The 59,441-nt window shown below is 51.3% G+C and overlaps 3 protein-coding genes and 1 long non-coding RNA gene across 8 annotated transcripts; 3 read left to right on the top strand and 1 right to left on the bottom strand.

Moving 5' to 3' along the window:
* Positions 1-12,950: 12,950 nt before the first annotated feature.
* On the top strand, positions 12,951-35,623 carry MYCBPAP (MYCBP associated protein). The gene is made up of 19 exons (XM_005890380.2): positions 12,951-13,128; positions 21,940-22,067; positions 22,637-22,793; positions 22,902-23,005; positions 23,730-23,916; positions 24,162-24,277; positions 24,788-24,938; positions 25,797-25,912; positions 26,002-26,117; positions 26,589-26,700; positions 28,919-29,108; positions 29,468-29,655; positions 30,677-30,823; positions 31,322-31,747; positions 32,110-32,231; positions 32,975-33,090; positions 33,538-33,686; positions 33,866-34,036; positions 35,457-35,623. The coding sequence occupies exons 1-19, from the start codon at positions 13,053-13,055 to the stop codon at positions 35,556-35,558; spliced, it is 2,874 nt and encodes a 957-aa protein (XP_005890442.2). The 5' UTR covers positions 12,951-13,052; the 3' UTR covers positions 35,559-35,623.
* Positions 35,624-36,972: 1,349 nt separating this feature from the next.
* On the top strand, positions 36,973-47,668 carry EPN3 (epsin 3). Of its 3 annotated transcripts, none has more exons than XM_014476537.2 (10): positions 36,973-37,235; positions 40,222-40,898; positions 41,853-41,971; positions 42,656-42,736; positions 43,055-43,183; positions 44,139-44,226; positions 44,696-44,965; positions 45,142-45,258; positions 45,389-45,619; positions 45,839-47,668. In XM_014476537.2, the coding sequence occupies exons 2-10, from the start codon at positions 40,361-40,363 to the stop codon at positions 46,174-46,176; spliced, it is 1,911 nt and encodes a 636-aa protein (XP_014332023.1). In that variant the 5' UTR covers positions 36,973-37,235; positions 40,222-40,360; the 3' UTR covers positions 46,177-47,668. The 3 variants fall into 3 exon arrangements, with proteins under 3 accessions (XP_014332023.1, XP_070245792.1, XP_070245793.1); XM_070389691.1 differs by lacking the exon at positions 36,973-37,235 and adding an exon at positions 38,100-38,694; XM_070389692.1 differs by lacking the exon at positions 36,973-37,235 and adding an exon at positions 38,717-38,845.
* On the bottom strand, positions 41,058-46,188 carry LOC138992103 (uncharacterized). 3 transcript variants are annotated; one of them, XR_011467975.1, is made up of 4 exons: positions 46,165-46,188; positions 45,071-45,252; positions 43,086-43,136; positions 41,058-41,641 (listed from the first exon to the last, which is right to left on the bottom strand). It is a non-coding gene; the product is annotated as an uncharacterized lncRNA (long non-coding RNA). The 3 variants fall into 3 exon arrangements; XR_011467974.1 differs by having other exon boundaries at positions 46,116-46,173; XR_011467973.1 differs by lacking the exon at positions 46,165-46,188 and adding an exon at positions 45,826-45,962.
* A 2,644-nt stretch (positions 47,669-50,312) lies between the features above and the next one.
* Positions 50,313-58,326, top strand: SPATA20 (spermatogenesis associated 20). The gene is made up of 16 exons (XM_005890311.2): positions 50,313-50,436; positions 51,405-51,584; positions 51,686-51,750; positions 51,933-52,087; positions 52,166-52,309; positions 52,413-52,614; positions 52,966-53,096; positions 53,196-53,300; positions 53,523-53,597; positions 53,694-53,903; positions 53,978-54,170; positions 54,491-54,659; positions 54,940-55,151; positions 56,550-56,749; positions 57,722-57,802; positions 57,967-58,326. Exons 1-16 carry the CDS (start codon positions 50,360-50,362, stop codon positions 58,135-58,137), a joined length of 2,370 nt encoding a protein of 789 aa, XP_005890373.1. The 5' UTR covers positions 50,313-50,359; the 3' UTR covers positions 58,138-58,326.
* Positions 58,327-59,441: the final 1,115 nt, after the last annotated feature.

Genomic DNA, 59,441 nt, shown 5'->3' with positions numbered 1-59,441 from the left:
GTTTACTTTTTTATTTTTATAAACTTTATTTATAATGAATGTCTTATGTAAATATTTTTATACACTGGCTCGATCATTTCCTTACATTTAGGCTAAATCCCAAGGGGTGGGGTTGCTGATTCCAAGGAGATTCGCATCCTTCATTTGGATACACAGTGCCAAACCGCACTCCAGGAGGCCTGGCAGTTCACGCCTTGCCAGCTCACTGGTCATCAATAGCAAGCATGATCAGTTTTTCCAGAGGATTTCAGTCTGCAGAGCGCTATTAATTCTCACTTTAGTATCAGCTAAGGTACTGTCTCCCTAACTCAGGCAACTGTTTTGTTCCGCCTGATCACTTGATTGCCTCTGAACTCCTCTTCCAGACCCCACTTCTGGGAGATTCATCTCCATCCTCTCTTCTTCTTCCTGCTTTCCTTTGTTTTCCCTGAGGGGATTTTTGAAGCCAGTTTTTCAATGTTTTGTTTTGTTTTGTTTTCTTGGCCCTTGGCATGTGGACTCTTAGTTCCCTGACTAGGGATCGAACCTGCACCCCTGTATTGGAAGCGCAGGGTCTTAACCATTGGATCACCAGGAACGTCCCAAAGCCAATTTTAAAAATTATACAAAGAACATTATAGAAACATTAGTCAGACTTTTAAGTGAAAAAAAATGTCTACAATCAGTGGTTCCAGCAAACTCAGCTGTGTCTGTCTTCTCTCCCAGTCCTCATGCAAATGCATGCAAGACTTTTGCCTAATTGTGCTCCTGACACAGACCTAATTTTGCATTCTGCTCCTTTTTCTTCTCAGTCTGTCTTAAGCATTTTTCCATATGGTTACATGGTCATCATCTTACTCATTTTAATTGTTGCACAGTGTTCCAGTAAGTGAATAATTATAGTAAGTATTACCCTAATACATCATTTAAATGGTTCCCCATTTTTCTCTATTACAAATCATATTGTAGTACATGGTTTTATGGATATAGCTTCTTCCTGCATTTGAATTATTTCCTCAGATTAATTCTCAAGAATTGATCTGCTGCTGGGTTGGGTATTAAGAGGCAATCAGAAAACAACTCTTTTCCAAATCCTATTCTATTTACATATGTATGTACATATATACAAATATAGTTTAAAAAATAGTCTAATGTGTCATAATGGTACTTTGTTTCAATTTACATTTTAAAGTTTTCCAGCTGATTGGGTCAAAGGGTATGGATGCTTTAATGATTCTTGGTATGAGTTGTTATATTGTTTTCCAAGGGACGTTTCTTTTTTTTTAGAAATTTTCCTGTTCAAAAAATAATGACGATTTTTTCCAACCATATAGAAGAAAGCAAAACTTCTACTATCTAGGAATTATCACTACAACATTTGGCCAACCATCCCTCCAGGCATTTCTTGATATACATATCTATATAGAAATAAAAATAATTTTTCACAAAAGGGATCATACTCATGTGCCAGCTTTGCAACCTGTTTCTTTTACTCAACAATATGTCCTAGGTTTTTCTGGTTGGATCTGCCATAATGTGATAGCATAATGTAGTACAGTAATAGCTGTAAGCCAGGCATGGTGCAAGAATTTTATCTGCATTAATTCATTTAAGCATCACAACAACCCAGTGAGATAAATTTTGTTATTATCATGCCCACTTTACAGATGAGTAGACAGGCTCAGACAAATTGACTGCCCCAGGTCACATCACTAGGAGGCGATAGGCAAGCTGAGTTCACTGAGGCTTCAAAACAGATACTTATATACATAATACACGAATATATTCTAAATATAAAAGGGTAATAATAATAAATGTAAGCATTACCATAGTATAGTCACCTTTATACTCCTACAGAGGTTGATACACGTATCAGATAAGTTTAGGTTCAACTGCACATGACAGAAAATCAAACTAACATAAGCTTAAGCTTGTCTTCGGAGAAGGCGATGGCACCCCACTCCAGTACTCTTGCCTGGAAAGTCCCATAAACGGAGGAGCCTGGTGGGCTGCAGTCCATGGGGTCGCGAAGAGTCAGACACGACTGAGCAACTTCCCCTTCACATTTCGCTTTCATGCGTTGGAGAAGGAAATGGCAACCCACTCCAGTGTTCTTGCCTGGAGAATCCCACAGGGGAGCCTGGTGGGCTGCCGTCTATGGCGTCGCACAGAGTCGGACACGACTGAAGCGACTTAGCAGCAGCAGCAGCAAGCTTGTCTTCTTCTTCCACATAGAAGACGTCTGGACAAAGCATTTCAGGCCTAGCCTAGTGGACCCATGGTTGTTGGTCATGAAGAATCCAGGCTTCTAACTCTATACACTGTATCCTTGTTTCATAGCATCCATCCCTAAGGTCTCCACATGGTCTAATGTGGTCCCTGCAGCTCCACCCATCATGTCCGCATTCCAGGTAGTAAGCATATTGCTGCTTCCTCACCATTCCCCATAATAGAAGGGTTAATTTAAAAAAAGGTGGGGGGTAAAAACAGATATTAAGAGGCAATCAGAAAACAACTCTTTCCAAATCCTATTCTGTTTACATATATATGTACATATATACAAATACAGTTTAAAAAATAGTCTCATGTGTCATATTGGTACCCTGTTTCAATTTACATTTTAAAGTTTTCCAAGCCAGATCAAATGTTCTCCATTCAGTATTTGTTTTTAAACAACTATTTTGGCTATCCTAGGTCTTAGCTGTGGCATGTGACCAGGGATCAGACTTGAGGGCCCTGCATTTGCAGTGCAGAGTCTTAGTCACTGGGCCACCAGAGAAGTCCCTCCATTTAATATTTGTTTACTAACTATTGTGTTCTGTGCACATTTAAGCTCATTGCTTATTTGTATTTAGCCAATTGCTTATTTAGCCTTGATGATGTCCTGATCAAGTTGAATGAAATATTTACACAGATAAATAATTACAAGTATATTAATTCTTTGTCGTATTTGCTGCAAGTATTACTTCCAGCATGTTTTCCTTTTTATCTTGCATAGATTCTACTTTTTGGAAAGTGAGTTTTCTAGAACTTTCAAATATTTATATATCGAGTCTATCTTTACCCTGGGACTTTTTCTGTCAGTTCCAAGCTCCAGAGATATTGTCAACTTTGAAGTTGGCTTTCTCCTCCCAGGAGACCCATCTAATGTTGAGGGTGTGTCTTCCTGGGACCAAATCTCCACTGTGCCGCTTCTTACCTGTAAGACTTACCCTCAACTGAGATCGGTTGTCTTGACTGTTTAATGAAGGGATTGAACCAGCCCCAGGCTGTCAAACCTGGCTCTGCATCAGAAATACCAGAGGCTCCACGCACATCCCTAGGCTTCCCTAAGATCTGTAGAATCCAAATCTCTGTATCCAGGGATCTGTATTTTTAAACACTCTCCAGTGAACCTGATGCTCAGACATATTTCAGAAGCTCTGGACTAGCCAGTGTCGGAGGTTGCTCCCTGTGCTGGGCTCTCTGAGTAGTAAGTGAGAGGAGGCCACAGTCCTTGGTCACTGTGTCTGTTGAATCCAGTTAACCCTGCCCCTTTTTCTTGGGTCACAGCCCCCATTTCACATCCAGCCTGAGCAGCAGCCCCTCTTCCTACTTCCTCGGGGGTGGGGGTGAGATTGGGTGGCAGTCCGGCTCCTGGGCTATGGCCTGAGAGGCTGCCACAGCAACGCCTCTGTGAGAGGTCAGTATCATTACTAGCCTTAGTTAAGTCACTCAGTCTGTGAGCTTCCATTTCCTCACCTCAGCAAGCAGGGACCACACCTTAGTCAGGGTTTTAATAGGGTTGGAGATGATGGATGGATGGATGGATGGATGGATGGAAAGAGCCTAGTGCAGTTCCTGGCACAAAATGCACATTTGCCAAATGTGATAGTTATTACTATTAGGGTTTTCATTGTGATTTACAGGGCCTTGGGCATGCTGGCCCTAGGCAAAGAGGTTCCAAGCAAGAATTCCTGATTCCTGACAAGACAGAAGGAACACCTGTCATTTCTTTGTGATGCTGAAACTTGTCAGTAGGTAGCCCTGGGTTTCTGGAAAATCCCCTCTCGCCCAGTGTAGAACTTGCTACCTTTTAGGTGGATGTGGGCCACGGGGCAAACTGACCGCCTCCAGGCAGTGTCACCCGAGCAGAAGGTCCCTCATTTGGTGACTCCTCAGAGCAGTGCTCCTTGCCCCCGCCCCCAGCCGGTCAGTCAGGAATGGCCCCATTCCTCAGGTGGCTACCTATGCAGGCGGGGCTGCCCCTACTTGCCTCCCAGGCTCTGACACCTGGGAGACACTTCCACCGGAGCACACCTTTCCTTTGCCCCTGCCTCTGGATTAGGTCGTTCCTGGTGCCCACTGCTCACCCCTCCGAGACCTTGGGTCTCCTTGCCTCCATTCCTGCTGTCCCTGACTCAGCATGGGACTTCCCCCTGCCCTTGAACCTGACCACTTACACAGGCCTCACTTTCTTGGCTGACCTTTCTTACTTTGATTAGGACCAAAGTGAGGGGCAAGATCCCCTGTCTGAGGCCTTGGCAGCCCTGATGGAGGGCAAGGTGGGCAGGACCTGGGCTCACAGAGGCTGCTTCACAGCACTGGGGACGCTGCTGTGGACATGCCCCGCCTGAGGACCCCTCCCCTAGCACTTACCCTTCAGATTAATTCATGAACAATGAAAGATGAACTATGAAAACTGTCAGCCTAATCTTGAACCAGTCTTGATGGACCAAGAATAATTTAAGGATCCTCTTCCTCAAACTGAGATTGAGCAGAGCAGCGGTGAGGTCTTCCCGCTTGGGGACCCAGAGCATGAATGCATGTGTTCAGCTCTGCCGCCTGTTAGCTGCTGATCTCAGGCAGTGCTTCCCTCTTCTGTACCCTAATTTCTTCATCTGTAAAATGGGGGTGCTAAAGATATTCTCTACCTCACTTGGTTTTTGTAAACTTTCAAGAAGTTAGGAACACATAGCTGAAACAAACCAAAGAAAAGATATAAATTGGATTTCATCAAAATTTAAAAATTTTGTGTGTCAAAGGACACGATCAAGAAAGTAAAAAGGGACTCCCCTGGTGGTCCGGTGGCTAAGGCTCTGAGCTCCTAAAGCAAGGAGCCTGGGTTTGATCCCTGGTCACGGAACTAGATCCCACATGCTACAACAAAGAGTTCGCATGCCACAACTGAAGATCCCGCGTGCAACAATCAAGACCAAAGATCCTGTGTGCCACAACTAAGACTTAATAAATAAGCATAAATTTTTAAAAGAAAGTGAAAAGAAAACCTACAGAATGGGAGAAAATATCTGCAAATCATATATCTGAAAAGAGTCTAATATCCAGAATATATCAAGAAGTCCTACAACTCAACAACCAAAAGACAACCCAAAAAAGTGGATAGAGGGGACTTCCCTGGTTGTCCAGTGGTTACGAGTCCATCTTCCAATGCAGGGAACACAGGATCGATCCCTGATCAGGGAGCTAAGATTGCCACGTGTCATGGGGCAACTGAACCCCCTGAGCAACTAGAGAAAGCCTACATGCTGCAATAAACAAACAGCATAGCCTACCCACCCCCAAAATGGGCAAAGGATGTAAATAGACATTTCTCCAAAGGAGATATACAAATGGACAATAAGCACATTAAAAGCTGCTCAGTGTTATCAGCAATTAGGGGTATACAAATCGAAACCATAATGAGATACCACTTCACATTCACTAAAGTAGTTACAATTTTAGAAAAGGAAAATGTTGGCAAGTACATGGAAAAACTAGAACCCTCACACACTGCTGGTGGGAATGCAAAATCATGCAGCTGCTGTGAAAAACAGTCTGGCAGTTACTCAAAAAGTTAAATATAGAGTTACTATGTGACCCAACAATTCCACTTCCAGGTATATATCCCAGAGAGTTGGAAACATATGTCCACACAAACACATATACACAAATAAATGTTCACAGCAATGTTATTCACAATAGCCACAAAGTAGAAACAACTCAAATGCTCACGCTGATAAATGGATCAATAAAGCTTGGTATATAACTACAGTGAAATGTTATGTACCAATGAAAAGAGATGAAATATTGACATGTGCTATGTGGATTTAACCTTGAAAATATGCTGCGTGAAAGAAGCCAGACACAAAAGGCCACATACTGTATGATTTAAGCCAATTTTTTCACTCTCCTCTTTCACCTTCATCAAGAGCCTCTTTAGTTTTCCTCTTCACTTTCTGCCATTAGGGTGATATCATCTGCATATCTGAGGTTGTTGATATTTGTCTCAGCAATCTTGATTTCAGCTTGTGCTTCAAACAGTCCAGCATTTTGTATGACGTACTCTGCACAGAAGTTAAATAACCAGGGTGACAATATATGGCCTTGACATACTCCTTTCCCAATTTGGAACCAGTCTGTTGTCCCATGTCCAGTTTGTTGCTTCTTGATTGGCATACAGGTCTTTGAGGAGGCAGGTAAGATGGTCTCACATTCCCATCTCTTATTTCCAGAGTTTGTTGTGATCCACACAGTCAAAGGCTTTAGCATAGTCAATGAAGCAGAAGTGGATGTTTTTCTGAAATTCCCTTGCTTTCTCTATGATCCAACAGATGTTAGCAAGTTGATCTCTGGCTCCTCTGCCTTTTCTAATTCCAGCTTGTGTACATCTGGAAGTTCTCAGTTCCCATACGGTTGAAGTTTAGCTTGAAGGATTTTGAGCATTACCTTGCTAGCATGTGAAATGGATCACAATTGTACACTAGTCTGAACACTCTTTGGCATTGCCCTTCTTTGGGACTGGAATGAAAACTGACCTTTTCCAGTCCTATGGCTACTGCTGAGTTTTCCAAATTTGCTGACATATTGAGTGCAGCACTTTAACAGCATCATCTTTTAGGATTTGAAATAGCTCAGCTGGAATTCCACCACCTCCACTAGCTTTGTTTGTAGTGATGCAAGTGATGCATCCTTGACTTCACACTCCAGGTTGTCTGCCTCTAGATGAGTGACCGCACTATCATGGTTATCCAGTTCATTAAGACCTTTTTTGTACAGTTTTTCTGTGTATTCTTGCCACCTCTTCTTAATCTCTGCTTCTGTTAGGTCTTTGCCGTTTCTGTCCTTTTTGTGCCCACTTTTGCATGAAATATTCCCTTCATATCTCCAATTTTCTGAAGAGATCTCTAGTCTGTCCCATTCTATTGTTTTCCTCTGTTAATGCAAATTGATTATCTTATAGTTCTGGAGGTCAGAAGTCTGAAATGGCTAAAATTAGATGTGAGCAGAGCTGTGTTCTTCTAGGACAGAATCTGTTCTTTGTCCTTTCCAGATCCAAAAGATGGTGCCTTCCTTGGCTTGTGGCCATGTCACTCTGACCTCTCCTTTCATCTTCACATCTCCTTCTCTGACTCTGACCCTCCTGCCTGCCTCTTCTTACAAGGACTCTTGTGATTCCATTGGGCCTATCTGGATAATTCATGAAAATCTCCCCATCTCAAAATCCTTACTCACATCTGCAAAGTCCTTTTTGTCTCGTAAGATAACAAATTCAGAGCTTCCAGCAAAGATATGTGGACATCTTTGGGGAGCCATTATCCTGCTTACCGCACTAAGAGAGAAATTATCTAGTGGATTTGAGTGTTCTGGGCCTTAACTTGAATCCCTTTCATCTGTATCATTTTCAGGGTACTTACACACTTGTTTTTTCTCTTGCATTGATCCTGGGAAGTCGATGATGGCATTATTGAGCCCCTTCTGTTAGACAGTAGACGAGACTCAGAGGGGAGGCACAGTGCCTTGGTCGCACAGTTAGAAAGGAACTCGGGACTGTTAATTCAGCATTCTCCCACATCATCTGCCGCCACCCCAGTTCTAGGCCATGTGCCCCTGGAATGGTGTCCTCACTGATGGAATGGGGGCAATTCCACAACTACCCCCACAATATAGGTGAGTCAGTTCCCTGGGCCCAGATCCTGCCCTCAGCAAGCAGCCTTCTCCTGATCGGACAAGGAGAAAGGAGGGGAGCTCAGACAGAGAACCTTCCTTTTGGGAGACAGCCTCGGTCTCCCAAATATAGGTGAGTCAGTTCCCTGGGCCCAGATCCTGCCCTCAGCAAGCAGCCTTCTCCTGATCGGACAAGGAGAAAGGAGGGGAGCTCAGACAGAGAACCTTCCTTTTGGGAGACAGCCTCGGTCCAGAGCCCAGAACTTGATATCCATCCATCTTGGACATGCCCTCAACAGCAGTCCAGGCAGATGGTCCCAGGGTTTTTGCCCTGGGATTTCCACACCAGGAGGGAGCTCTGGTTCTCAGGCACATTGTGCTGCAAACCTCCCAGGGATGTGTCCTTGTGGTTTACAGTTTTGCCTTTGAGTGCTGTTGTTCCAGAGAAGCCGGGTTCCAGCCCCACAGGTATTAGAAGGCAGCTACCATGAACCCATTGATGTTTCCCCAGGCTTCCCCTACCCCTATCCTCTGTTGACATACCAGACACCACTCCAGGAACTGGGATACATCCCTGAATCTGCGAGGTGAAGTTGCTGCTCCCTTGGACCTCATATTTTAGTGGGAGCAGACAGAGACCATACAGAAGTTGGGATAAAGATTCTAGGAGCAAAATGGGGTGAGACATTAGAGGATGAGACTGAGATCCATACTGTGAGACTGGTATTGTCCCACCCTAAAGGGGAGAGGGACAGCCTAGGATGGAGCAATGTTGAGATGTAAACCCATGTTTTACTCTAAATTCCTGTTCTACGTGGCCTGCAAAACATTTGCCCTGTGTCCTTCCCCAGAAGGGAGGAAGAGCAATTGAGCCTGAGGTGGTGCCCAGAGTCTAAGCATCATTCCTGAGGTTGAAGTCAGTTCATTCTGGGAAGTGTCCAGCTATGGCCTAACTTCAGGGCCAAAGAGTATTTAATATTCCTACTGTGTGTTATCTGAGCAAGTTTCTATTAAGTAGGGGAGTGGTGTGATATGTCATTTAAGGAGTCAGCCAGATTTCAAGGAGAATAAGGCTGATGTGGAGAGTGAGCCAGGTGTGTGAGGGGATGGCCAGATGTAAGAAGGAGGGCAATGCAGATGATGGGCTTCCTGTGTGGCTCAGTGGTAAAGAATCTGCCTGCCAAGCAGGAGATGCGGGTTCGATCCCTGGGTTGGGAAGATCTCTCTCCAGTCTTCTTGCTTGGGAAATCCCATGGACAGAGGAGTCTGGCGGGCTACAGCCCATGGGGTTGCAAAAAGTCAGACACAACTTAGCAACTAAATAACAACAACAATGATAAGGGAAAGGGCCAGGCCTGTATGCGGAAGTAAGACAAGTATTAGGATGGACTAGTAGGAAGGAGCCAGACCTGAAGGGGTTGACCTAGATGCGAGGGGCTTCAGACAGACCCCTGCAGCCTCAGGCTTTAGGGGATGGTCCCTAGAAAGGGATGATGCAACCTGTGGAGGAAACACACTATTATTTAGGAAAGCTGTTTAGCCTCTGCAAAGAGTAGCTGAGGACAGGCCTGGTACCTGGCTTCAAGGAAATAAACAGCTGTGAGGTGATAATTGACGTCATATCCTCTATCGACCCAGCCACCTCATCCTCCCCAGGCTTGAGGAGGTTGCTCAGAGTTGCCATGCTAGGAGGAGACTGCAGTGGCTAAAATGACATTGTCCCCTGAAGACTGTTTTATCCCCTCGGGATTGGGTCCTGCTGGGTCTTCCCGTGGAATGCCTGCCCCCCGACCTGCCTGTTGAACTTTTCTTTAGCAGCCCTTCTCAAACGCTACCCCCCTAAAAAGGCTCTCCTAACATTTATATCCTGCCTTTCCCAAGTTGTGATTAATCCTTAGCCCATGAGTACGTACATTAGAGTTGGAAATCCACTTTCAGATGACCCAACTCTGTTTCTAAGGCACCCTGAACTCAGCCCACCCCACACCAGGGCCATGTGAATGAACTTTAGAGAATCTCTAGAACTGAGTGCAAAAATCATGTGCAAAACCAAGTGTGCAGATGAATGAATAAACAACATGGGTATATCTATACAATGAAATATTATCCAAATACAAAATGGAATGAATTGCCACGACATTGATGGAACTTTAAAAACATTATACCTAGTAAAAATAGGCAGACAGGAAAGGCCAAATATTGTACCATTCCATTAATAGGAAATATCTAGAATAGGCAAATAAAAAAGACAGAAAGTAAATTAGTGGTTGCCAGTGGGTGGGGAATGGGGAGGAATGGGAAGTGACTGGATAGAGTTTCTTTGGGGATGAGGGGAAAGTTCTGGAACTAGAAAATGGTGATGATTGCACGACATTGTGAATATACTAAGTGCCACTGAACTGTGTTCATTAACATGGTAGATTTTATATACATGTATTTTACCACAATTTTAAAAAATCAAATGTACATTTCTTGGAGAGAAGGTTCCCAACTTTGATCAGATTCTTTGAAGTTTAAGCAGCTCACATCTGGCCTGATGACTTCATGATGAGGATGGTGCTATGCAGGCACAGAGCGGGGAGGCACCTGCCCAGTGTCACTCATGGGCTGGGGGCAGAGCCCTGCCAGGCTGTGTACCTGCCTGACCACGTCCCGTCTTCTCCTGTCCTTCAATCTACACTATACTCTCCCTGAACAGCTCCCAGGCTTCTGTCCCACTCCCAGCCAGGCTACCCACAAGCTGTGTAACTTCCCAAAGTCCCAAGACCATCCAGAAGCTAAGCACATGAGTTTCACAAGTGCTTGTGTTGTGGACCCTGAGCTCCTAAGAACAGGAGTATGTACTTTCCTTCGTATCTCAGAGTTCCAGTGGTACCCGTGGATGTGAGCTCGTCCTATCTCCCTCCAATAAAGAGCTTGCTGTTCTCCTGCAAGGAAGGCAGTTAGCCGACAACCTCTGAACGAACATTCTTTTCTCAGATGTCCACACTGGGTTGGCCAAGACTTTGACAGATCTGCAACACAGCCTGAGGCTCTCCCAGCCTGGTCCTGCTTCCTCCCCTACCCTCTTCACAATAAACCTCTTGCACTCCTATCTCCATCTGTGTGTGTTTCCTGGAAGACCCAGATGACACAGTCCCCAGCTGGGAGTATCATACTGCTGCTGCTGCTGCTGCTGCTGCTAAGTCGCTTCAGTCGTGTCCGACTCTGTGCGACCCCAGAGACGGCAGCCCACCAGGCTCCCCCGTCCCTGGGATTCTCCAGGCAAGAACACTGGAATGGGTTGCCATTTCCTTCTCCGATGCATGAAAGTGAAAGTGAAGTCGCTCAGTCGTGTCCAACCCTCAGCGACCCCATGGACTTCAGCCTTCCAGGCTCCTCCGTCCATGGGATTTTCCAGGCAAGAGTACTGAAGTGGGGTGCCATTGCCTTAAGCATTCAGTAAATGTTCATAAAGTAAACTGAACTGGGGACTCCCTGGAGGTTGGAAGAAGGTTTGTGCCGAGGCCTCAGAGAACCGGAGAGGAAGAGCTGCCCATGGAGGACGCGTCAGTCATAAGCAGAGTAAGGTCTAGAGGGGCATGGAGAAGAAGTCATGCCCCTGGAAGAGTCCCATTAGTGAAGAACACATAAGGAGCCCAGGGATTGACCAGACCTACTGGCATTCTTCCTAGCTCTTCCTCTGCTGGGGCAGAGTGTAGCAAAGCTCAGAAATGTCCAGAGCCTTAGCCTTGGGAGAACCAGGTTTGAATTGTGCTTCTGGTTGGTCCAGTGATTTTATATTCTCTTCTTTGGTGGATCTCAGTTTTTCCATCTGTAAAATGGGGATAGAGAGAGCATCTCACCAGCCCCAGAATGATTTTGAGAGTTGACTGAGACATCCCTACAGTTTATGGAGGGTACTGCGTAGGGCAGTTTAAATGCATACTGTCAGTTAATCCTTACTGTATAGGAGATACTATGACTTCCATCTTACTTGAGAAAACTGTGGCTCACAGAGGTCAGGGACTGGCCTAAGATCACATAGCTAATAAACAAGGAGAGCTGAGATTGGAATCCGGTTCTGTCCTGCTGTAGAGCCCCTTCATTATTCCACAGTTTCTGAGCCACTCCTGCTGCTGCTGCTGCTGCGAAGTCACGTCAGTCGTGTCCGTCTCTGTGACCCCATAGACGGTAGCCCACCAGGCTCCCCCGTCCCTGGGATTCTCTAGGCAAGAACACCGGAATGAGTAGCCGATACTGTGTGCTAAACTTTAAGTTAGGATGGGGACAAAGGACAAGCCAGCCCCACTCTCGCTGCGTTTATGTTCTTACAGACAGCAGCCAGCCAGTTAAACACAGTAATTCCAGAGTGCATTAGGGGAAAAAAATATACTTGGTGCATTTATAAAACTGAGACAACAGAAAGGGCTACTTTAAATTGGGAGTAGGGGTGGGTCAAGGGCAGCATCTCCAGGCACAGAAACACTGCGAGAAAGCCCCAAGTCCTCAAAACTGCGTAAAAACTTGACTTGTCTGGTAAGTGGTGGGCGGGGAAGGCCACCAGGCGCAAGTAAGAGGACAGGCAGGGGCCACTGGACTACTGAAGTCCACGGGAAGCCATCGGGAGTTTTCAGCACGGAGCGAAAGGTTCATCGATCCCGCTGCGATAGTGCGGCGGGGTGAGAGACAGCGGGAGCGCGGAGGGAGCCGGGTTGCAGGCCGCGGCGGGCGTCTAGAGGGGCGGCGGGAAAGGGCGGGAGGGGCGTGGTGCAGTTACTTACCGCCTCCTCCGTTTCCTCCCCCCGCCCCCTCCCCACCCTCCCTCCCGGCCTGGCTCCGCCCCGCCCGTCTGGCTAGTGACGTCTCGGCGCTCGCCGGCGTCGCCTGTGACGTCACGGTCCGGGTTTTGGGCATTCTCCGGGTGGGCACACAAGGCGCTGGCCGGCGGCGGGCGTATGGGTTCGGCACCATGAAAAAGGTGGCTTCCAAGCAGTCTCCGCCCAAGTTGTTCGGTGGGTGAGCGCCCTCGTGCGGGGCGCTGGTTGCTATGGACGCCCCGGCTGCTGCCGGCGGGCGGGTGGGCGCGCGCAGGGTCGCGGGGGCTGCCGTACAACCTTTTCCTGGTCCCCGCGGCTCTGGGCCTCGCTCTCCGCCGTCCGGGCGGCACCATGAAGTCTTTAAAGAAGGAGTCCCGCCTTAGAATACCTACAAACAGATTCTTGGAGGCCCCAGAGAGCGTGAAAGGTTGGCGCTGGCTGCCTTGGGAGCTCAGGAAAGCCCTTACAGGGGCAGGGGTTCTTGGGATTCACGACACGGGGCCTGGAGTATGGGGGTGACCCCAGGATGGAGGTAAAGATCATGCCGGCAGGGGGTACGGGGACGGCGTGCCCCATACCTTTGATGGGGCCCTGGGGATGGTGTACAAGGCAGAGAACCTCAGGGAAGGGAGATACAGGGCACGGGGCCTTGAAGATGGGGACAAAGGAAGCAGTACTGACAGAGGTCTCAGGGATCAGTTGTCCTGGAAATGACTTTGGGAAGGAAGACATAGAAGACTTTGAACAGTATCTTAGGTTGGGACCTTTACCTTAGGTAGGATGCAGAAGATCCAGGAAAGAGTTTAAGAGTAGAAGGGCCAGGACATAGGGTCCTTGGGAAAAGAAACTCAGGGCAGAATGCAAGAAACATGTTGAGGTGGTGAAACCAACAACCTTCGTGGGATTCTCTGGGAGGTGTCACCTAAGAGCCTTACTGGAAACCAGAAGAAATGCTTAACTTGGCCAGTTTTGTTTTTGACTACCTTTCCCACCATGTGACCTTTCTAGCCACATTGTTTAACACCTGTTCCACTTGTTTATGGAGAAGGAAATGGCAACCCACTCCAGTATTCTTGCCTGGAAAATCCCACGGGCAGAGGAGCCTGGAAGGCTATAGTCCATGGGGTTGCAAGTCGGACTTAGAGACGAAGCCAACCATTTGTTTAACCTGAAGACGTCACTGGACATGCCTGCTTCCTGGTCTCTGTGGCTTCCTCTGGTTGCAAGTGGGAGGACCCCTGGGTGCCTTGATAGCAGGCTGACTGCCATGGACATGTTCCCATTTACAACCCACTTCCTCTTCAGTCTTTTTTGCTGTTTGCATTTATCCAGGGTCTGCTGGGTGTGGGCACTGTGCTGTGCGACAAGACTACTGGTAGTAACTGTGGGACCCCAGACCTCAGGAAACCGAGGTGGAGAGACCAGTCAAGTATAAAGGTTGTAATACGAGTGCCCATAGGTATTATGAGGGATCAGGGCACCTGACCCAGGCCTTGTTGTTCCGTTGCTCGGTCATTTCTGACTCTTTGTGACCTCATGGACTGCAACATTCCAGGCTTCCCATCCTTCACTATCTCCTGGAGTTTGTTCAAACTCATGTCCATTGAGTTGGTGATGCCATCCAAGCATCTCAACTTCTGTTGCCCCCTTTTCCTCCTGCCCTCTCAGTCTTTCCCAGCATCAGGGTCTTTTCCAGTGAGTCGGCTTTTCGCATCAGGTGGCTAAAGTAATGGAGTTTCAGCTTCAGCATCAGTCCTTCCAGTGAATATTCAGGGTTGATTTCCTTTAGGATTGACTGATTTGATCTCCTTGCAGTCCAGGGGACTCTCAAGTCTTCAAGTCAGTCACTGTTTCCATTTTTTTCCCCATCTATTTGCCATGAAGTGATGGGACCAGATGCCATGATCTTAGTTTTTTGAATGTTGAGTTTTAAGCCAGCTCTTTCACTCTCCTCTTTCACCTTCATCAAGAGGCTCTTTAGCCATTAGGGTGGTATCATCTACATATCTGAGGTTCTTGATATTTTGCCTCACAATCTTGATTCCAGCTTCATCCAGCCCGGCATTTCACACGATGTACTCTGCATATAAGAATTAGAGGGGAACGTTTTCTGAAAAAGATGTTTATCTTGACAATTACTAGTCATAAATCGTGATATACAAGGTCAGTGTGAAGAGGGGGCAGGCCTGGAGTCAGTAGGATTCCCTGGGAGGCCTGGAAAGAATGGCTTTTTTTAATGCTTTTTTATAGTATAGAAGTCCACTCTAGGCTATACTGAGATGCTCTTTCATAATAGCACGTTTTAACAGGAGAGAAAGAGAAAAATAGCTGGTCTTCTTTCCCAAGGGCAGTCAAGGGCTCTCCTAGTTACTGCCTCCTGCTTACCTAGTTTCTGGAGAGCATATCAGATTTGAACTTTCTACTGTAAACAAATCAAGGAAAGATTTTGTTCACTGCATATTTATTTTTAATAAGAGGAAATTTAGTTTGTTTAACAGCGTTTGAACCTACTGTATAGCCCAAGGAACTATACTCAATATTTTATAATATGCTATAAGGGAAAAGAATCTGAAAAAAAATAGATTATATATATGGGGGTGTGTGTGCATATAACTGAACACTATGTGGTACACCTGAAGCTAACACCACATTGTAAATCAACTATATTGCAATAAAAAATTTTTAATTAAGAAACATAATTTTAAAAAATAGACTTTGATTTCAGTTCAGTTCAGTTCAGTTGCTCAGTTGTGTCCGACTCTTTGCGTGTGACCCCATGAACTGCATGCAGCACGCCAGGCCTCCCTGTCCAGCACCAACTCCCGGAGTTCACCCAAACTCATGTCCATCGAGTCAGTGATGCCATCCAGCCATCTCATCCTCTGTCGTCCCCTCCTTCTCCTGCCCTCAATCCCTCCCAGCATCAGAGTCTTTTCCAGTGAGTCACCTCTTCGCATGAGGTGGCCAAAGTATTGGAGTTTCAGATTTAGCGTCAGTCCTTCCAAAGAACACCCAGGACTGATCTCCTTTAGAGTGGACTGGTTGGATCTCCTTGCAGTCCAAGGGACTCTCAAGAGTCTTCTCCAACACCACAGTTCAAAAGCTTCAATTCCTCGGTGCTCAGCTTTCTTCACAGTCCAACTTTCACATCCATACATGACCACTGGAGAAACCATAGTCTTGACTAGACGGACCTTTGTTGGCAAAGTAATGTCTCTGTTTTTGAATATGCTATCTAGGTTGGTCATAACTTTCCTTCCAAGGAGTAAGTGTCTTTTAATTTCATGGATGTAATCACCATCTGCAGTGATTGTGGAGCCCCAAAAAATAAAGTCTGATACTGTTTCCACTGTTTCCCCATCTATTTGCCCTGAAGTGATGGGACCAGATGCCATGATCTTAGTTTTCTGAATGTTGAGCTTTAAGCCAATTTTTTCACTCTCCTCTTTCACTTTCATCAAGAGGCTTTTTAGTTCCTCTTCACTTTCTGCCATAAGGGTGGTGTCATCTGCATATCTGAGGTTATTGATATTTCTCCCAGCAATCTTGATTCCAGCTTGTGCTTCATCCAGCCCAGCGTTTCTCATGATGTACTCTGCATATAAGTTAAATAAGCAGGGTGACAATATACAGCCTTGATATGCTCCTTTTCCTATTTGGAACCAGTCTGTTGTTCCATGTCCAGTTCTAACTGTTGCTTCCTGACCTGCATATAGGTTTCTCAAGAGGCAGGTCAGGTGGTCTGGTATTCCCATCTCTTTCAGAATTTTCCACAGTTTATTGTGATCCACACAGTCAAAGGCTTTGGCATAGTCAATAAAGCAGAAATAGATGTTTTTCTGGAACTCTCTTGCTTTTTCCATGATCCAGCAGATGTTGACAATTTGATCTCTGGTTCCTCTGCCTTTTCTAAAACCAGCTTGAACATCTGGAAGTTCAAGGTTCACGTATTGCTGAAGCCTGGCTTGGAGAATTTTGAGCATTACTTTACTAGCATGTGAGATGAGTGCAATTGTGTGGTAGTTTGAGCATTCTTTGGGACTGGAATGAAAACTGACCTTTTCCAGTCCTGTGGCCAGACCTTGATTTAAGAACATGCATTAAGGTGAGGAAAGAAAAAAAGCATGTAAGGTAACTTTTTCCTTCTATATACCTGAGGGAAAGCCTCTAATGTAGTTGGGCCATACTCCCTCCTACCCCTTCCAATATAATAAAGTTAATCACCAACTGCAATCTTTGGTTATGTTTCCCCACAATCTCTGAATTATAGCAAAAAGGCAAGCAAAACCTGTTTAGGGACCTGAGTCCTTTTGACTTCTAGGTTTCTCCTTGCTCTTGTTGCTAGGAAACTAGGAAATCTCCCAGACTCCCAGATGCCTCTCCACCATCAATTAAAGCTCAGCCTGGTATGGATAGCCCCTCCCTTGGTTCCTCCAGTGCAACCGTGAGGTCAGAATTTCCCAAAGACCTGAATCAACACTAATACAGAATAGCATTTAGATGAAACAGGAAGCAGAAAAACTGAGAGTCCAGGTTTCTTTTCCCTCCATAGCTCCCTCCTTCCCCTCTCCCAGCCTTGTACCTCCTACCCACCTGAGAACCTTGCTTCCCTCTGCCTGGGCTAGCTCCAGCTGAGGAGGTGTCACCTGACTTCCCTGTACAAGGGGGCTGGTCTCTAACCCTCTCACAGCTGTCAGGACACGGGTGAAGTGCCAGCTGTGTGTTTTATCAGAAGCCCCCAATCAGCTTGGGGTTCTGGACCAAAGAACTGGAAACAGCTGGGCCTCCACAGGTTCAGTAGGAGACATACTTCAACCCCGTGGAAACCTCATTTCAGGTCCTGACATGACCTGCACAGGACTGCCCTTCCTGCCTGGTCTCTGTGCCTTGTCTCTGTGTCTCCTGTCTTCCTGGCTAACCCTCACCGAATGAGTCTCTGAAGTGCTGCTCTCATCAACTCGCTCTTCCGAACCAAACCTCCTCCTTGCTGACAGAGAACGGTCAGATGCTTCAGACTTAGTTTACAGAGGCGTGCTGCCCTGGTGTCCCTTTTATCCCCAAGGTCACCCGCACCCCATCCCCAGGCCTTCTATGTCACCATGCCTCACATATGCCACCCTCAGCCCCCCTCCACCTTTGCTCTTAAGCAGAAATAGCTCTGCTGCTCTGCGTCTGCAAAGACTTCTGATCCTTCAAGGTCTAACTTAACCTGTGAAGCTGCCTCTGACCCCTGTAGCTGCTCTTCTGAAACTTTCCTTAGAGTCCTAACTTTACCCTCTACATCCACCTGTTCCTTCTTGGCTGCGTAACCAAAGCTATTGTTTGTCTCACCAATTTAGGCTCTTGCATTGTGATTGTCTGCTGCTGCTTCCAGTTTCTCAAGAGAAGGAGCCGTATCTTGACCATTTAATACCATCTTCTCTGTAATTTATAGTACATAGAAGGTACTTGGTATATATGCATATTCTCTAGGGTGAATTGAAGTTTAAAATGTATACATGTAAATGTATATTTCTATGAATATTAACTAGAACACACCATTCCCTGACTGCAGTAGCGCAGCATATACTGTACTTCAAAAATCTTTAGCAATGTTGAAAGTTTATAAATTGGTACATGGTAGTTATAAACCCATCAGTAAAAAAAAGACGCTTATTCTTTGGAAGGAAAGTTATGACCAACCTAGAGAGCATATTAAAAAGCAGAGACATTACTTTGTCAACAAAGTTCCGTCTAGTCAAGGCTATGGTTTTTCCAGTGTATGGATGTGAGAGTTGGACTATAAAGAAAGCTGAGCGCCGAAGAACTGATGCTTTTGAACTGTGGTGTTGGAGAAGACTCTTGAGAGTCCCTTGGACTGCAAGGAGATCCAACCAGTCCATCCTAAAGGAGATTAGTCCTGAGTGTTCATTGGAAGGACTAATGTTGAAGCTAAAACTTCAATACTTTGGCCACCTCATGCGAAGAGTTGACTCATTGGAAAAGACCCTGATGCTGGGAAAGATTGAGGGCAGGAGGAAAAGGGGATGACAGAGGATGAGATGGCTGGATGGCATCACCGACTCAATGGAGATGGGTTTGGGTGGACTTCGGGAGTTGGTGATGGACAGGGAGGCCTGGCATGCTGTGCATGCCAGGGGTTGCAAAGAGTTTGACACGACTGAGAAACTGAACTGAACTGAACAATAAGAAAAACACCTATCTGGAGATGCTTAATCTCTTGAGAAGATGTAGAACTAGCCGGAGTGATAGAGGAAGCAAATTTTCTGGAGAATATAAATAATACCAAAATATCTATAAAAGCAGATCTCAAGCTGGTACCAATTCTCTTGGGCTATCACCAATGCTTTGTGCAGAAGGGAGAGGTGAAGGAGAGATGGCACACTCCAGGCCTTCCTTCCACAGAGGTGGAAGGAGCTCCACATCTGCTGGGGGCGGGACCAGAACCTGCGGCCAAGCCGCTCAGCCCCTTGTGTGTCTGTGTGTGCAGGTCCATGTGGCTTGGCTGGTGGGTGCTCCTGAGTTTCTACTGACCCCATTGCTGCAGAGATGGACTCTGGCCAATATGCAAAGTTCAGAGTTATTAGTATATTTCAATTGATTCTGGCTTGGGTTTTTATGGTCGCTGAGTATGTGGGCATTTTCTAAAAACTAGTTTGATTCTGGTAACCAAAACACCTACCTTGATGTTTTAATGACACTGCTTCTTAAAAATTCGAATACTGTGAGAAACAGTGGACAAAACCACGTTGTGTTTTAAAGTCCTTAAAGGCAGTGCTTTAGGTTTTTCTCTTGATTGTAGGGCCTTATTTCAAAACTTTCTGAACCAGAGGGCAGCACACAAGAGGATACCAGCCAGAAAAAAGTTAAAACATTTGAAACTGTTAAGCCACCTCTGTAGAAGGAAGGCAGGGAGTGTGTCCTCACTGAGGAGTAACTTGCTTCTGTGCCACGCATTCTCAGTCCTGTGCTCTGGCGCATGAGAGATACAGGCTCAGATCACTCCACTTTCTTCCTGGGCCGTGAACTGTGTCCTAATCACTTCACCTCTGCAGTAGACTCCTAAGTGATCTTGTGCTCATTCTTGTACCCACTAATCCATTCCTTGCCAGCCTGTGGCCCACAGGGTACAAACTGAAGCCCTTTACGTGGCTCACTAAGTTCTTTGTGATATGGCTCCTACTTTTCTGTCCCAGTACTGCTTCCTACTTCCCACCTCACTGCACTCTAGCTATGTAAAAACACATGCTTTGCATTTCAGACATGTGCTCTATCCTTTCTTGCCTCTAGGCCTCTAGGAGGAATTCCTATCCTCCACTTCCTTTCCCTTATCTCTCATCATCCTTCAGCTCTCAGTTAATTACCTCCTTAGGAAGCCCTCCATGACCACTCCACACACTGGATTGAGGCCCCCAGATGCTCCCACAGTCACCCTAGTTGAGTCTGTTTGACAGTCTTGCCTCCCATAGGCATGTGCTCTTTGAAGCTTAAGACTTTGCCTTATATCCCCAAAGCCTAGCACAGTGGCGGGCATATCAGTTCAGTTCAGTCGCTCAGTCATGTCCTACTCTTTGCGACCCCATCGACTATAGTACGCCAGGCCTCCCTGTCCATCACCAACTCCCGGAGCCTACTCAAACTCATGTCCATCGCGTCGGTGATGCCATCCAACCATCTCATTCTCTGTTGTCCCCTTCTCCTCCTGCTTTCAATCTTTCCCCAGCATCAGGGTCTTTTCAAATAAGTCGGTTCTTCACATCAGGTGGCCAAAATATTGGAGCTTTAGTTTCAGCATCAGTCCTTCCAGTGAATATTCAGGACTGATTTCCTTTAGGATTGACTGGTTGGATCTCCTCACAGTCCAAGGGACTCTTAAGAGTCTCCCCAACACCACAGTTCAAAAGCATCACTTATTTGGCACTCAGCTTTCTTTATAGTCCAGCTTTCACATCCATACATGACTACTGGAAAAACCATAGCTTTGATGGATCTTTGTTGGTAAAGCAATGTCTCTGCTTTTTAATATGCTGTCTAGGTTGGTCATAGCTTTTCTTCCAAGGAGCAAGTATCTTTTAATCACTCAGATGCAGTCAACATCTGCAGTGATTTTGGAGCCCCAAAACATAAAGCCTCTGTTTCCATTGTTTCCCCATCTATTTGCCATGAAGTGATGGGACTGGATGCATGATCTTAGATTTCTGAATGTTGAATTTTAAGCCAACTTTTTCACTCTCCTCTTTCACTTTCATCAAGAAGCTCTTCAGTTCTTCTTCACTTTCTGCCATAAGGGTGGTGTCATCTGCATATCTGAGGTTATTGATATTTCTCCCAACAATCTTGATTCCAGCTTGTGCTTCAGCCTGGCATTTCACATGATGTATTCTGCGTATAAGTTAAATAAGCAGGGTGACAATATACAGCCTTGACGTACTCCTTTCCCAATTTGGAACCAGTCTGTTGTTCCATGTCCAGTTCTAACTTGCTTCTTGACCTGCCTACAGATTTCTCAGAAGGCAGGTCAGGTGGTCTGGTATTCCCATCTCTTTAAAAGAATTTTCCACAGTTTGTTGTGATCCACATAGTCAAAGGCTTTGGCGTAGTCAATAAAGCAAAAGTAGATTTTTTTTCTGGAACTCTCTTGCATGTAGAAGATGTTTAAACAGTATTTATTACATGGAAGAGTGTGACATGAATGGCCAGTGGTGACTGTTCTGCTTTTTCCAGAGCATCCAAATTTTTATCAGTGTCTTAGGAAACCTAGTGCCTTCACCCAGAAGAATGGACAGTACCATCACTGGAGGGAGGAGACTGAGAAAGTGTCTAGTTGTCCCAAAGCACTGCATCAGAGTCACCTAGGGAGTCAGGAGCCAGGAAGCTGTATTTGTAAAACTTCCCAAGAGATTCTGAGGTAGACATTTAACTAACATTTGGGAACCACTTATTTAGTTCAAGTTTCCTCTTTTTACAAAAGAAGATTGAGACCAAATGATGTACCCCAGGTTGTCCAGCTATAAGTAGCACAGCTTGACCTCAGTTTCAGCTACAAAGCCTCAGCCACCGTTCGGGGGGTGGGCGTGCACCTATAAGAGAGAACTCCTGTCGCCCCAACGAAGTGCTGCTCAGGTCACCTTGGCAGCCTCTGCTGTCCATCCAGGTGTCCAGCTTTGCCCGCCCCCCCCCAACCATGGAATATAAAAATATCTATTTTTAAACACTTGAACTCTCCGCTCCTCTTCAGAAAAGAAGCGGGCAAAGGTACCTGAACAGCCCACACCCCCAATTCAGGAAGAACCTGAACCTGTTAGCAATGTGCTACAAGGAGATGACATTCTTGCCTTAGCCATTAAGAAGGAAGACTTGAGGAAGGTAAGGATGAAGTCCAGGGATCCTTTCTGCAGGAACCTCTCCTTGCCACCTGGGTGGTCTAGAACTTCAACCATGTACATTGCCTGTCCCCTGCCTCCCTACTTAGAGGGAGTGTCTGATTCCATGGAAGAATCCATCAAACACGAATCTGTTCGCTTTTGCATCTGATGGAATTTGCTATGTCCTATTAACATTTCTAAGATTCGTATAGAACCGCAGAGAAATGAAAGAATGAAGTCATGTGCTTCCCATAGAGGCGAGTGATACCATCCCCATTTCACAGAAGGGAAAATGAGCTACAGATAAGGGTAACCCCCTCCTTTTCCTGGGAAAATGAGCCACTTCTCACCTGAACTGTCTGGAGGCATGAGATGTGTTTATTTTTTCCCAGGATGTTAATAAGTCTCATAGCTGTTACAAAGGCATTTCCTCAACAGAATGTATGGACAGATCTAGAGAAACAGATCTGTCTGCCTTCAGGAATTCCACCAAGAATTAGGATAGAGGAGAAGGGTGGCTTTTTCCCTCCTTTTGATCTCATGTGAAATCTCTGTCTTATTTCTTTTTAGCAACATCTTCCTCGCCTTATTGAAACAGAAGATAAACATGTAATTACCCAGAGATTTATCATCCGTAAACCCAAACCCAAGGATCATAGGAAGGTCTCACACTTAGTAGCACATCCTGCTACTCCAGATGCAGCCACAAAGCCCCTGGACTACTCTGGTGTGCACGGGCATCAAAGTTCATGAGTCATCCTGGAGAGAATGTGGGGCCCTGTCAGAGTACCAGCTGGCTATAGCTTGCCTTCCTGCCTCTTCTTTTTGCTTCCAGGACCAGGTGACATCTTCCATGGCAGTGATCAGATCCTGCCCCACCACATCCTGGGGAGTCTCCAGGACTTTAAGAGAATTGCAGTTGCTCGAGGGAACACCCAGGTTTGTTTGTACAGAGCTGCCTGAAGGAGAGAAATCACTGAGGTCATTGCAGTCTTACCACCTGGCAGAGTCCAGAGGACTGGGGTTACAGAATTTGAGGTGATAAGTGACCCTTTCCCCCAAATAGTGAAGCCTACGTAAGCTAGCTTCAGCAGAAGTGAGGAATTCACTATAAGGAGACAAGAGCCTGGAGGAACCCAAAGGCGAGAGTGTGTCTGCCTCTCATCAGACTGAGCCCACCCCCTCCGCCACTGCTGTCTGTACCCCAGCTTTATTTCCCCTCCTCCATCCACTTGGTGGAGGAAGGTAGCTCCCCATAGCTCCCGGGGCCACATGGAGAGACTGGCTGTCTTCCCAACTTTCTCGTCATGCAGCGCTTCTGTCTCTCAGTTCCCTCAGTTTCCTGGCTCCAGGCGAGGGTCTCTCAGGTGTTAAAAGGCCTGGGGTCCAATAAAAATGGCGCCATCATGCAGCAGGTGAGGGTGTCAACAGCTGGGAGGACAAGCGCAGTGAAGGACGTTGGCCAGTCTTCCCGTTCTGGGGCAGAGGGGACTGCCAGCGCCCCTGGTTCTGTGCTTTGCTTTCTGTCACTTGCTACCTTGTGGTCCTGGAGAGGAGGGACTCGGCAGAAAGGGAGGACAGCAGGGATTTAGGCCCAGAGAAGTCTGCTCAGCCTCACTGCCACACCATCCCCGGCCCTCCACACTCACATTGCTCTTTTCAGCTGGCTGAGCTGATACACACCCCACCCTGTCTGATGACCCTCATCTCAACTAAAGAAGAGCCAAAGCAGGAAGCTCCCAAAGAAGAGAAGGCACATCCTCCCTGGGTCCCGCCTCTGCAGCACAACTTTCTGAAAAACTGGCAGCGCAACATAGCCCTTCGGAAGAAGCAGCAGGATGCTCTCAGCGGTGAGCAGAGCGGAGAGGACGCCTGCCTGGCCTTCGCACTGAGGCTCTGCTGCTGTGTTTTTTCTCCCCCTTCACCCGCAGAGCCTGGATTCAGGCTGGTCGCTTTTGTGCTGAGTGCTCCCAAGTGCTTCTTGTACTTAGCGGGTCATGAAATCAGCCCAATGACTGGAGCTGATCAGTTCAGAGAGCTCGGGCCCCTACTTGTTTGGATTTGGTGGTGGGATTGCATTCTTGGTTCTCTTTAGAACGGCTGAAGAAGCCAGTCAGCGAGCTGCTGATGCACACAGGGGAGACCTACAGACAGATCCAGGAGGAGCGGGAGCTCCTTGACCGAATGCTGTCAACACGGTCTGATGGGAAGGTAAGGACAGTGCACCCTGTGGGAGGGGTCTGGACAGCTGGGGACAAAAAAAAAATCTATCCAGTACACAGCTTTGTTAAACCCTCAAGGTCTTTACTAAATTCTATTACCAGTTCTATTACTTGTCATTCAGGGACTAGCCAGATAAATAATTTGGCCTGTGGTGGCCCCTGTTAGTTTGAGGAGAAAGATATCACAGGTACTACGTTATTAGAATAGTCTTTGTCTTGTTTTGTCTCCTAAAACCTGAGGCTCCAGCTTTCAGTCGCCCCAGGGCACCATGATGTGCTCTGGTATCTCAGTGCCTGGACCAACTTGCCCTCTCTGGGGCCAGGTAAACATATAACGCAGCAGCCTGCAAATAAGAAAGTTGTGCTTCTCCCCTGTTCGCAGGGCAGCATGGATCCCACAGAGGCATCTGTGGTCTGTAGAGCTCTTGTCTCCCAGGCCTCCCACCCGCCTCTCTCAAAGGTGCTCGGGTAGTCTGACACATCTATCCTCCATTGACAGGGCTGCAAGTTGACCAGTGGGTTCTGGAGTCAACTGGAATACGTGGGAGACGAAATGACGGGTCTGGTAATGACAAAGACAAAAACTCAGCATGGCCTCGTGGAGCCAATCACTCAGATCAAGAAGCCCTGGTCCATCCAGGCAGAGATGGGTGAGGAGTGGGATGTAAAGGAGACTGGCCTTGGGGGTAAGAGATCAGGGTTCTGGTGTGGTGGTCCAGTCCCCTCCAGTAAGACCACGGGAGCAGTGGTGGGAGGGGCCCAGCTCTAGGGCGTCACCGTCCTTAACTGTGCTGAGCCTCCTCTGCTGAGCACCTGGAATGTGGCCGGGCTGAGCTGAGATGTGCCGTAAGTGTAAACTACACACTGGGTTTTGAAGATCAGTTTGAAAAAATAGATTTTATTAATAATTTTCATATTGATTACATGTTCATATTGATTACATGTTGAAATGATAATATTTTTAATATACTGGGTTAAATATATTACTGTTTATTTTTACCTGTTTAAATGTGGCATCTGGAAAATTTTGATTACATATTCATGGCTTGCATTTGTTGTTTGCATCATATTTTTAATGGGCAGCACTGCTTTAAAGGCTGCCAGACCGCCTGGGTTCAGGTCCCAGCTGTGCTGAGTTTGTGAACACCAGTGAGTTACTTAACCTCTCTGGTCCTCAGCTTCCCATCTGTAAAATACTCATGGGGTTGTGAGACGGTTAAATGAGACATGGTGTGTTTTAAGAGGTTCTGACTCATTGTTAAACACAATAAAAGGTAGCTGCTATTGTTATTTTTATTATAATCCAAAAATTTGATGGTCTGGAAGCTGGTTTTGCCGGAGTCCTGTGAAGGGCTGCTGAGGCAGTGGGTGTGGGGCCTGGAGGAGGAAGCTGTGTTTTCAGCTCTCCCAGCAACGGTGCCGGTATGGGTACTCTGATAGCCCTTGAACATGGGTAGGGAGGGGACATGGCAGCAGCCTGTGCTTAGGGTTCTTGGACCCTGCTCTAGGGTTGCCAGCCCAGAAGGACGCATGGTACCGCTACACCTGGGATCGGAGTCTGTTTCTGACCTGCCGGCGCAAGGAGCTGCAGAGCATCATGGCAGAGCTGAATTTTAGCCAGCAGGTTGGTAAGGCCTCTGTGCCTAGTCTGAAGCCCTTCAGGGTGGGGCCTGTCTTCAGTCAAATAACCTTTGCTTTCTCTGTCTCTCTGAGGACATTGATGGCCTGGAGGTGGTGGGCAAAGGGCGGCCTTTCTCCAGTGTTACGGTGGAAGACTATCCAGTGTTTGAAAGGAGCTTGGAAAGCTCCTCTGAGGACACAGTGCACCTGTGAGTTGGGCCCTGGGCCTGAGGGAGAGCAGTTGGAGAGCGTTGCTTCCTCAGCGCCTGCAAGTATCCTAGGGCAGGCTTCCCTCCCTGGAATCTGAGTGCCTCCACACCAGCCTCTTGCTCGTGCTGTCACCCCCTCCTCTAGCCCATTCGAAGGGGCACCTGTGCTCACTGTGCTACTGCCATCTCTTCTCTTCCAACAACCAGCTCCCGAGGGGGTTTTCCTGGACATTCCTTTGCTCATAAGCGGGGCCCCTCCAGACTCCCCTAATGCTGTGTGCCTCTGCATGAAGAGTCTCTTTTTATGTCCAAGAACCTCCCATTTCAGGAATGGAGCAGGATGGAGCTGATGATGCTCCACTGGAGGGCAGAGCCGGGCACATTGCCACATTTTCTGGCAGCCATCTCCATGGGCTCCATGTGGCAAGACTGGCAGGCTTAGGAAATATACATCATTGGATTGTCTTACAGAGACTTATTGGCCAATTACCCTGATGTGGTTCCTATGCCTGTTCTTGGCCCTTCTCTGCTGTTCTGTGGGAAGCCAGCCTGCTGGATCCGAAGCAGTAATTCAGAGGACAAGGTAAAACCGCCTTCACCCTCACCCACCTGCTGGAAGGGCCTCCCTCGTGAGGCAGTCTCAGGGTGACTGTGGCAGTCACAAGGAGCCTGAACATTCTCCTATTTGCGTTTTTATCTGATCTCGCCTTTAGCATATGTTTGAAAATGTTAACAGCAACATTAACTTGAGCCAGAATAAGGTCACAAGTCTGAAAAGAGAATGTCACAAGCCGCCCAGTTTGTACCTAGTCCCCAAACATGTAAATAAGCAAACCTTCTCAGACAAGAATGGCTTTGTTATTACTTGTTGTTCAGTCACTAAGTTGTGTGCGACCCCATGGACTGCGGCACTCCAGGCTTCCCTGCCCTTCACTATCTCCTGGAGTTTGCTCAGATTCATGTCCATTGAGTCGGTGATGCCATCCAACCATCTCATCCTCTGTCATCCCCTTCTCCTCCTGCCTTCAATCTTTCCCAGCATCAGGGTCTTTTGCATCAGGTCTTTCGAGTCAGCTCTTTGCATCAGGTGGCCAAAGTATTGGAGCTTCAGCTCCAATGAATTTCAGGGTTGATTTCCTTTAGGATTGACTGGTTGGAAGTCCTTGTAGTCCAAGGGACTCTCAAGAATCTTCTCTGGCACCATAGTTCGAAAGCATCAATTCTTTGATGCTCAGCCTTCTTTATGGTCCAACTCTCACATCCATACATGACTACTGTAAAAACAATACTGTAAAAACCATAGATTTGACTAGACAGACCTTTGTCAGCAAAGTGATGTCTCTGCTTTTTAATACACTGTCTAGTTTTATCATAGCTTTTCTTCCAAGGAGCAAGTGTCTTAATTTCATGGCTGTGGTCACTGTCCACAGTGATTTGGAAGCCCAAGAAAATAAAATCTGTCACTGTTTCCACTTTTCCCCCTTCTGTTTGCCATGAAGTGATGGAAACAGATGCCATGATCTCAAAGTTTTTTGAATGCTGAGTTTTGAGCCAGCTGTTTCACTCTCCTCTTTCACCCTCATCAAGAGACTCTTTAGTTCCTCTTCTGTTTCTGCCATTAGAGTGGTATCTGCATATCTGAGGTTGTTGATATTTCTCCCAGGAATCTTGATTCCAGCTTGTGAGTTGTCCAGCCCAGCATTTCACATGGTGTACTCTGCACAGAAGTTTAATAAGCAGGGTGACAATATATAGCCTTACCATACTCTTTTCACAATTTGGAACCAGTCTGGACTTCCCAGGTGGCACTAGTGGTAAAGAACCCGCCTGCCAGTGCAGGAGACATAAAAGACCTGGGTTCAACCCCTGGGTTGGGAAGATCCCCTGGAGAAGGAAATGGCAACCCACTCCAGTATTCTTGCCTGGAACATCCAGGGACAGAGGACTCTAGCAAACCACAGTCCATCAGGTCCCAGAGTTGTACACACTAAAGTGACTTAACAGCCACTATTGTTCCATGTTCATTTCTAAATGTTGCTTCTTCACCTGCATACAGGTTTCTCAGGAGACAGGTAGGGTGGTCTGGTATTCCCATCTCTTTAAAGAATTTTCCATAGTTTGTTGTGATCCACACAAAGGCTTTTGTGTAGTCAATGAGGCAGAGGTAGATGTTTTTCTGGAATTCCCTTACTTTCTCTGTGATCCAAAGAATGTTAGCAATTTGATCTGTGGTTCCTCTGCCTTTTCTAAACCCGACTTGTACATCTGAAAATTCTCATACTACTGAAGCCTGGCTTGAAGGATTTTGAGCATTACCTTGCTAGCATGTGAAATGAATGCAGTTGTACACTAGTTTGAACATTCTTTGGCATTGCCCTTCTTTGGGATTGGAATGAAAACACATATTCCAGTCCCATGGCCACTGCTGAGTTTTCCGAATTTGTTGGCATATCAAGTACAGCATTTAAGCAGCAGCATCTTTTAGGATTTGAAACAGCTCAGCTGGAATTCCATCACCTCCACCAGTGTAGTTCATAGTAATGTTTCCTAAGGCCCACTTAAACTATTCTTCAGATGTTAAGGAGTAGAGATGTTCATCAGATATAAAATCTGTTTTATCTCCTCTTCTTGATGGCAGAGACAGCCGCTTTTGGTGTATGAAGCCTGTGTGTTTGAGAGTGGCCAGGCCCTGGAAGCCCAGGGCAGGAGACTTCCAGTGCCAAACCCAGGGAAGTCCTGACAAACCAGGCTGAGTTGTTCACCCTAGGCCAGGATATCTCTCAGACCTCCCCTCTCCCCAGAGGCATGTTGGAATTGCTGTCCGCTTGACCTTTGAAACTCTAGAAGGGGAGAAAACATCTTCAGAACTGACCGTGGTCAATAATGGCACAGTGGCCATTTGGTATGACTGGCGGCGGCGGTCACAGTGGGACTCTTTCCAAGACCTGAAGAGGAATAGGATGCAGAGGTTCTACTTCAACAATCGGGAAGGTACCAGGGGGAAGCTGCCCACTCACCCCTCCTACAGCCCAAGTCTCGCTCATGCCCAGGCCCTGCAAGCATGAGCCCCTCTTCCCACCTGTCCACCCCATGTCTTCCATGAAGTGTGCCGTCTCCTGTTCCCATCAGCTGGGGGAATGGCAGAACGCAGGAGTGAGCCACCAGGGGCAGAAACAGTTGCCCATATACCTGGGTCTGAGGCTAGAGTCCCACATCCCGAGAACGCCCTCAGTTCTTCACAAGCCGGGACAGCTGGTCACCCTAACCAAGGCTTAGTTAACTTTCTACCCACAGGCTTGGGGCTCAGCAGCTCCCACCTGGTGAAAAACCTCTGTCTCTGTCCCTCTCAGGTGTAATTCTGCCTGGAAAAACTAAAAACTTTACCTTTTTCTTCAAATCTTTGAATGCTGGAATCTTCAGGGAGTGTTGGGAATTTGGAACCCACCCTACTCTATTGGGAGGGGCTCTGCTGCAGGTCAACCTCCATGCGGTCTCCTTGGCCCAGGACATTTTTCGGGATGAGAGGAAGTTATTGGAGGTAAGGGACGCCAGATCTTAGCCCTGTGGACACTCCGTAAGTTAACATGGTGTTCTTCCTGGCACTGCCTGCAGGGATCTTGTTACTTCCAGCCCTAGAGGCGAACTTTTAAAAAACAGATACTCCTAAAAGACAAAACCACTCCTCGAGGGTTTGTGATGTAAATGATAGGTGAGCAGGCAAGAGAAGGGGCAGCTTTGAGCTCCACCATGCGTGGCTCTACTTCATTAGAAAGAAATGAGACCGGCCCTTAAAATGCAGACTGAATGGAAGTACTTGCTTAAGTGTAAACACTTGTCTGGTACTACCCAGTGGAGGTGCATTTAACTGGCAAGACTTCAAAACCAGACAAAACCAGAGAGAACACTAATTAGTGGGCCGGCACCAGGAGGGAGTGTGAGGTGGGAAGTGGGAATGTGCTGGCCCATCAGGCTTGTGGCCTGGCCATCTGGTGCTGCGCTCTGGGATTCTACAGAAAGATGTGCTTTTTTTATTCATTGTGGCCCCCAAACACAAGCCAGCTACTTCAGCTGGGCTCAACCCCTGGTGAACAAAGGTGATTTTTACAAATGTAACATCTGCTTCACTGCTGACTATCGGACCAGCCTCTCTCACGAGATGCCCCTCCACCATTTTCTGTAACAGTGACCATGTGGCTAAGTCATGCTCTCAACAAGGCAGTCCCTGAACCTTGCCCTTCCTCCTTATCGGGGGAAATGCTGACTGTGTGGCCTCTTGGCCCTGTGAAGGAACAACTTCTCTGGGTCTGACCCTTCCTCCTTTCAGCCTCTTTCAGGAAACAAGGATCTTTGGGGAGAACCGAGGGGTTTGAGTCTGGTAACAGGAGAGTACGTGTGTGTGTGTGTGTGTGTGTGTGAGAGACAGACAGACAGACAGACAGACAATGGCAAGAACTCTGTCGACAGGAAGGCAGACAGTTCTGGGGCTCTGCCTCCCCTTGAGGATGCAGCATGGGTTTTGAAAGCCTGAGCTGCTGCTTATGCTATGTCCATTTCCCCAGAGCAAACTGGCCGCCCATGAAGCAGTCACCGTCGTGGAGAACGTGCTGCAGGAGCTCCTGAGCGGGATCCTGACGCCCGAGCGCACACAGTCACCTGTGGATGCCTCTGTCACTGAGGAGGACTTGTTCCACCATAGGAATCCTCAGGTACAGGCCCAGCGCTGGCCCCTGCCCATTTTTGTGCTTGCCCTGGGAGAAAGTAATAGCAAACCCTTTGTGTGCCAGGATCTGTTCCGAGAAACTTGAGTAACTCTGTTTCTCCACAGCAGTCCTATGAGATGGGTACTTTTTCTATCTTCATTTTACATGGAAGAAACTGAGGCCCAGGGAGGTTAAGTAATTTGCCCAAGAAAACTTAGCTACTATAAGTGAATGCTAGGTGATAACAGAGCTTCAAAAACTTCTTATTCAAACTCTATCTTCCTCGGAAGCCCAAATGCATAAGAAGCCTTAAGTTGGAGGTGTTCAGGCTGAAAGGGGAGTGGGGAGCCCTGTGAGCCTAGCAGCTCCTGCCAGCTTCCTCCTGCCTCCTCCGTTAGCGCTCCTCGAGGGAACCAGAAGCTAGAGCAGGCTGGCGCGGGCTCTGGGTGCCTCCTGTCGCAGCCTCCCCCCGCCCCAACAAGCTCCCCCTTGCCTCTGCTGCAGCTGCATTACCAGCACCAGGTGGTGCAACATCTGCACAGTCTGTGGCGCCAGTACATGATCCTGCCCCTCAAGGCTGAGGAGGCCAGGCCCGGCGAGGAGGGGCACCTCAGCCCCAGGGCCCAGGCTGCTGCAACCCCGTCAGCCTACTCGGAGGAGACCTCAATGAAGATTGAGTCTTCTGCACACCTTAAGAGCCCAACGTTAGACCCTCAACTGCCCCGGCAGGAGAGCGAGGCCGTCAAGGACTCCCAGGATCATGTTGGGTCCCAGAAGACCGGGCTAGGGGTCAGGCCTTCTCAGCGGAAGAGCATCATGGAGGAGATCCTGGTGGAGGGGAGCCCAGATCTGGAGAGCATCAGGAGCCCCTGGGAACTGGATGGCCTTCCTCTGCCAGAGTGGAATCTCTGTCTGGAAGACTTCAGAAAGGTGCCTCCCAGCCCTGGCATAGCCAGGTGCCCATGCTTCTGCAGCCCCTTCCATCCCCATGGGCAGAGAAACAATCTTCTGAGGACCCAGATAAAGCAATATCTCGGTCATCTCTTTATCTTGGGTGCCTTGGCCACTGTGGTGCAGGAGGAGCTCCTTCCCTGACTCTTGGAAAGGGGTTCATGGGGTACAGATTTCCAAGGGAGGGCACAGGCTCCCACAGAAGGCACTCAGGCAGACTCTCCATGGCTGCATCCCCTCCTGACCCCCTGCCCTCACTATGCCACACCTGTTAGTAGAAGATGCAGGAACCCTTGGTATCCCAGGCAGAGCGGTTGCCCATGGTACCTCTGACCTGCCAGGCAGTGATGGCACTCCCTGAGGAGAACCAGAGAGAAGACGCCCTAATCAGGCTCAACAAAGCGGCCCTGGAGCTGTGCCAGGAACCGCGGCCGTTGCACCCTGACTTCCTGTACCAGATGTGGTAGGTACCCCCACCAGGAAAACTGCTTCCATCCCTTCCCCTTGTGGCATCTGGCCAGGGGTTCTGGGCAGGCAGTCCCAGGACTTAAGGGGGCTGAGCTCTCTTTGAGGTCAGGTTGCTGAAAAATTCTGCAGACCCTTTATGCTCTGGCAGCTGCCACAGCATCCCTTAAGCTGCTCTCCCTATGCCAGCCACCCTCTGGGAAGGAGTCATATCAGAGTAAGCACCTTGATGTTTTTCCCCCTTCTTTCCTTGTTTCTTCTCGATGAGCAGATAAGTGACCAGATGAAATGGCAGAGGACAGTGAGAAGAGGGCCTGTTCCATAAAAAGCCTCAGTTGGTTGCCAGCCTTCCCATCGCCTGTTTAGAACTTGCTTGGATAGGCTTGGGGGCCTTCTGCAAGGCCCTCAGAACACATTTCCAGGAGCTTCATCCTGCAAATCTTATGCAGGTCTAGCCCCTCCAGTGGGAATGGATCCAAGCTGGAGTGGGAATGGTTTCAAGCTGGAGTTAAGACTGACCTAACCTTATCCCCAGGCCACCTTTTCTTGGCTGCCACCAAGGAAAGCCCGATCCCTATCCCAGCACTTGCACAGGTGCCAGTGAAGATGCTGGCTGGACAGAGGCATGATATTTCCATAGCAATTCCTGGTACCAGTGTCTTAGACGAGAAGGACCAAGCCTCTCAGATTCAAGGGCAAATGAGCGGTGATGGCTTTTTCCCAATACGTCTTGCTGTCTAGTTTGCAGCTGTGGCGAGATCTGATTGACAGCCTGGTAAGCCATTCCCTGTGGCTGAGGGCTCTGCTGGGCCTGCCTGAGAAGGAGACCATCTACCTGGACATGCCGGAAGAGCAAGGTCAGACACTGTGCACCTCTGCGTAGTCTTTCCCATCCCTCTGCCCACGCGGCAGTGGTGCTTTCGCCATTTGTGCGCTTCTGCTGGAACCTCTGTGAGGTTGGTCCGTGGGGTAGGCCTCTTGCTTTTTATCTGCTGCCAGCAGTTGGGACCTAGAAACAACATTAACAATCACCTTAGTTCAGGCCCCATGTTTTACAGGTGGAGTCCCAGAGAGGCGAGATGACTTGCCATCCTGTACGTGGTGGAATGGTGGAGCTGGGACTAGAGCCTGGGCCCCTCCCCCATGCCCTACAGTCATGCACTTGACCCAGGGCCTTGCTCCCGTGGGTGGGGATTCTCTCAAACAGCTTGAACACGGCTGCCCCAGGACCCTTTGTTCTCCCAGCTCCTGCCTGTGGGGTCAGCTAGGCCGCAGGCTATTTGTCTTCTATTCACTTCCCTTAGATCGAAAATCACCTCCTGTCACAGAAGTGAAGGTAACTTCTGGGAAAGTGGGAAAGGAGGACCGGAAAGGGGCATCCCAGGAAAAGAAACAGTTTGGAATCAGAGACAAAGAAGATAAAAAAGGACCCAGGCTGTCACCTGGGAAAGAGGCATGTAGCACGTGTTCTGGGCCTGGGGTTGGGGCTGGGGAAGGGATAGGAGGGGCTGCGGAAAGTGGGCAGTCACTCCAGCATGATGCCCCTGCTCCCCTCAGAGCTGCTCTTGAAAAGGTCCTGGACCTCTCTCGGGAGCTACTGAAGGCTGGGCATCTCTGTGTCTCTCCAAGCAGGACCGTTTAAATAGCAAGAAGCACAAAATAAAGGATGACAAGAAGCCGGTGAAATCTTTAAGTCGGGACGGGCTTTCCTTGGACGAGCCTGCCCCTGACAGCATCATCCCGTCTCAGGAACCCATAGATCCCCTGGTCATGGAGAAATACACCCACAGGCTGCACACTGAGGTGAGGGCAAGAACCTGGCACTCAGCCCTCCCGTCACTCATACCTGCCCTGCATACCGACCTCTGCTCCCTCACTCCCTGGCTCACTCTGTTTATCCCACAAACAGTAAGTGCCTACTGCATCTGTGATGGAAGCAAAGCTGCCCTTGTGAAGGGCATTCTAGTATTCAAGACAGACCTCATGAATAAGTAACAAATGTGGCATGTTAGGTGATGAGCACTATGGGGAAAAGAGAGCAACCAGGGCTAGGGGATAGGGAGAGCCCAGGTGGGGGTAGGTGGGCCTCACTGGAAGGTGACATTGAACAAAGACTTGAAGAGAAGTGAGGAGTGGCCATGTGGACATCTAGGAGAATGCCGTGGGTAGAAGAGGGAGTGGGCCAGGAAGAGGCAGAGAGGGCAGAGAGTCCACCAAGAGAGACTCCTGGGTCACGTGGGGCTTTGTAGGCCATTGTGAGGATACAGTGTTTTGAATAGAGGAATATGGTCTGATTCATGCTTTAGATCATTCTGGCTGCTCTTTGGAAATAGATGCTGGGGGCGCAGAGCAAAAGCCTTTCCCTTCTGTTCCTCCCTCTTCTTCTCCATCTTTGGTGTGTCTTGAGAGATCTCTTCCTTGGATGAGCACCACATAGAGGGAATTCCCAGCAGCTGTAAGGGTTTTGAAACACTGGAGAGAATTTATCATATAAGACATGTTTTAAGCGTAGTTCCTTAGGGGTTCACTAGGTGTTGTGTCCCATTCTTTTTGTCACTGTCGTTGGTTTTGGAAGGGAGATCCACAGAGCCACGTTAGATATGTCAAGGAGTCTAATGGCAATGCTCTGTCTTCTTCTGGGGTGGGCAGCTGAGTAACTGGGATTGCACTGTGCATTTGATCACATTTAATCCGAAGCTCCATTTGCTTCTGGTAACATCACTGAGATTTGTGAAGGTCCATGGGGTCTAGAAAGAAATCACAGGGCTCTGAGGACCCACGGAGTAGACTCTTACTTAGCTCTTTGGAATTAAGAATCAACTTGCTGAGGCTTTTATGGTACAGCCTCACTAGAGGGTACAGACTTGGAGACATTTCAGTACATGGATCTGTGATCTTACTGGAAGGAAGGTTGTCTCCAGGCGGCCAGGGTAGAACTGGGCCACCCGGAGGGACTAAATGGGCACCGCTCCCTGGGCCTCCCTGGAGTCACCCCTTTAACCTTATGTCCCCATATGTCCAAGGGGCAGTACAGGATTCCAGCCCAGGCTGTTTAAAAAAACAAAACTATTTCCAAAAGCAAAAGTTGTACCGAAACTTCAGTTTTATCTCTACCACTTAGCTCTCTCCCCTCTTCAGCTGCCCCTCGGGGTGGGGTGCTCCCCTATGCAGGTGCTCTCCACAGAGCAAGGCTTTGCCTACGACGTTCGGCCCATCATTCCAGGTCTGTGGGCTGCTGGATGCCCTGGTGACCGACCTGCTGGCCCTGGCTGACGACCTCCACCCCCAAAAGAATGCTGAGGAGCCTTTGCGTCTCTGCCCCTGACCCACGTGCCTGAGTTGCCTCCTGGGAAACTGCTCAACAAACAAATCAATAAAGAACCTTTGTGTTCCCACCACTTCCCTTATGCCTCTGTGTCTTGAATGTAAGATCTTGATGAAGTCAGCTTATGGTCCTCCTGTGTCCCACCTGCCCTCAGATCCCCGTCCTCAGTTCCTGGAGCCATCCAGCAGGAGGTGGGAAGGGCAGGTGTGGGAGGAGCAGTGGAGGAGCAAGTTGGCAGCAGGACAAGGAATGAATCGAGGTGACAGGACAGAGAGCACCACCGCTTGAGGCCCCTGCCTCCGGCCTTCGTTGGCTCACACTTCCGGGAGTGTGCTTCCTGGAGCCAGGTCTTCCCAAAATGTCATCACCGTGTGTGACACAGTGTGCGACTAGGAGGAGAATCAGACCCCACGGGACCTGGGTCCCTGAGGTCCTCACCCTTCCGCTGGGTCCAAAGGCCTCATCCCAAGCCCCGAGGATTGTGAGGATCATGCTGCACTCTTAAACCCTAAAAGCCAGATCGCTTTGTCATCAGCCAGAGGTTATTCTGGATTCTAGCCTGTATATCCCCTCTTCATGTCAAACTACCTGGCCTCTTTGAGATTTTTTTTCTTTTTTCTGCTTTAAAAACAGTCTCTTAACTTTCTGCTCCCTCCCTTGCTCAGAGAAATATGAAATGGATGAGAGATGACTCTTGCTAAGAAGCATGTTGTCAGCTCCAGCTCAGACTCAGCACTGTAAATTCTTCTCTGTCAATAATAATCAGTCTGAGCCAGGCTTCCTGTGCAGAGTGGGCTCCAGCTCCCAGAGTTTGAAGAACAATTTTGCTAATGGTGGCCTCATTGACTTAAATGCTGATGCGGCACAGGGGACAGGAGACACGAAGAGTGGCTACCGTCTCCTACCCACCTGGTTTTGCATTTGATGCTTCTGATGGGACCTCATGGGCCTCAGGCGTCCTCCAGTCAAGATATGGCAGGTTTGGAGAGAGCAGGGCACTCTGAGCCTGATCCCATGTCAGAGATGCAGACAGGGCGCTGTGCCTAAAGTCCTGATGCCTCCTTCAGGGTGGCCGCAAGGACCAGAGGGAAAACCAAACAAGGCAGCAGCCCACCAAAGGGCCAGCCCCAGGGGATGGTGGTCCTGGCCCAGAGGAGGAAGGGTGGGGGGCAGTGGGTGTTGGAGCCTCCCTCCCCAGCCCTAGTTTCCCCTGAGGAGGCAGAAGAAGGGTTAACTCACTGCAGAGTGGGGGTGAGTCCCCAGCATTGGCCCGGGATCTGTCCCTGGCAGGCAGGCTTCCCACCTCTGAAGGTGCTGCCTGCCTGGTCAGCAGGAAGGGGTTAACACGCCCTGCGCTTCCTCCTGTGTCCTGTTACTGCTGAGGCAGACCTGCCTGGCCAGCTGAGCAACTTTCCTCCCGAGTGCTGCCTGCCGGTTAGGTGTCCGGAAACAAGTAGGCGGGAGGCAGGGCAGTAGCCCCTTCTGTGGACCCTGAGCCACCCTTCCGAGGGGTCTGCACCTCCTGGGAGACAGTTGGTCTTCAGGACGAGGGTCCGTGGTGGATGGCTCTGGGGATACTCCCAAGGTTGTGCCGTCCCTCTGCTGCGCAGGCTTGGAGGGTCACTGCAGAGACTGCCTGTGGCCCAGAGGCTGGGGCCAAAGGAAGCTGCATTGGAGGTAAGCTCTGGTGGTGCCTGGTATGGAAAGCTGGGGGCTTAATCTCCCTTCCAGGTCTGAGGGAGAAGGATGAGGAGGGCAGGGTCACAGAGGAATCTGGAGGCATTGCCCTCCACCCCCACCCCTCCCGAGGAAGGGGGCCTCCCGGGGCTGGCTCCCCATCCTGGGACCAGCATCTTTGGTGGCATTCCCCACAGACTCCTTCCACGCCTTCTTCTCAGCCTCTGTTGCAGCTCTAGCCTCAGGACATCCCCCCAACCCCAACTCCAGTGCCCCCAGGACACATCTACCTTTGGGCTGACTTAAGCTTAGAGCTAGCACTCACCCGACTCACTGAACCAAGGGTTAGGGCACTGCCACTCCCCGCCCTACTCAAGCGGGACCTGGTGGGAAGGGGTTGCCTCAGCAGAGGACAGGAGCGGGTGCTGGCCCATGGGGACGCACACAGTCTTTGACAAACTCATGCACATGACTCAACATATCTGGGTTCTTTCCATCTCTCTGGATCCACTCTCTGGGAATGCCATCTGCTTCCTTAGTCCTGACAGATCCCCCCACTGCTGTGGGGCCTGAGAAGAGCAGGCTCCTGTCTGCCTGTAAAGTTCTTGGTACCCCAGACACGGGAGAGAGCGGATGCTCTAGCCCCCGTGGCCTGCCCCGCCCCCTGCTGGCCCTTCTGTACCCTCCTGCCTCCCCCACCCTCCCCCATCTCTGAATTGGCCGCTCCGCTGGGCTTCTCAGTGCCCTTCCTTCCACCTGACAGGGTCTGGCTCAAGGTCACTGCGGTAATTCCATACTAGGCTGCCTGGCTGCTGCCGCTGCTGCTGCCACCGCCTTATCAGCTGCTGGGTTTCTGTTTCACTCCCTTTTATTTCTGGGCATATTGTGTTCGATAAAACCCTTTGCTTGTAACACTGCTGGCAGCCCTCCCAGCCACCCCTCCTGAGGTCCTTCCTCTCCTTCTCCCTCCCCTTCTTGCTCCCTGGGCCTCACCCTGCCTTCTCTTCCTCCCTACCGCTTCCCCTCAAACTTCAGTGGGGGTGGAGCCTCCTGGTATTTCTGATTCCTCCCTTAGCCCCACTTGGGCAGAGATGTGCAGAGAAGGCTCCTCCATTCCCACCTCCTAGGAGGAAAGTTCAAGCAGACCCGCAGGGCCCACACAGAGGGTCCCCTCCCACTACCCCGGGCCAAGCAGGAGGGCCAGGGCTCCTGGTGGAGTCAGGATGCCCGACTGGTTCTCCTGGTTTCAGTGGCCAGCCCTGGGAGAGGCTTGTATTCAGGCGGGCTCTAGGGCACAATTATTTCTCATCTTGACTCTTGTCACCTGTCAGCCCACAGGTTGGGGAGGTAAAGACAGGTCTGAGTCACTAGTGACGGGGAGGGCAGGCATTAAACGAGCGCTGGCCAGGGCATCCTCAAAGAAGGCCTGTCGCTGGGACAGAAAGACAGCAGACTGAAGGTAAGCCCATCCTCAGCCAGTGCTCTCTGTCCTGCCTGTGCTTTGGGTCCTATGCTTTGGGCCCAGGCTCTCCCGAGCACAACTGGTCCTGATGAAAACTCCGAAGACTTTGAGCGGTGCCCAGGTTGGCAAGGCTGGCTGGAGAGTTGAGGTTGGTTGGGGGGGGTGGTTTGAGGCTGGCTGGAGGGAGAGTTGTTTGTTGGGGGGTGGGGGTGGGGAGCAGGGGTCAAGAAGCTCCTTCCAACTCCTGCTGAGTCCCAGGGTAGAGTTGAGAAGCACAGTCTCCATGGGTGGTGCTGGAGGGTTTGGGTGGAGGCCAGGTCCAGTCATGGTGATTGTGTGTGTGTGTGCTCGTTCCAGAGGAACAGTGGTGGCAAGGGGAGGGGATTTGGGTTTTGGTTTCTGGTAGGGTCCTAGAAGAAACTTTCTCTGTCTTGGGCCTGGTTCTGAGGTTGTGGGGAGGGCAGTGGGCTGGCCCTAATCTTTCCTCAGCTGGGAGATCAGAGGTCTGTCATGGGCCCAGGGCCTTGGGGGTTTGGGAAACCCAGACTGACCTTGCCCTCAGGTCATTTCATTTTGGCTGAGAAGGTAGGACTGAGACAATAAAGCAACCAGGTGAATTAGTTACAAAACTGGTGATGCTGACAATAAGTACTGCATTTGTCTTCTGATACGTACATGCTAGTCCCAGCTAAGCCAGCCATGGTGACTGTGGGCATGCCATACCCCTCTCTGGCTTCAGTGTGTACAGTGGGTCCTCTTTGGAGGCAGCCTCCCCCAGATGCTCCTTCCTTGCCTTGCTGCCTCATTCCTCCTCACTCTTCCCTTTGAATCTCAGATCTCAGCTCAGTCATCACCTTCTCTGGGAAAGCGCTCTTGATTTTCCTAGCTTGAGTATTCCTGTGCTCCTCGGCACTCACATGTTGGACGGTGATTGCCTGTACCCTCTCAACAGGACGTGGGTGGGCCAAGACTTGTACTCTACGCTTGCCATAGTGCCTGGCTCAGAGAAGTCCCCAGGAAATTGGTGTTGAATGAATCAAGCTACAAAAATAAATGATATAAAAAGAGGAAAGTGAGGATGGAGAAGCTGGAAGGATCGGTCTTAAGCCCAATCCCAGCAGAAACAGGAGAGTCAGCGAGGTACAAGCAAAGCAAGCAGGAGTTCCTTGGGGCTTACTTTTGTGTCCCTGACTAAGGGCAAAGGCTGTGGAACATATCTGCCTGGGTTAATCCTGGCTTTGCATTCCCCAGCTCTGTGATCTTAGACAAGTCATTTAATTCGTCTCTGACTTGTTCCCCATCTTTGAATGAAAACAATAATATCTTCGTAGGTGTGATTGTGAAGATGAATGAGCACACAAAGATAAAAGTACTTCCTGAATAATAAGTAAAATAAGAAAAATAAGTGCCTGCCAAAGGCTGTTCCTGGCAGCAGGGACACCCAGGCCAGGCCTTTAGTCGTTGGCTGAGTGGGGCCAGTGAGGTGGGCCATTATCCCTGAGCTCCAGACCCTCTCTTCCTCAGACCCATGTGGAAGCCAAGGACACAGCTGCCCTGCTGAGAGCACAGCGGCGCACCCTTGGAAACCGTGACCTCACGACAGTGGCCCTTGGCCCTCCACCTCTGGCTGGGGCGGGGGCCGCCCATCTCCAAGCCCTTGGCCATGACGACGTCAGCGCTGCGGCGCCAGGTGAAGAACATCGTGCACAACTACTCAGAGGCAGAGATCAAGGTGCGTGAGGCCACCAGCAATGACCCCTGGGGTCCACCTAGCTCGCTCATGTCCGAGATTGCCGATCTGACCTTCAACACGGTGGCCTTTGCCGAGGTCATGGGCATGCTGTGGCGGCGGCTCAATGACAGTGGCAAAAATTGGCGGCATGTGTACAAGGCGCTGACGTTGCTGGACTACCTGCTCAAGACAGGCTCTGAGCGGGTGGCCCACCAGTGCCGGGAGAACCTCTACACCATCCAGACACTCAAAGACTTCCAGTACGTCGACCGCGATGGCAAAGACCAGGGCGTGAACGTGCGCGAGAAGGTCAAGCAGGTGATGGCCCTGCTCAAGGATGAAGAGCGCCTTCGGCAGGAGCGCACCCATGCCCTCAAGACCAAGGAGCGCATGGCACTGGAGGGCACGGGCATCAGCAGCGGGCAACTTGGCCTCAGCCGTGCACGTGGTTCCCCATCCTCCTACAACTGTGAGTCCAGGGCATGGCTGGGGACAGGGAGGCCTCCCGAGTTCTGACTCTGGCTCTGTGACCCCCAGCTGTAGATAAGAATCCCCCACTTAGAGGTATGTCTGAAGATTCCCTGAGATAAAGAGGGTAACATGCCCGCACACAGTAGGTGCCCAACAAGTCAATGTGAACAATGATGTTATTTATTATAGGTTTGTTATTGTTAACTCCTGCCTGGTAGGGGGGTGGAGGCAGAAGCACAGGCTCAGTCCTTATTCTGCCCCTTCCAAGCCATGAGATCTCTGCCAACCAGCTCTCTGAATCTCAGTTTCCTCATCCTTAAAGTAGGGATAAACTAATCTGTCTCCATTGTCCAATTTGAGGATTAAATGAGACCAAGCCCAGGAGTGCCCTCGACCCTGTGCTCAGACAGGCAGCACACGGTGCTGCAGAGTAGCATTCCTCTTGAACCCAGAGCTCAAGGGCACTGCTCTTGAAAATCGGGGCAGCTGCATACGCCACTCTCCTCCCCGAGAAGAGGGGCACTTCCCTGATCTGAGGGCACTCAGAATGGCCTTCCTTAACGATGTGCTGAGGGCTTGGAGAGCTGTGACCTTGACTGAGTGCAACCTCTTGCCCTTCCACTACACTTGACCCTGAGCTGGATGGGGCGCAGCTGAAAGAGTCCAGGAACTTGAATCAGGGGACCTGGGTTCAACTTGCTGCAGGACCTTGGCCAGGTACCCCTCAGAGCTGTTGCATCTCTGTAAAGGAAGGATTGGAATCTTACTGGGGTGAAATGGAAGCCCTGCAGAAAGTGCCAAGCATACTGCTTGACCCCTTGGGGCCCGAGACTGGCAGTTGCTCCTCTCCCCTTCAGTTTCCCTGTCTGAGCTTTAGCTTCCTGGTGAGGGGGGCGGCAGGGGAGCCCATGAGGACCTGCATGGTTACGGAAGCCACGATGGGTCATTGCAGCCTCCTCCTCATCCCCCCGCTACACCTCAGACCTGGAGCAGGCCCGGCCCCAGACATCGGGAGAAGAGGAGCTGCAGCTACAGCTAGCCTTGGCCATGAGCCGAGAGGAGGCTGAGAAGGTGAGGCCCCTCCTGGGGCACCTGGGGGATGGGGCGAGGGGGACTGGAGGAGGGATGGGTGCCTGGATGCCTCACACCTTTGATTCTTGGGCTTCCCTACTCTGGGCCCCAAAGCCCTAGTCCTGCTCCCAAGGACAGCACAGGGCCTGTGTCCCTTGGGTTGGGTTACTGGGACTGGGGTCTGACTCCTTACCCTGGGAGTGGGGTCCTCTCTGACTGGGCGTGGTAGGGGTAGTGTGTGTGTGGTGGGTTGGGAGTACCTGTTTGTCACATGGGCCTGCTGTCACCTCATGGAGGGGAAGGGGTGAGTGTGATGGCAGACACCTTCCTAGGAGACACAGAAATATGCTGCCCCCATCAGCTATTCTTGTGGGGGTCCAGGGACAGCCTACCTGACAGCCTCCTCTCTGCCATCGCCTCTGTGGATCCAGGCAGATTTGACAGGGCTCACACAGCAGGGCCTGGGGAGCACTCAGGGTCCCAGAAGAGCATGATTCTTCTTTTTAAACTGCATCTCAGATCCAGATCCAGGCAGGGAGCAGACTACGCTCACACTGCTGTCTGGGGGCAGGCTGCCCACAGCCGCTCAGGGTGGGCACTTCTCTTACCTGCACAGGGCGATGTTGCCTTTTGGCCCAGGTAGGAGCGCTGGGCCAAGTTCACCCCTCTCTTCCTCCCTCGCAGCCAGTTCCCCCAACCTCCCACAGGGACGAGGACTTGCAACTGCAGCTGGCTCTGCACCTGAGCCGGCAGGAGCAGGAGAAGGTAGTGGGCTAAGCCACCCATGCCACTGCTGGTGAGGTGCTGGTGGAGGCGCTGGTGAGGTGCTGGTGAGGTGCTGGTGGAGGCGCTGGTGAGGTGCTGGTGGAGGTGCTGGTGAGGTGCTGGTGAGGTGCTACGCGGGTACTAACCAGGCTCTTCCATCTCCCTGCGGTGGACCAGGCTCTTCCACCTCCCTGCAGTGGTCCTGCTGCCCCTGACCTCAGGGCACCTCCCAGCCTGCACTCTTCTTGACCCTAGCTCAGGTCCTTTCAAGTCTAGCACGGGCAGCTCATGCTTTCCTCACTCTGGTGCCTTCTGCAGGAGGTGAGGTCCTGGCAGGGAGATGACTCACCTGTGGCCAATGGTGCTGGAGCTGGAGCCCATCGTCGTTGGGACAGAGAGCCTGAAAGAGCAGAGAGAGAGGAGGAGGAGAAGCTGAAAACCAGCCAGGTAGAGTAGTCTCGGGGCCATGGGTTAGCAGAGCTGGGAGATGAATTGGGTTAAATATTTATAAAGAGTGTAGAACAGTGCTTGGTATATAGTAAGCACCACTTAATGTTTATTCAGTGAAAATAAGGGTAGAGGAGATGTAGCAGACTGAGGTCCCATCCCGCATGGGCTGGTGACTGAGCTGGTGGCAAACTGGGGTGCAAAACATCCTGATGTGAGATGCCGAGTTTGGATTCTGTATTTGCTGCCATTTACTTTACAACTCAGGGCATGTCATTGTCTTAGCCTCAGTTTCCTCCATTCAAGTGTGCCGGTTGGACAGTTCCAACTCTGACATTCTAGGAGCATGTGATACTGTGGATCAAGACTGAGAGTAGCCTCAGGTATATGGTACTGAAAACATCCTGGGCTCGTGCACATGGTGTCCATGGTGGAAGAATGTGTAGCTGCTGGTAGCAAGGCTACCCTCCAAAACTGCTCATGCTACTCTTGGGATGTCTCTGTACTCTTTCAGCCAATGTTCACGGTGGCAAATTTCTTTTGGACATGGACTAAGGGAAGTAGGCTTATCATAAAATGTGTCTTACCACTGATGGGCTGAGGGGCAGGACAGCCAAGGAAGGGGTCAGGCAGGCTTGCCTTCCATCCCAGCTCTCCCTCTCCCTGGCTGTGTGACTTTAAGCAATTGCCCTCTTAGCCCAAGCTAGCACATCTGTAAAATGGGCACCCCAACAACCTTCCCTAATCACAGCGCAGGTTGTTAGGAGAATCAGACACTAAACGGATGAGGAAACATTTTATAAACGGGAAAGCACTCTACAGAGGCAAGGGATCATTAATAGATGTTTGTGGAATGAGTAAAGGAGAATGAGCTGGAGGGAGGATGACAGGTCAGGGCCCGCCCTTCCTCTGGGCCCCGCCTTCTCTTGAGCATGGCTGCCTCTCCCCTCAACAGTCCTCCAGCCTCGACTTGGTGGACATCTTCGCATCAGCTTCAACCCTGCCCTCCACACACTGCTCTGCTGACCCATGGGACATCCCAGGTGGGCATGCAGGGCTGCAAAGGGCTCCCAGGCTGGCCCCCGAGAGCCCCTTCCCTCCCAGACATTTGCTGGCATTCCTTCCCACAGCTGAGGGCCACTAGGCACATCATTCACCTCTCTGAGCCTCAGCTTCTTCTGTGCCTTGCAGTTGGAGTGAGGGAGGGGACACCTCTAAGGAACTCAGATTTTGGGAAACTCAGAAATGTTCTCTTGTTGCTTCTGGTCACCCTGAGTTTCCTGGCCCAGCCTGTCCCTGACTGGGAATGCGGCCTGAGCTGCCCATGCCTGGAGGTCCAGAATCCTAGGATGAACTTGCTGAATATGGGCTTCAGCTCACTGGGTGGTCCTGAGTCTGCATCCCATGTGTGAAATGGGCCCTTGTCCTCCCAAATTGGTGTAGGTAACTGGGAAGGCCCTGGCCTGGGGGTCTGAGTGGTCTGGAGTCACATCTGTGCTATCCCCATTTCAGGTCTCAGGCCTAACACAGAGCCCAGTGGCTCATCATGGGGGCCTTCGGCAGACCCCTGGTCTCCAGTTCCCTCAGGAAGTATCATGTCCCAGAGCCAGCCCTGGGACTTGCCTCCCGTGCTCTCCTCCTCTGAGCCCTGGGGCCGGACCCCAGTGCTGCCTGCTGGACCACCCACCACAGACTTCTGGGCACAGAACTCCCCCCACCACAAACTCCCCAACAATGGAGCCAAACCCTGGGGGAACCTGGTAGAGACCTTCAACACACCTGGTAAGTAGAGGGTCAAAGGGTGTGGGTGAGGGGCTGGAGGACTTCTGGGCCCCCCTCCCTCCAGTGCCAAAGGGCAACAGATCCTGTGCTAGGAGGGCAACTTGCCTGGAAAGGGGCCAGCCCAGTGCTTGCCCTTTCTGCCAGCCCATCTCATCTTCCTTTTTCTCCTTGGCTAGCGTTAGATGGTTCTTCGACCTTTGACCCATTGGCCAAGCCTCCAGTATCCACAGAGACCAAGGAAGGGCTAGAATGCACCCAGGCTCTGCCCTCTGGGAAGCCCAGCAGTCCTGTGGGTAAGCAGGAAGCAGGGAATGACTGCAACTGTGGGGAAAGATGGGCCCCCAGCACCGGCCTCAGCCTTCTACCTCTCACAGAGTGACCATTCACTCTCCCTACCAACAAGCCCTATCATTTCTATTCCAGAGCTGGACCTGTTTGGAGACCACACCCCCAGTGTAAAGCAAAATGGCACAAAGGAGCCAGATGCCTTTGACCTGGATGTACTAGGGGAAGCACTAGCCCAGTCCAGCAGGGACACCCCAGCACGCCGGACTCCTGAGTCCTTCCTGGGCCCCTCAGCCTCCTCCTTGGTCAACCTTGACTCATTAGTCAAGGTGCCCCAGGCTGTAAAGACCAGGAACCCCTTTCTAACAGGTAGGACACTCCCTTGTCCCTGCTGGGTCTCCACACTGGGGTCCCCTACTCTCTCTGTTTCTCCCTTCAGAGCCCAACCCCTGCCTTAAAATCTTAGCTCTTTTTTTTCCTGTTTCTAAGACCTCAGATCTTGCTACCTTGCCCCCCTCCCCACCTCCCCACTTCGGACTATGTCCCCTTGGCCCGCTCCAAGTCCCCCAACCCACCCTTGTTCCGCAGGTCTCAGCACTCCATCCCCCACCAACCCGTTCGGCGGGGGCGATCAAAGCAGGCGGACTCTGAACCAGATGCGCACAGGATCGCCAGCGTTGAGCCTGACGGCCGGTGGGCCGATCAGGGCGCCCTTTGGCTCCATGACCTACAGTGCCTCCCTGCCCCTCCCGCTCAGCAGCGTGCCGGCCGGCGTGACCCTCCCTGCCTCGGTCAGCGTTTTCCCCCAAGCCCGCGCCTTCACGCCACCGCCCTCCGGGAGCCTGCCACAGCCTCTGCTGCCCACCTCGGGCTCCGCCGGACCGCTCAACCAGACCCCTCTGACGGATACCAACCCTTTCCTTTGAGCAACGGCCCCGCCCCCGGCCGCCAGCGCGTGCGCGCGATGCCCCGCCCCCGCCCTGCGCTGATAACACTGGGCCCCGCCCCCTGGGGCGGAGCTTCCATGCCAGGACCCGCCCCGGGAAGGAAGAAGGAAGGCTGAGACTCCGCCCAGAGACAGATCTGGATTCTGCCCCCAGCTTCCGCGGACGCTTAGCAGCTCCCGGAGCTGCAGACTTCACTGGGGCGGAGAGTACGCCCCGTAATAAAGACTGGAATGCATGTCCTCAGCTCTCACCAAGTGGACTTTTTGCCGGGCGTGGCGGCCAGGTCTGGACGACAGCTTGAATCACTGGCTACCCTGGAAACGACTGCTCCACAATGTGGGGCACAAAAATGCTCCCACTTCCCATACAGCCCCCTCAGCCTAGCACCTTCGCTTGTCCATGCTCCTGAGACTCTCTCTCAGTCATTCGATCATTTCATCCATTTATCACACAGCGGCGCGGGGAATAATCTAAAAGCAAAGGACAATAGGCAGTTGTTCCCTTGCACAATCATTATGTGCTAAGCACCTTAGACCGATTATTTCATTTAATCCTTGCATCAGTATTCTGAGGTAGATAATATTACTCCCATTCAGGACCAGCTACATAATTAGTGCAAAGTAAAAATGTGGGGCCCCTTGTTCAAAATTGAGTTAAGAATATCAAAATGGGAGCAGCAGAGCATTAGACCAAGGGCAAAGCCCTTGGCCCTGCTCCTTCTTTATAGGTGAGGTTCAGAGAGGTTAAGCAGCGTGCTTAAAGTCACAAAGCTGGCAGAGTAGGGCTGGGATTCCAAGTCAGGGGACCTGGCTCCTCTGCTCTGAGCTCCCATGCTGGGCCCCAGTATTCACAAATATTGACTGGCTGCTGTGGACAAAGCACTGGGCTCATCTCGGGAGGGACTCAAGAATTGCTAAGTGCACAGTCTCCAGGAGCTCAGAACCCACACGGGCAAGCCTGGTCCAGGAGCCCCCAAATCCTTTGTTTTACTGACTCACCTTAAATCTGGTTCTTCTCTCCTCTCTTCACCAGGACTGGCAAAAAACTCAATTTCAAGCATGACCCCTCCTAGGGGGCTGGTGTAGATCAGAAACCCGGGGAGGAGCAGAGCCTATTCCCTCGTCCTGAGGGCCACCATAGTCACCCTTATTCCTTTTCTACTCAATGCTCCCCCCAACCACGGGCACTGGTGTGGTCTTCAGTGTTCAGGGGCTAGCCCTGCAGGACGCAGGCCTTTTGGGGGCCTGAGGTAAAATGTCCTTCCACAGGCCAGAAACAGCAAAGTTGAGGGGAGGACACAGTGCTGGTCTTCTTCCTAAGGTAGGGGTGGGGAGAGGAGCTGCTTTGCTTTTCGGAGGGAGGTAGTCCCACCGTAGCTGTTACAGACACGGTGGACGAGAGCATCTACTTAGGAGTAGGACTGACCGTTCAAAACTGCTCTAAGGTTTCCATTTAATCACTTATAAGTGGTTATGCTCTTTGACCTTGAGTAAATAACTTAACCTCTCTATGACTGTGCCTCCATTTCCTTATTTGTCAGATGAGGACAAGAGTTCCTTCCTTATGAAGTGGTTGTGTGGTTCCTCCCAGGCCAGTGTCCAATTCAGCCCAGGGTCCACCCTGTTCAGAGACTAACCTTGAAGAATGAATCTGCTACACCCCTCATTCCTGGTTTTGCCAGGCAGTACCCAGACCCATCTGACTTCTGCACAAATCTGGGAGATCTCCATCCTTCATGGTCACTGACCCACCTTTCACCCTTCCTCAGCCTGGGTCTCCTCTTGTTAACTGGCTCTCCCTGTGGACACCACTTACGTGAGGATTCCCAAGGGGTGCTATTTTGCCTCCCACCATGAGGAAGTTGGTAATCTGGCTCCTTATCTTGCTCTGGACCATCTACTGCCTGGCAGACCCCTCCCCCCTTGGAGGTTAGAACCCCTGGGCATCCTGCCTCCTCCCACATGGGGCTGTGCTCCACCTCATTCTTGCCATGCTCCAGCCTTGGCTCATGGTCTTCTCACCCAAATCTTGCTCAGTCTTGTATGACTCCACTATCCAAGACGATGACCTCACCTCACCACCCCTTGACGTCTCAGCTGCTCTTACATCTGGTCACATTTAGGTCTTGTCATCATCCCAGATTCCTCCACATTAAAGGCAGACTTCCTGTTCTCTGATCTTAACCTCATTCCTTCCAGGAAGCATGCATACCAGGGTCTCCCACCTGCTGACACTTCCATCACCCCACTATCCCAGTTTCTCAGAGATCTCTCTCCTCCACATCATCAAATGCTTTCTCTCAACTGAATCCTTCCCCATGATATTTGTCATAATTAATCCTATCCATCTTGAGAGTGTCTTTCCATCTTTCCCCTCACATCAAGTGCCCATCATCTCTATGTCCCCTTTCCCCTCCCTCCTCAGCCCGCTCCAATCAGCTTCTACTGTCAGCCTCACCTCCTGGAGCACATCTGCTATGTCCACCAATGGCCTCCACGTAGCCGAAGCTACTGGACCTTTTTCGGTCCCGTCCCAGTCGGCTTCTCTGAAGTCTGACTCTCCCTCCCTGCGACTCTGGCCCTTTGCCTTTGAGACAACACCCTCTCCTGGTTTTCCCACACGACCCTCTGTGTCTTTCACTGGCGCACTTCTGAGTTCGTCAAGGCCAAGTATGAGCCCAAGCCTCTCCCTGCAGTCGCCCTAGGTGATCTCTTCTGTGCCCACACCGTCTCTGCACTGAACACCCACTCTGCTTCCTCTCTCCCACCAACCCCTCCTCTGCATTCCTGAACCTGTCATCTGCACACATACATCTCAAGGTTATCTCAAACCAACACATCCAAACGGGACCTCTTGAGCCCCCAACCTGAGCCTCTCCCTGTGCCCCCCTTCCTTCTCAGTACCAGCCCCTTTCTGCACTTCACTCTTGACACACCCTCCCCCTTATAGACAATCCTGATGATGTTTCCTTTTCTGCTGACCTCAAGTCCACCACCTTCTCTCCATCTCCACCTCTGCCTAGTGAAGACCTCCCAGAGCTCTCCCCTGGGTCCTGCTATGGCCTTTGAACCCTTCTGCTTCCACTCCTGCCTCTTTACATTCACCACCAGAAAACTGGAGGGACCTTTCCAAAATGGAAGGTCACTCTCTTCCATAGCTTTCTTCTGCTCTCATCAGTAACCAAACTCCTGCTCACAGTTCAAAACCTGGCCCCTGCCCTCCTCCTCCTCCATGTCAGCACCGCGTCTGCGCCTCTCTTCCCCGGGCTCTCTGTCCTACAGCTGTGCTGGCTTCTGCAGCACCTCAGCCCTGACTCCCTGCTGTGCCGCAGGGCCTTTGCACATCTGTTCCTCCGGCTTCCCCAGCACTTCCCCCAAGCTCTTTCAAGATTGCATCCTCTTGTTCTTGGAAGGCTGCTACACAAATGTGATTTCCTTAGGAAGGCCTTCCCCCTCCTCTCTCCCACCAGACCAGTTTCCCTGTGATACCTAGTCATGGCATGTCTCGCAGTGGGTGGTTGTACATTAATTTGTATGGCTGTTGGATTAGTTTTTGCCTTGCTCATCAGACTGTGAGTAACACACGGATGGGCTGGCCTGGTCTCTCTGTGCCCACCGTCGTACCTAGCAGATTGCCTCATGGGCACTCAGTAAATGCTGACTAAAGGTAGCAAATGAGACTCATAGAATACCTAAATAGCACCTGAAAGTTGGTTCATTGTTATTGTTCAGGGAAGGCTTCCCGAGGGGGTGGGGTTTGAGCATGACCTTCAGGTGAAGGGGTAGAGCAAAGGGGAAGCTCCCAGTTTGGATGGCCTGGAAAAGCCACGCCTTTGCCTCTCACCTCATTTCCCATTTGTAAAACGGGCAAAGTTGGACAAAATGACCGGATGCTCTGGCTTTCTTCCATATTCTCCGTAAGAGGGTTACCTCCCCGCAGGCCCTGATTTACGAGTCCACCCAGTTTTTTGCACAGACCTGTGTCCTCCTAAGCCCCGAGTATACGGTCTGCAGTCCCGTGATCGGCCACCGAGCGGCGCTCAGAGACCAGCCTGCTGCCGGGGTTATCGGCGAAGACACTTCCGCGCCGGTTCGGTGCCTGGGCCTTCCCTCCCGCCCTCCCTTCCTGTCCGCAGCGTCCGGGCCGACGGCCACCGGCAGCCATGCTGGGCGTGCGGGCCTTACGGTGCCGCGGCTTCCTGCTGCCCGGGGCCGGGCCAGTCCTCGCCTTGAGCTACAGGTATGGGCGGGCGAGGGGCACGCTTCAGCACCCGGTGCCTGCGGAGCCCTGGGGTCATTTGTCCTGGCTCTGGTCCCCTGTGCCTGCCCGGTCACCTCCCCATCCCATGCCTGCCTTCCCCCCAGACTAAGGCCGGCGCCTCCGACCGGGCTCAGACAGTAATCCTCTCCTCCCTCCCTCCCCTCCAGCTGCAGGGCTCGCTTGCTCCAGGTACTCTGTTCCGACACCATCTCCAGGAAGCCTTCCTTGAACCCCAATGCTGGGCCAAGGGTCCTTGTCCAACAGCACCCTGGGCTGGCCTGTTACAGCCCTTGATGCTGCAAGGGCTTGTCACTGCTTAGGCCTGCCCCACCCATGCTGCCCTCCCAGGCTGAGCTCCCTGAGATCAGAGCCAGTTACTGATTCTTTGAGGGTAATGGGGACCTGGCCCCCCAGAAGTGCCCAGTGGATGGATGTTGAGTGAGGGAGTCCCTGATGCCAAATGAATTTCTTCTCCTTGCTCCTCACCTGGCCCAGTCCTAAACACAGCAGCCAGCAGCCCTCCTGCCCAGATCATATACCCAGGCAGGCATGCCAGAGATAACCTCCAGCACAGTCACCCTGGGTGGGGCCGGGTGAGGGGAGAGAATGGAGCCTGAAGGACCATTCCACCCATTGTGACTCGCCCTGACTTCACAGTCATCATCGTTCCCAACACCAGGTCGGAGAGGTTGGGGGAGACTAACCTGGCAGGGAGCCCCCAATGAGCCACCTTTCTTCACCCCCCCAAAAACACAAGGGGGAGCACAAAGGCCACGGTCTCCCCCGTGGTTCAGAAAGGTGGGTTGGGCTGGGAGCAGGGGGTTCCGGGAGAGGTACCACGGGGCGTGGGGGGTATCGGGGGTGGTCAGGTGGACCTCTGGGCTGGGTGTAGGTGGAAGCAGTGGAGACTCCTCGTCTGACCTGCCTGACCCACTTGCCCACTCCAGGGGTAGCTCCGCCCGGGACAAGGACCGAAGTGTGACGGTCAGTAGTTCAGTGCCCATGCCTGCTGGAGGGAAGGGGAGCCGGACTAACTGCTCTCAGTCCACGCCCCAGAAGGTCCCCAACCGCCTGATCAATGAGAAGTCACCGTACCTCCTGCAACATGCCTACAACCCTGTGGACTGGTGAGTCCTCTCCTGATGCCCTCCTGGGGCAGCTAGATCCTCAATCTTCCTACTGCCCCCCTCCCGAGCTAGTGAGTGATGCCCCACTCTGCTGGCCTTAGGTACCCCTGGGGACAGGAAGCCTTCGACAAGGCCAAGAAAGAAAACAAGCCAATTTTTCTTTCAGGTACTGCATCCATCATTCCTGGGATGGGCGCAGGGGAGTGGTGGTAGATAGGGGATGGGTCCTTTGGGCCTGGGGCCTTCCAGGAAACTAGATGCTAGGGCATCATAGGCCCAGCCGGAGTCCCTTGGCTGCCCCTCTCTGACCAGTCACTGGTCCTCCCTGGCCCCGTGGCCCTATTCCAGTGGGGTACTCCACCTGCCACTGGTGCCACATGATGGAGGAGGAGTCCTTCCAGAATGAGGAGATTGGCCGCCTGCTCAGCGAGGACTTTGTCAGTGTGAAGGTAGACCGGGAGGAGCGGCCTGACGTGGACAAGGTGTATATGACTTTTGTGCAGGTGAGTGGTCTTCCCTTGGATGGGTGATTGCCCGTGGACATGGGGCTGCTCCCCTCACCCTTGCCCTCTCTCTGGCAGGCCACCAGCAGTGGTGGGGGCTGGCCCATGAGTGTGTGGCTGACTCCCGACCTACAGCCCTTTGTGGGTGGCACCTATTTTCCCCCTGAGGATGGCTTGACCCGAGTTGGCTTCCGCACGGTGTTGATGAGGATACGGGACCAGGTGGGTATGCACTGGGGGATAGAGGGGACTGGGGGTCAAGGGTGAGGGAAGCGAGGGGCCCTCACCCCATGCTGACCTCCCGGTCTGCCCCTGCCTCCCGCAGTGGAAACAGAACAAGAGTACCCTGCTAGAAAACAGTCAGCGGGTCACCACGGCTCTGCTGGCTCGGTCGGCGATCAGTATGGGTGACCGCCAGCTGCCACCTTCCGCTGCCACCATGAACAGCCGCTGCTTCCAGCAGCTGGATGAGGGTTATGATGAGGAGTATGGTGGCTTCGCCGAGGCCCCCAAGTTCCCCACACCAGGTCGATGCCCCCTGCCCCATGCCCACTGCAGCCCTGGCCTGGCCTTCCGAAGCCTACCCTAGTCAGTGATGTCTTCTGACTCTTGTCTCGGTTATTAACTTCCCACTCTCCTGTCTGGCCATTGACCGCCTAACCCCATCCTGCCTGTCAGCAGCCATCTAGTGAAGCTATGACTTTTGGTCTTAGCAGGGACTCTCTCTGATGCTGACCTTGGTGATTATCACCTGTCCTCTGGGTTGACCTAGCCTATCTAGAGAGACTGCCTGTTGAGTAAACCCCTAACCCTGGCCACCCAGATCTCGGCCCCCTGCCCTTCCTGTTCTCTAACCTGCGTATTCTTGGTGTCCGCAGTGATCCTGAGTTTCCTGTTCTCCTACTGGCTCAGCCACCGGCTAACCCAGGACGGCTCTCGGGCCCAGCAGATGGCCTTGCATACCCTGAAGATGATGGCCAACGGGGGTATCCGAGACCACGTGGGGCAGGTGAGGGGGGCAGGCATTCCTTGGAGAGGGCAGCAGGCGGCAGCGGGGTGGGGGCAGTGGCTGGGGTCAGCCTCCAGCCCCATGTTCGTCCTGGCTCAGGGCTTCCACCGCTACTCCACGGACCGCCAGTGGCACGTTCCCCACTTTGAGAAGATGCTGTATGACCAGGCACAGCTCACGGTGGCCTATTCACAAGCTTTCCAGGTGACCCCTGACCCCAGCCCTGAGCGGAAACCCAGCCTGTCCACCTACCCTTGGCTGCCCCTTCCAGGGCCTGCCTGGTGACCTATGGCTCCCCCTTAACTTCACCCCTAATTCACTCTCATGTTCACTATCCAGCCTCCCTCCCTGCCCCCGTGGGAGAACGCTTGCTGCCCACCTCGTACCTAGAGACCTCTGTTTACAACCTCCTCCCTCCCTACTCAGATCTCTGGTGACGAGTTCTACTCCGAAGTTGCCAAAGGTATCCTGCAGTACGTCGTTCGGAACCTGAGTCACCGGGTGTGTGTCCACTGAGGCAGGCGGGCCTGGCGGTGGGAGGGCTCAGGGCCTCCCCTGTCCTGAAGGGAGGGGCCAGCAACTCTCCCCTCCCTACAGTCTGGAGGCTTCTATAGTGCAGAGGACGCGGACTCCCCGCCGGAGCGGGGCATGCGGCCCAAAGAGGGCGCCTTCTACGTGTGGACCGTCAAGGAGGTCCAGCATCTCCTCCCTGAGCCTGTGCTGGGCGCCACCGAGCCTCTGACCTCAGGCCAGCTCCTCATGAAGCACTATGGGCTCACGGAGGCTGGCAACATCAGCCCCAGTCAGGTGAGGACTGCTGAGATCACAGGAGAGTCCACACAGGCCAGTGGACTCGCTTGGACAAGAGCTGTCTTTCTCAGGACCCCAAGGGGGAGCTGCAGGGCCAGAACGTGCTGACCGTCCGATATTCGCTGGAGCTGACTGCCGCCCGCTTTGGCCTGGACGTGGAGGCCGTACGAACCTTACTCAATTCAGGTCTCGAGAAGCTCTTCCAGGCCCGGAAACATCGGCCGAAGCCGCACTTGGACAGCAAGATGCTGGCTGCCTGGAATGGTGAGGTGTTGTGTCTGAGGCCTGATCCATATATTGAATTCCCCTTCACAAGGGCCCTTATGTATGTCAGGTACCTGGTGAATATTAATTTTTTCTTTGTCAGGTTTACTGTCCTTAATTTACAAATGAGCCAACTGAAGCCTACAGTAATCCACCCAAGGTCTCACAGAGACAGGAGCCCAGCCCTGCCTGGCTCTGGAGCTTAAACTCTTATACACTTGCCCTGTTGCTCCAGGGAGATGTCAGAGCTTGGGGGGTTGGATAGACATACTGGGAGGGCCCTGGCGGGGGTCACAACCACCCGTGTCTCCTACCTCCAGGACTGATGGTGTCTGGCTTTGCTGTGACTGGGGCTGTTCTGGGCCAGGAGAGGGTGATCAACTATGCCATCAATGGTGCTAAGTTCCTGAAGCGGCACATGTTTGATGTGGCCAGTGGCCGCCTGATGCGGACCTGCTATGCAGGCTCTGGTGGGACTGTGGAACACAGGTAGGGTACCCGGCAGCCTGGGAAGGCTTGCCTCCCTAGGCATCCCAGGCTTCTCCCTGCCCCTCTCCTCCCCTCTGGGTAGGTGCTAGTCCTGGTTCTGCTTGCTGCCCACTGTGAGCTCTTATCCACCTTGAGACTATTTGCTCATCTGAGAAATGGGCTAACAGGACCTACCCAAGAGCTAGGTTTTGAGGGTTAGATAAAAGCATGTGAAAAGGGCCTCTTCTGTGAAAGTGCCTTTCTTCCTGGCCTGTCCCCTCCCCAATGCCTGTCCCCCTAGCAACCCGCCCTGCTGGGGCTTCCTGGAGGACTATGCCTTCGTGGTGAGGGGCCTGCTGGACTTGTACGAGGCCTCACAGGAGAGTGCGTGGCTCGAGTGGGCTCTGCGGCTGCAGGACACACAGGACAGGCTCTTCTGGGACTCCCGGGGCGGCGGCTACTTCTGCAGTGAGGCCGAGCTGGGGGCTGGCCTGCCGCTGCGTCTGAAGGACGGTCAGTGAGGGTGTGGAGCTGGCCTGGGGGACTGGACCCCACCGGGCTTGGTTTTTCCTGGGGGAGGAGTAAGTGCGGTGTGGTGGTGAAGAGCTGGCAAGGGCAGGGCCCAGGCCCTCTTGGGCTTACATCTTTAGCACTGAGTGACTTTGAACTGGTCTCTTTACATTTCAAAGCCTCAGATTCTTAATATGCAAAATGGTGCTAATGGTGGCATTTCTTTACATGGTTGACACGAAGATTAATGTAGCTATTCTGTGAACATGCTTAGTGACAGTAACTGACATGCTTAGATAGACTAAACAAGGCCAACTTCATCCCAATTGTCATAAGGCTTCCTAGGTAGTAAGGGAGCCAATGCACAGACAGTACTGTTTAAAGCAAAATCGCACACACAGATGCATAGTTTAATCGTGGGTGCCATGGAGAAGTACGAGCTGCCCACTGTACTGCGTTCCTGACTTTTCTCAGTGGCATTAGCATCACCCGAAGCATCTAGTCTGTTAACGGCACCCAGACTTAAGTGTCTTGGGGTCAGGATGTTGTCACTGCTGTGTCCCCAGGATCTCCTGCACATCTGGTATGTAATTAGGTGCTCAATAAATGTTAACTGAATGACCGAAAGGTCCCTGACAAAACAATGGTAGGGCCCAACTCAGCGGGGAAGTCAAATTAAACCTGACAGGTGTCATTTAACCAAGGACTGGAGGGCAAGACAGAGCCGTGTGGTCCTGCAGGAGCAGGAGAGGGATTTCAGGTGGAGGGAACAGCCCCTGAGAGGCTCTGAATGGGCAGCTTGTGTCTGGGAGGGCAGAGGGGCAGAGGCCAGCATGAGGGGAGGATGCCCGGGAGGCTGGATCCCTGCAGGGTCTAACAAATGTGGCAAGGAGGAGAAGGCTTTGGTGAGTTTCGAGTTGGTTGTGATCTGCTCTGGTTTAGATCTCAGAGCGTCACTCTGACCGACGATAGAGAAGGGGTGGGGAAACAAGGAGGCTAGGTAGGAACCCGTTAGTGGTGCTCAGTCCAGGCAAGTGATGGCAAAGGTCCAGACAAGGCAGAAGTACAAGATGGGAGAAGTGGTCAGGTTGGATCCATTCTGGTCACAGACCCTGCAGATTCACAGTGGATTAGAAGTGGGAGGTGAGGAAGTCGGAAGGAAGGGCAGTTGGTGGCTGGGTGGAGGTTTCAGTTGGGAGATGCAGGACCCTGGGGAGCAACAGCTCAGTCTGGGCAGGTGCATATGAGGGTGCCAGTTACTGCTGGGCCTGGCAGTCACTCTCAGACCTGGGGCAGGAGCCGGTGGGCAGGGACTCCTCCACCCCAGGCCCCTGCCATCCTGGCAACAGTCCTGGACTAGGGTTCTGGGACCCAGTGACCCTCCCTCCCTGTCCCCTGCAGACCAGGATGGTGCAGAGCCCAGTGCCAACTCCGTGTCGGCCCACAACCTGCTTCGGCTGCACGGTTTCACGGGCCACAAGGACTGGATGGACAAGTGTGTGTGCCTGTTGACCGCCTTCTCTGAGCGCATGCGCCGTGTGCCCGTGGCATTGCCTGAGATGGTCCGCGCCCTCTCAGCCCACCAGCAGACCCTCAAGCAGGTGGGGCCCTTGGGCTGGGACCCAGGGTGGAGGGAAGCTGGGGTTGCAGTGCAGGCATGGAGTGCAGTTCCTGGGGCTGTCCCCAGAGCTCAGGTCCCTGAGTGTGTAGCCCTGTGTGAGTGTGTGTCTCTGAGGGAAGGTCTGTAAGGCTGCTTTTTCCAGGCAGAAGAGTCTGTACGTGTCTGAGGCAGGTCTCCATCACGAGCAGGTGCCTTTGTGAGTTCCTATGTGTAGGGTTCTCAGAGGAGAGGGTTAAACATGGATCCCTGCGGTTACTGAAACGTGTGTCTGTGTGCCTGTGTGTGTCAGTATAGTTGGGTCCGCAGTGTAGAGTGTGCAGGTATGTGCCTCTGGGTGTATGTCCCTGTGTGTGTTATTGCTGTGTGTGTGCATCTGGATTTGTATAACTCTGGAGGTGTGTGACTGCGTGCCTGCCTTCAGTGTGTGCTGGGGTGAGTGTTCACCAGTGCATGATCGCCCGGTTGTATGTGTGTGGCCCATGTCTAGGTTTGCCTGCTTACATTTGTATGTTGGCCTGTGTGTGTGTGTTTGTGCGTGTATGTGTGTGTCTGGTGTCTGCCTCGCTGTGGGCATCTGCTCTGTGTGTGTGTGATGACTCTGTCTCTCTGTGTATGGCTCTCTGTGTGTTTGTGTGTCTTCCAGTGTATCAAGTCTTATGTGTGTGTGCTGATGTCTCTGCCCATGTGTGCATGTCCCTGTGTATCTCTATCACTACAGATGACCCTGCCACCTAGTGTATTCTCATTTGTGTGTGTGTGTGTGTGTGTGTGTGCTCTCCCCTGCTGAGCAGTGAATCTGATGCAGCCTCCTGGCCGCTGATCTGGGGGATGCTGAGTCCCCATTTCTTCTTAGGCATATAGGATGGGTGGCAGGAGGATGGGGAGGGCGTGTTAGGTCTGGATCCAGCCTCTTGGCATCAGCCACTGGAGTTAACCTTTCTGTTCTGGCTAGATTGTGATCTGTGGGGACCCCCAGGCCAAGGATACCAAGGCTCTGTTGCAGTGTGTCCACTCCATCTACATCCCTAACAAGGTTTGGTCTCTGAGCCCAGCCCCACTCTCAGCCTCCCCTGCCCGGGACCCCTCACTTCTTCAGCTCTCCAGTATCTCTGGCTCTTCTGAAGGCTTGGAGAAGAAACCCACCAGTGGGTCCTGCTGGTGTCTGGGTGGCCCCGGGTGACTCTGTCGCTCTCCCAGGTGCTGATTCTGGCTGATGGGGACCCCTCGAGCTTCCTGTCCCGCCAGCTGCCCTTCCTGAATACCCTTCGGCGGCTAGAAGACCGGGCCACTGCCTATGTGTGCGAGAATCAGGCCTGCTCGATGCCCATCACTGAGCCCTGCGAACTACGGAAAGTGCTCCATCAGTGACTGCCTCCCCTACTTTGGGCTGGGGCAGAAGGTGGAGCTTCCCAACCAACCAGAGACTCAGGCCCTGCAGGGCCCTGCAGAACCTTTGGCCACCCCTGGGCACCATGTCAACAGGTGGCCTCGGCCACCCCTGCTGCTCCCCCCTGAGCACCCGCTCACCCTGGAATAAACCTAAGCGTCCCGAGGGAACCTCTGGGCCTTAGCCTTGCTTGTGAGGGCGGGGCCTCCAGCGTGGGAACCAGCAGCCCAGGGTCCCTTTTTCTGGGAGCCCCTAGATGATCCCCCTGTATTCTTGGATTCCTCTTTTACCTTCAAAGGACACCAAGCTGACTCTGCCCCCCTCCATGGTCATTACAACCTGAGTGAAGCTGAGGTCAGGGGACTGGTAATGGTCACCAGGGATGGGGGTGGGGTATGGACTTGCACAAGAGGAGAAAGGCCAGTCCTTACCCTCAGACAGGGTTAAGAAAGGTCGCTGCCTCTGTTCCCATTGTTTCCTCCAATTTTAAGCTGGGGTGCTTCATACGAGCTTTTATTTTTCATGGAATTTGCATATTTTCTGGTCCTTCCCATTGTCTCCTCCAATTTTAAGCTGGGGAAGTGGGATGTTTCATATGAGCTTTCATTTTTCATGGAATTTGTATATTTACTGGTCCATTATAAGAGCTGCTCTTATCAGGACCAAGGACGTTTCTTTTGGGGTATCTATCCAGCTCCCAGCCTTCCCACAGGAAGTCATATTGTCCATCCCCCTGATTTCATATATGTTAGTCCAGGGAAGGAGTTGGGTTGGAAGTCCTTCTCCAAACCTGAGCACTTCCTGTTGCAGGGACAATCTCTGCCTGCCTGTGATCTCCTTCTGTTCCCTCAGTGTTGGGAGATGCTCACAAGATTCATCCTTGGCACCCACATCTTCACAGGCCCTGGAAGCCCCATCTAGTTTTCCTCCAGGAAGAGGGGACTAGAAGCATTCTTTGGGAAGGGCAAGTACAGAGTAATGGGGCTGCACCTCAACCCTGAGCCCTTTGGGGGTCTGATGAACCTAGGTACCCTTGTAGCCCCAGAGCCAAGGAGTAGAGAGCCGGGAGAGGCTGCTAGAGATAAGCTCTGAATGGGGCCACTGCTTGTGGGGATGTCAGCAGAGGAGAGGAGTGGAGCTGGAAGGGGCTGGGAGAATGAAGTAAACCACTTCAAGTTCTGCTCAGGACCATCGCCACCCCTTGCACACTGTTAATCACAGCCACCAATGGTCACTGGGACCTGGGGATGGGCAGATGGGCAGGTGGCAAGCCACCGGCCGATCT

Source organism: Bos mutus, chromosome 19, assembly GCF_027580195.1.
Source record: "Bos mutus isolate GX-2022 chromosome 19, NWIPB_WYAK_1.1, whole genome shotgun sequence".
In the NCBI taxonomy this organism is placed as follows: domain Eukaryota; kingdom Metazoa; phylum Chordata; class Mammalia; order Artiodactyla; family Bovidae; genus Bos; species Bos mutus.
Note: the sequence above shows the minus strand (reverse complement) of the source record. Positions and strands in the feature narration are given on the sequence as shown.

Excerpts from the sequence above, each read along its gene's own strand:
- MYCBPAP (XM_005890380.2), top strand. The coding sequence starts at position 13,053 with ATGAAGTCTTTAAAGAAGGAGTCCCGCCTTAGAATACCTACAAACAGA. Across the intron at positions 26,701-28,918 it reads GCAGTAATTCAGAGGACAAG|AGGCATGTTGGAATTGCTGT; the intron begins GTAAAACCGCCT and ends CCCTCTCCCCAG. Across the intron at positions 31,748-32,109 it reads GTCTGGAAGACTTCAGAAAG|GCAGTGATGGCACTCCCTGA; the intron begins GTGCCTCCCAGC and ends CTGACCTGCCAG.
- EPN3 (XM_014476537.2), top strand. The coding sequence starts at position 40,361 with ATGACGACGTCAGCGCTGCGGCGCCAGGTGAAGAACATCGTGCACAAC. Across the intron at positions 43,184-44,138 it reads AGAAGCTGAAAACCAGCCAG|TCCTCCAGCCTCGACTTGGT; the intron begins GTAGAGTAGTCT and ends TCCCCTCAACAG. Across the intron at positions 45,259-45,388 it reads GAAGCCCAGCAGTCCTGTGG|AGCTGGACCTGTTTGGAGAC; the intron begins GTAAGCAGGAAG and ends TTTCTATTCCAG.
- SPATA20 (XM_005890311.2), top strand. The coding sequence starts at position 50,360 with ATGCTGGGCGTGCGGGCCTTACGGTGCCGCGGCTTCCTGCTGCCCGGG. Across the intron at positions 52,088-52,165 it reads TGTATATGACTTTTGTGCAG|GCCACCAGCAGTGGTGGGGG; the intron begins GTGAGTGGTCTT and ends TCTCTCTGGCAG. Across the intron at positions 56,750-57,721 it reads ACCAGCAGACCCTCAAGCAG|ATTGTGATCTGTGGGGACCC; the intron begins GTGGGGCCCTTG and ends TGTTCTGGCTAG.